The 63338-nt window shown below is 45.0% G+C and overlaps 1 protein-coding gene across 1 annotated transcript; it reads right to left on the bottom strand.

Annotated features, from left to right (window-relative positions):
* Positions 1-4696: 4696 nt before the first annotated feature.
* rp1l1b (rp1 like 1b) lies at positions 4697-26560 on the bottom strand. The gene is given in 3 exon segments (XM_090183080.1): positions 4697-14773; positions 15695-15866; positions 26021-26560. Coding segments are annotated over 3 exon segments (10191 nt in total). The 3' UTR covers positions 4697-5294.
* Between the last annotated feature and the right edge of the window lie 36778 nt (positions 26561-63338).

Here is a 63338-nt window from a genome sequence, read left to right as displayed (position 1 = left end):
TGTGTGTGTGTGTGTGTGTGTGTGTGTGTGTGTGTGTGTGTGTGTGTGTGTGTGTGTGTCCGGGAGCATGGCACTGAAAGGTAAACAGGAATAAGAGGGAAAGCCCCCTTTATTGTCCGGTAGAATACATCTCCTCCACTCTCCCAGTGTTAAACATGGAAATAGACCCAATGCCAGCTAGCAGGTGCTTCCTGCAATCTCTGACAATTTGTATTTCCAGATGATTTGTGGGGGACTACAGTATGAACAAATCAGTGTTCAAAACCCTACCAACCTCATAGCGAGCATTTGCATTTTTTATAAAATGTTTGTTTGCAATGTTATTATTAACTCTTTAACATACTAATAACATACTAATAACATACTAATAACATACTAATAACTACATCCTTATAAACACGGACTTTCTAGAACATTTCATAATTCCTTTTTCAATTCGAAAAACAAAAATGTAGAATGATTTATAGAGGAAGCTCGATTAGTTAAGGAGAAGTCACGTCCTAAAGTTGATCTTATCACTGACGTTGATCACTGAAGAGGGGGTTTACGTGTCAGTGGCTAGCCATTCAAAGAGTCTGAGGAAAACACCCCAATTCAAACACTGTTTTTTCCACCCATCACTAATATGTGCTGTTGACACCGAATTGTGTGTTGAGCCGAATTGAGCCTTTTTCTCCTCATTTATGCTGATGTTGATGAATGTCTGTGACGGTGCTTCTCCGCTAACACGTCCTTGCAAAGTAGGTGGAATATCTTATTGTTCATGTTTGTTAAAAATAAATACAAAGGAAAGGCAGGGGACGAGCGCCCCTTTCTGAGAGGTGGTCGTGGGCCTCGTTTGAGAGGTACGGGGGGGAATATGGTAGAGGATAAGACCACGGACCAAGCACCCCTTTCTGAGAGGTGGTCGTGGGCCTCGTTTGAGAGGTACGGGGGGTATATGGTAGAGGATAAGACCACGGACCAAGCACCCCTTCTGAGAGGTGGTCGTGGGCCTCGTTTGAGACGTACGGGGGGTATATGGTAGAGGATAAGACCACGGACCAAGCACCCCTTTCTGAGAGGTGGTCGTGGGCCTCGTTTGAGAGGTGTGGGGGGAATATGGTAGAGGATAAGACCACGGACCAAGACAGCGGCAGCAACAGCAAAGAGCGTCCAATTAAATCCAATGAAATCTGAGCAATAGTTGTGAACCATATCGCAAATCATGACAACGACTGAGACAGTTACAACGATTCAACCATACCTCAGGAGATCAACTGTGGCCTCAATCATCAGAACTGTCCTCAATGAGAGCCGGTAAGTCTTCAGCACTAAACATTAGGCTACTCTCAACTGTCAAACGACTGTATATCGCCTGACAACGTGTACCACAGAGTAGGTGATGTGACTAAATGTGTTCTTACTGTAACTTTCTCTGCAGAATTTATACTAAAAAGGGACCAATCAGAGAGCGTTGTTTGGTTAGGGGAGGCGGAGGTAAAATTCTGATTGACCAACAAGAGCGGGCTGTGGTCAATTTGGTTCGGGACAGAAATGAAAATTCACCTAACAGAAATTCGGTAGCACATCTTGGACAATGACGACACGTTCAACAATGTGGAAGCCATGAGTTTGCTGACTATTGCAAGTCCGTGGGACTTTTGAAAAGAAATGCAGACAGAGTGAAGCAACTAAGGACTGAGTATGTTCAGGTATGTTCAGTTTCAAGATGCCTGTTGTGAAAAATTCCCCCCAAAAGTGGTACATCATTGCAATCAGTAATTCACTTTCCAAAATGTCTTGTTAGAGAGTGATGGAGCTGGAAGCTGACAAAAACAATCACAAATTCCTATTTTTGGATGAGGCAGCCTTCAACCTCCAAGACAAGGAGGAGAGGTTGGAATTTCATTGGCCAGTGGGCAACGATCCAAGTACCTGGACAATGTGGGGCCAACATCACCATGTGCGGCTATATCAGAAGATGGTGTGGTTGGATGCAGACCTCATCTTGGATCATATAATGTAGCTCTCCGTGTAACCTTCCTTGATGAGATAAATCAGGTCTGTAGAGCTGATGGCGTGACCTATGTCATCGTGTGGGATAATGTCAGGTTCCACCATGCGCAAATGGTGCAAGCAAGGTTTCAGGCCCAACCACAATTTACCACCCTGTACTAACGCTCATACTCTCTTTTTCTTAACACGATTGAGGAATTTTTCTTCACATGGAGGCGAAAGGTATATGATAGGCGCCCTTCTCCAGGCCATGGATGATGCATGCAATGACATCACGGCAGACCAGTGTCAGGCCTGGATTCGCCTTAAGATTCTTCCCAAGATGTTTGGCTAATGAAAACATCCATTGTGATTTGTATGAGAACCTGTGGCCAAATCCACAAGACAGGGTTGATTGAGATATAGAAGTACAGCAATCAATCCTTTGCTTTGCATTTTACAGTAAGCCAGGTGAGGAACACTGCAGTGGTGTTTTACAGTAAGCCAGGTGAGGAACACTGCAGTGATGTTTTACAGTAAGCCAGGTGAGGAACACTGCAGTGATGTTTTACAGTAAGCCAGCTGAGGAACACTGCAGTGATGTTTTACAGTTAGCCAGCTGAGGAACACTGCAGTGATGTTTTACAGTTAGCCAGGTGAGGAACACTGCAGTGATGTTTTACAGTAAGCCAGGTGAGGAACACTGCAGTGATGTTTTACAGTAAGCCAGGTGAGGAACACTGCAGTGATGTTTTACAGTTAGCCAGCTGAGGAACACTGCAGTGATGTTTTACAGTAAGCCAGGTGAGGAACACTGCAGTGATGTTTTACAGTTAGCCAGCTGAGGAACACTGCAGTGATGTTTTACAGTTAGCCAGGTGAGGAACACTGCAGTGATGTTTTACAGTTAGCCAGGTGAGGAACACTGCAGTGATGTTTTACAGTAAGACAGGTGAGGAACACTGCAGTGGTGTTTTACAGTAAGCCAGGTGAGGAACACTGCAGTGATGTTTTACAGTAAGCCAGGTGAGGAACACTGCAGTGATGTTTTACAGTAAGACAGGTGAGGAACACTGCAGTGATGTTTTACAGTTAGCCAGGTGAGGAACACTGCAGTTGACGTTTTTTACATTTTTTGGTAGCTAATTATTATTTGCTTTGATTCAAAGAAACCTATGCTGTGATTTTATTGTATTTCATCAATACATTTCAGATGTTGTTCAACAATTCCACTGTGTCTGTAGTATTCTCTCTACTAGTCATTTTACGGTGACGTATTTACACGTAGTACCATTGTAACGGGGTGAGTGACTGGTTGCCGGGAGGTCAGGCGCAGGAGAGCAGAGATGGGTGAGATCAGGAGAACTTTAATATCCACCGTGGCCCAAAGGTACAGGAGAGGCAGCACAAAGCACAACCACGGTAACAAAAAATAAAAAAAAACCTAGGTTTGAAACAAACCTAGCGCAAGCCAGCCTGTAGCGTAACACCCTACACAAAGAACAATTCCACACACAGACATGGGGAAACAGAGGGAAATATACATTTAGTCTGATGATGGAATGTGAACCAGGTGTGCGGGAAAACAAGACAAAACAAATGGAATATGAAAGGTGGAGTGGCGATGGCTAGAAGACCGGTGACTTCGACCGTGTCATATTGTGAGTATTCACAGAGAGAGTCTTACTCTGTATTCCATAGTGTTCCATAGTGAACGCAGAGAAAAGTAAACTGTATAAAATGTTCAATAAATGAATGAATGAATGAACTTTTCATAAGTATATTTTATTTCATAAACGTTATCAGTATATTCAGCGTATTACGATTTACATTGTCAACATCTGTACAACTAAGAAAATATATAATATTTGAATAGGGGATACATAAAGAACAAAACAATCCAACATTTGGATCAAACATATGGGGAAACATTGAAGTTTCCATAACATCACCTGGTACAAACACTCTATAAAATATACATATATATATATGCCATCTATATGCCATCTTTAAATTAATTTAATAGAATAAAAAATATATAATTTTAATACTGTTGATCAACTACATGTTTCCATAGCAGAGTAGTATATACTGTCACAAAGTGTAGGCTATTATTAATATTTAATATTTAATTAAAGGCTATTATTAATGTGGCTGTCAAAACAAGTGCAATTTCATCTAGAAAAATATATATTATCTCATATTATGTTAATTTTATACATTTGAAGCCACAGTAGCCTAATTTAAAGTCAAATACACATGCAGTACCAGTCAAAAAGGTTTGGACACTCCTACTCATTCAAGGGTTTTTCTTTATTTTTCTATTTTCTACATTGTAGATTAATAGACATCAAAACTATGAAATAACACATTTTATGGAATCATGTAGTAACAAAAAAAAAGTGTTAAATAAATCTAAATATATTTTCTATTTTAGATTCTTTATAGTAGCCACCCTTTGCCTTGATGACAGCTTTGCACACGGTTGGCATTCTCTCAACCAGCTTCATGATGTAGTCACACGGAATGATGACAGCTTTGGGTGGCTACTTTGAATAATATAAAATATAAAATATATTTAGATTTGTTTAACACTTTTTTGGTTACTACATGATTCCATATGTGTTATTTAATAGTTGTGATGTCTTCACTATTATTCTACAATGTAGAAAATAGAAAAAATAAAGAAAAACCCTTGAATGAGTAGGAGTGTCCAAAGCTTTGACTGGTATTGTATATGATCTCTTTCATACGTACATTTGGAATGTATAGATTCCAACTACCTGAGATTTGTTCATAAACAGGCGACAAAGAATGTTGCCAAAAAAATGTAATATATATATTATCCTAAAATATCAACAAAATAGATTTATTGTTCTTTTTACATTCAAGTTTCAAATATACATATTGTATATAACTATTGCTCATTTTGTAGTTCATTACTTGCAAAACTCCTTAGGGCTTTTTAACTGAGTCGAAACATTTATTTGAATAATTCTTTATTCTATTCATTACAGTTGTATATGATTATTGCACTAATACTAATAAATGTAAAACGATGTTTGTAAAAAAAGAAATGTCAATAATCTTCCAGAAAAAAAAATACATATATATTTTCTGTCGTGTGAATTTAACAGAGAATACCACTAATTTCAGCGTGCATATTTCAAGTTTTAAAGCATCCCTTTTTCTTAACTGTCCTGTGTCATGTGACGAGTTTATTGAAACTTTATTGAAATAAAGTGCTTTGATCATTATTTGATTAAGTTATTACTAAGCAGCAGCAGTAGTTGGAAGTTTTATAAATCAATATGGTATTAATCAATGTCTCTTTACTTGGCCTTGCTTGACTTTACAGATCTTGCTGGAGACTTCTTCGGAGTCTTCTTCTTTGGGTGAACGACTTGTCGCTCGAGGACTTCGCTGACTGCCTCTGTGCATTCTGACACCCTGCTTTCGTCCTCTGTGTCTGTAGGGTACATCTGGTTGCTCTTCACAGAGAGGTGGTGGCCCGACCTTTCACGTGAACCTATCTGTGAACTCTTCTCGCTGTTGGATTTTGTCTCTGCCTCTTCATCCAGGACTTTGTCCAGTGAGCCTTGTTGTGATTCCATGGAAGACTTGGTGGGTTGACCACGTAGGCTTTTATTAGATGTCCCAGAAGGTCCACCACTATCACTGTCGTCTTCAGACTGTCCTTTGCTTGTGATGTCATCCCCCTCATCAGCTGGATCTTCCTCAACAGCATCGTCGTTTTCAGCAGTATCTTCCTCAGCTTCCTCAATCTCTTCAACTTCCGGCTCCTCCACCCCTTCCTCCTGCTCTTCCTCATCAGAGGCCTCATTTTCAGTAGTTTCCTCCTCAGCTGCTTCCTGCTGCTCCTCATCTTCTTCCTGCTCCTCCTCAGCAGCATCATCTTCAGCTGCATCCTCCTCAGCCTCCTCCTCCACTTCAGCCTGCTCCTCCTCAGCTTCTTCCTTCAGCTCCTCAATAGGAGTTTCCTCAACTTCCTCCATTTCAACTTCTTCCATCTCCTCAGCTTCCTCCTCTGCTTCCTCCTGCAACTCCTCAACAGGAGTCTCTTCAACTGGAGTCTCCTCCTCCTTCTCCTCCTCCTGCAGCTCCTCAACTAGAGTCTCTTCAACATGAAGCTCAGCCTGAGCCTCTGCTGAGATATCACCCTCCTCCTCTTCTGGTTTGTCCTCTTGTGCTTCTGACTCCTCGTTGTTACCGTCAGTCTCTGAATCCTCAACATCGGCGTAAGCACTGTCTTCAGAGTACTCTGCTCTGGCCAAGGCATCGAATGAGGTCATTGGAGTTTCCTCAACAGTTTCCTTCATGTTGTCCTCCCCTATAGCTGGTACCTCTGATTGTTCTCCCTCATCTGTTGATATTTCCAACTCAGACTCATCCTCAGCTTCATCCTCTCCGTCGGCTGAGTACCCAAAGTTTCCGCAGCAATCCTCTTCATTGGCTGTCTCATTGCCCTCTGTAGTTTCCACTTCTTCATCTTTTTCAGACCCCTCTACAACGTTCTCGGCTTGGTCTTGGCTTCCATTTTTTTTTTCCATGTTTGTCTTTGCTTCTTCTGCCTCGTTTCCTACATTGTCTCCTGCATTTGCATCATCTTCTTGTTCTGTTCCTGTCTCCTCCGGAACCATATCTTGGTCTGTCGTTTCTCCCTCCTCCGCCTCGTCGTCTGCTTTTATCTCCGATACGTCATCCTGACAATCCGTCTCCTCAATGTTTGATTCAACTACAGGCTCTTTATCCTCTGCTGTTTCATCCTCCCCCTTTTCTACATTCTCCTCAGCCCTTTTAGTTGCTGCTTCGTCTTCAAATGCCTCAGCTTCTGACGATTCTTCTCCTGCGTTTTCATTCTCATCTCTTCCAGTTTCATCTCCGGCTGTCTGCTCTTCTCCCTCAGCTGTTTCAGCTTCAGCACTCTCCTCCTCTCCTGCTGTTTCATCGTCAGCTGTCCCTTCTCCTGCAGTTTCAGCTGGTGCCGATTCGTCTCCAGTTGTTTCAATTTCGGCCGACTCATCGCCAGTTGTTTCATTTTCTGAGGACTCGTGCCCTGTTGTTTCATCTTCTCCAGGTGTCTCACCGTCTGCAGTCTCAGCTTTAGCAATCTCCTCTTCCCCTGCTGCATCATCATTGGTTTCTGCCTCTGCCTCCACTGTGTCTTCGTCTCTGGCAGCTTCCTCTTCTGCTGCCTCAGATTCAGCATCCTCCTCCCCTTCAACTGTTTCATTTTCAACTGTTTCAGTTTCTGCAGTTTCCTCGTCGGCTGTCTCTACTTCAGCATCCTCCTCTTCTTTGGCAGTTTCATCTCCAGCTGTTTCAGCTTCAGCACTCTCCTCGTCTCCTGCAGTCTCCTCTTCAGCTGCTTCTACTTCAGCAGTCTCTTCTCCTCTTGTTCCATCATCTGTAGTCTCTGCCTCAGCACTCTCCTCGTCTCCTGCAGTCTCCTCTTCAGCTGATTCTACTTCAGCAGTCTCTTCTCCTGCTGTTCCATCATCTGTAGTCTCTGCCTCAGCAGTCTCCTCCTGTCCTGCTTCATCTCCCGCTGTCTCTGCCTCAGCACTCTCCTCGTCTCCTGCAGTCTCCTCTTCAGCTGCCTCTACTTCCGCAGTCTCATCTTCTTCTGCTGTTACATCAGCTGTCTCTGCCTCTGCAGTTTCAGCTTCAGATTGCTCCTTTCCTGACATTTTATTATCAGCTGCTTCAGTGCTCTCCTCTTCTCCTGGGGTTGATCCTGCTGCTATAACTTTATCAGTTTCTTCTTCTGCATCTTCATCTTTTCCTGTTTCTACTTCAACTTCTTCCTCTCCTGCAGTGTCTTCTTCAGCTGCCTCTTCTTCTCCTGCTGTTTCGTCATCAGCTACTGTCTCTCCTTCAGCAATTTCTTCTTCTCCCGCTTCATCTTCTGCTGTCTCTGCTTCTGCTGTTTCTGCTTCAGCTTCCTCCTCTTCTCCTGCCGCTTCATTATTAGCTGCTGTTTCTGCTTCAGAAGTTTCTTCTTCCAATGTTTCATCTTCAGCTGTCTCTGCTTCGACTTCCTCCTCTTCTCCGGCTTCATAACACACTGCTGCCTCTGCTTTACCACTCTCTTCTGCTTCCTCTATCTCAGCTTCAGTATTCTTTGATTCAGCATCCACCTTTCCCTCTGCTTCCTCAGCTGCTGTCTCAGCTTCCTCAGTTTCTTCTTCATCTGCTTCATCTTCAGCAGTATCTGTTTCAGCTCCCCCCTCTTCTATTGCTTCACCTTCAGCTGTCACTTCTACATCAGATTCTGCTGTCTCAGCTTTGTGACCCATTTCAGCATCTTTTTGTTGTGATTCCTTCATCTCCTTCTTAGCCCCATTGATAACATTTTCAACAAGAGTTTCCGCTGCTTTGGCTTCATCCATACCTTCAGTCTCATCTGCAACATTGACTTCTACTTGTATCTGTGGTGGACTGTCCTTTTTCAACTGGAGAATTGACTTTAAATCAAAAACATGTGTAATGCCAGCTTTCACTACCACCGTTTCAGTGTCATCTGTAACATCAGCTTCTTGGGTCTTTGGAGTAGGTTCCCTTTTCAACTGAAGAATTGACTTTAGATCAAAAGCCATCATGACTGGTGCAGTATGCAGGACTTCTGCAGGAAGCAGTGGCCCCAATTCCAGTTTCTTTTGTAAACATGCTTCACAAGGGCAATATTCATCATCACTCCGTTGGTCACTGAAGGAAGTGCAGGTTGCATCCTCACTTTTATCAACCCGGTTATCAATGGACTGGTCACGCACAACTTTCAGTCTTCTTCGCCTTGTCTCTGTTTGTGAATTTGATTCTCGTGACAAGGCTTCTTTGGGTGGTCTTGGTCTTCCAGCCCGACCGTGGATCTTCCTCAGTTCCCTGTCGATGCTTAGTTGTATTCTCCTCCTCACATCGTCTTTCAGTTCAGCTATCATAGCATTGAGCTGTTCGTTGTTGTCCAAGTTCCAGCGAACCTTGAACTCAGCCATGGCATCCATATAATGTGTCATGAACTGCTTCTCTAGTTTGTTCAGTAACTTCAAGACCCAGACAGGATCAGGATCCAGGGAAACCTTTTTGGCTAGTTGTGCCCTTTGGACAGATGGAGGAGAGCCAGAGCTTGTGTCCTCTAGCGGGTCTGAGCTCTTATTGGAAGACGGGGGTGTTTCTGGTAATTCTCTCAGACTTTCATTTCTAATGGTGTCATCAGACTCCGGGACGTCTTCATCTTTTTGTTTCTCTTCCTCCACTGCTATTGCTCCTTCTCCTCCTTCTTCGGGGGTCCATTGCACCCGACTGGCTATGCCCGGAGTGGCTGTATCAGACATTGGTGCTGAGCACTCTGGGCTTTCATCTTTCTGTGCCATTTCATCAACTTCTTGTACCTTCACCAACGCTTCCCCCTCTGCGTTCGTTGCCTGAGCCACACGGCCTGAACTCTTACCTGAGCCTGTTGAGCCACTGCTGACATCCACCCCAGAGGACGACCTTGCTTTCCCATCACCGTCCACAGAGTGTTGATCACAGCCATTCTGCTGTGACTTTCCACCTTCTGCTGGGTCGCACAACCAGAGGGACTGGAGGATGTTCATTAGCTCTCTGTACCTTGTGTCCTTGGCGTTTGCATCGTGGTTGGGATCAAAGTCTATCAACTGCAGCTTTGCGAGGCAATCCAGGAGACCTCTGGCTGAGGTGCTCAGTTTACGTCCGTACACTGGGGAAACTTCCGGTAAACTGTTACACCGGTCAAGCTTGGGATTCAACAGGACTTTCATCACCTGAACTGAGGAGTGAAAGCTCTTTGATACCTCTTCCTGTGGAGCGGTGCAGGGGTGAGTGTCTTCTGGTGGGGTTTCTGGTGGGGTCTCTGGTGGGGTCTCTGGTGGGATCTCTGGTGTGGTCTCCACTGGCTCCTCACTGTCAGCCACATGGTTGACCACTGTCTCTTTGAGCTCTTCCTTTTTTTCGTTTTGAGTTTCACACTCAGCAATGGTGTCAATATCCTCTTTTGGTTTTTCCTTTTGCGGTAGTTCTTCTGGTGAATGGCCTCTGTCACTGAATTCGTCCCCAATGTCGTACATCGCACTGTCAGACGGTATTTTCTTAAGCCACTCATTCACCACCTCTGTTGGAGAGGCGTTTGGTAGATTGGAGGGAACCAGCTCAGAGACTTCTCCTTCCGGCCGCTGTCGGGAGAAACTGAGTAAGGGAACCCCTTTCCTCTGTTTGCACTTGCCACTCTTGTCACTTTTGTTGTCTGTCACTTCCAAGGGGCCATTGCATGAGATGTTAGAGTTCTCTTCCACTGGATATGCTGCATGTGACTTATTACTGTCACTTGAGCCACCAAGTAAAATAACAGGTCGTTGGATTTTTCTGGGGGTTGGTGGGCACTCTGGTGGGGAAGGAGTGAGACAACTCTCTGACGCAACAGAGTTAGGTCTGGGAGTGTCCACATGATCTCTACTGGCAGTCTTATTTGACCTGTTTGTCTTTCTTGAAATGTCACTCCCTTTGTCACTTTTTGCGTCATCCTTATTGTTTTTGTCCTTTTGTCCTTTGACTTGTAGATGGGAAGACACGTTGGACATGTTGCTTTTAGGTCTCTCAGCCACTTCAGCAGTTGTACTATCTTTCGGTTTGGAGCTACAGTAAATGCAGTTAGATTTGTCTGATGCATTGGTCCTAGCTGACTTTGCAGACTTAGCAGATACAGCACTTGGTGCATTCACCACATTTTCCTCTACTTGCTCTTCAGCTTTTTCTATAGAATTTACTTCAAAAACTTTGGACTTCCTTGATCTTGCAGATGAATGTGACTTAGCAGATACAGCTCTGAGTGCTCGCTCCTCTGTTTCATGGTCAGGTTCAATAACTGAAACTTTTGACCTTTTAGATCTTGCTGAGACATTTGATTTAGCTGACATAGCACTAGGCGCTCTCTCTTCAGTTTCCTTTACATCCTCTCGTGCCTTCACTTTGGCAGTAGCATATTCTGTTTGGTTTTCAAGGTCAACAGTTTCCTCAGCTGTAACTTCAGAAGTTTTAGATTTTTTTGATCTTGCTAAAGCATTTGACTTGGCTGACATAGCACTAGCTGCTCTCTCCTCGGTTTGATCCTGTTCTGCAGCGGGATCATCAGAAATGTCATATTTCTTGTGTCTTGCTAACATATTGTACTTAGCAGACATAGAGCTGGATGGTCTCTCAGTTTCTTTGACACAAAGTTCAGAAACCTTGGACCTCTTTGATTTTGCAGAAACATTAGACTTAGCTGATCTGCCAGACATGACACTGGGTGCTCTCTCTTCAACGTCTTCCAATTCTTCATCTCCATTTTCCACAGGAAGAACTTCTGAAGCTTTAGGCTTCACATGTCTTGTAGAAACATTAGATTTAGCAGACATGCTGCTGGGTGCTCTCTCTTTAAATGGATCCTCTTCTACAGCAGGGATTTCAGAAGCTTTGGATTTGTTTGATCTTGCTGAAACATTAGACTTAGCTGACTTGGCTGACATAGCACTGGGACCTCGATCCTCTGTTTCATCCTTAGGTTCAGCAGTTTCTTCAGCTGCAACTTCGGACTTAACAGACATAGCACAAGGTGACCTCTCTCCAGTTTCACCTATTTCATTTTCATGGTTGTCATCAGCAGGAACTTCAGAAGCTTTTGATTTCTTGCATCTTGCCGACACAGCAGACCTACCAGACAAAGCGCTGGGTGGTCGCTCTTCAGTTTCCTCTTCAGGACAAAGTTGAGAAACCTTTGACTTCTTTGATTTTGCAGAAACATTGGACTTAACTGACTTAGCACTAGGTTGTCTCTTTTTAATTTCTTCCAATTCCTTGTCTTCGTTTTCCTCGGGAGGATCTTCAGAAGATTTAGACATCGCTGATCTTGCAGAAACATTGGACTTAAAAGACCTAGCACTGGGAGCTCTGTTTTCTGTTTCTTCTGCTACCTCAGTTTCTGCACTTTCTTCAGCTCCCTCCTCAGTGTCTTCCTCGGCAGCTTTAGATTTCCTCGATCTTGCTGAGACATTAGACTTAGCAGATATAGCACTAGGTGCTCTCTCCTCAGTTTTCCCAAATTCGTCTTCTGCGTTGTCTTCAGAAGGATCATCAGAAATATTGGATTTATCAGACATAGCTGATCTATTTTCAGTTTCATCAGAAACATAGTATTTATTGAATCTTGATGATCGGTTGTACTTACAAGACATAGCGCTGGATGATCTCTTAGTTTCTTCAACGCAAAATAGAGAAACATTGGTCTTCTTTGATCTGGTAGAGACATTAGACTTAGCTGACTTAGCTTCCGTTTCATGCTCAGATTCATCAGTTTGTTCAGCGGGAACACCCTCTGTTTCTTCTACCTCTTCTGCTTTCTCTCCAGTTGGATCTTCTCCAGCTGTTTCCTCCTCTGGACCTTCTCCAGCTGTTTCCTCCTCTGCTTCTGCGTTTTCCTCAGCAGGTGCTTCAGAACCATTGGACGTAGCAGACATACCACTCGATGGTCTCTCTTCAGTTTGATCCTCTTTTTCTTTAGAAACATAGTATTTCTCATATCTTCCTGACCGGTTGTACTTAGCAGACATGGCGCTAGGTGCTCTCTCCTCAGGTTGATCCTCTTCTCCAGCGGGATCATAAGGAACATAGTATTTCTTGTGTCTTGCGGACCGGTTGTACTTAGAAGACATGGCGCTGGATGATCTGTCATCGTCAACACAAAGTTGAGAAACCTTCGTTTTCTTTGATTTTGCAGAAACATTAGAATTAGCTGACATAGCACTAGGTGCTCTCTCTTCAGACTTTTCCAAATCCTCTTCTCCATTTTCCTCAGCTGGAAGAGTTTGATTGTATTCTGCATCGGGATCATCAGAAACGTCGTATTTCTTGTGTCTTGCTGACATATTGTACTTGGCAGACATAACACTGGATGCTCTTTCGGTTTCTTTGACACAAAGTTCAGAAACCTTGGACTTTGATGTTGCAGAAACGTTAGACATAGAAGACATCGCACTAGCTGCTCTCTCTTCAGTTTCTTCCAGTTCCTCTTCTGCTTTTTCTTCAGCGGGAACATGAGAAACTTTGGACTTTCTTGAGGCGTTAGATTTAACTGACAAAGCACTTAATGCTGTTTTTGCGTATTCTTCAGGTGTAACGTTTTCTTCAGCTTCGGACATTTTGGACTGAGATCTTGTTGAGACACTTGAGGATATTTTGTCTGTTGGATGTTCCTGTAAATCTACGTCTTCTACAGCTGAAACATTGGACTTCCTTGACTTTGCTGAGGCATTTGATTTGACTGACATGGCACTTGATGATTGCTCTCCTGAATTAACTCCTTTCTCCCCAACGTTGGACTTCCTACATCTGGTAGAGACATTTGATTTGGCAGACTTTGCTCTCTCCTTTGTTTCTGGGTCTTTGTTTTCAGTGTCCTCTGAAGGGTTTGCTTCTTGACTCTCTTCTTCTACTGCAGTTTCAGCATTTTCTTTGTCAGCTTCCATTGTTTCTACTGCTTCATCAGATCCTTCACACTTTTTTGATTCTTGGTCATCTTGTCCATTTGATGGTGCCAGAGACACAACTTTGGTTGATTTCTTGGACTTGGTAGAGCGCACAGAGGATGCCTTGCTACTCGGAGGCCTGGGAGATAAATGTTGCATAGGTGTTGCTATGGGTGAGTTCAAAACAGAAATTCTAGTGGGTTCCTCTTCCTCTGCATTACTATTCTGAGAACATGCACACGCTCTCGAAATACTTGGTGGAAGACTGTCTTCCTCATCGTCCTGGTCTTCACTGAGCGATGCCAGGATCTGGGAGGAAAGACTAACAGCAGACACAGGCCGATCCTCTTCCTCTGCATCAGTGATCTTGACGCTGACCTCACTCTGAGACTCCTTGGAGGGAGCGGAGGATGAACTGTCAGCTGTAGGCTCATTTTTATCTGGTGCCTGGGTTGTAATGTCAATGCATTCATTCATGCCAAGGCTCTTGCTCTTGTCCTCAGTGGAAACCCTAGTCCTACTCTTGGCGGACGTTGTTGTCGAGTGCACTTCGCTCCTGCTGCAGCCGCGGTTGAAGGTGCAGTACTCCACCGTGGAGTCGCCCCCTTCCTCCACAGTCTGCTGAAAGCAAGCAGTCTTCTCCACCACGTGCTCGGTGATCTCCTCACTGGACATAGTCTCCACTGATCCTTCTTTACGTACAAAGGTGTGTGAGGAGGCACTGGAGCTGGAGGAGGTGACGTGGCGGACAGTCCTCTGTCCCCCCGCAATATAGGTCTTCCTGATCTCATTGTCCTGGCAGTGGCCACAGCAGTGCTGACAGTGAGGGACGTCCAGATGCTTCTGGTGCAGTTTGGTGATGTAGGCCTGGCCTGGTGAAAGGGGCTCCGACTCGGAACAGCTTTCCACACTACTCTGCTGTAGAGAGCAGTTATCATGGTATCCTTGGAGGTATTCATTGTTCGTTCCTACTGACTTCTTTACTTGTGTGGACCAATGCAGCGTCTCGTCATTCAGTAGTCGGAAACGCACTTTCATTTCCATTGACAAGCTGCCATCTTTGTTGACTAATACCCTTTTCTCGATGTCGTCTTCCATCAAGCCTTCACTTGAATGAGGGCATGGGCCTACGTGGGCTGGGGATGTAGAGTTGATTGGTGGGAGTGATTTGTCCGATGATATGGAATGCCTGGCTGACCGGTTGCTGAATTCAGATCTTAAGTGGATGACACTTTTCTTTGCCTCAAGTCCTAAACCGCCTGTAGAAGTGACAAGCAGAAAGAAATATAAATTATCAGTCATCGGTTTACAAGAAGCTTGACGATGAGGAAGTCTACATTTTCCAGTAAAACAAGTTCAGACAGTTGTTACAAGAATTAGCAGATATGTTGCTGAATGTCAATAATGAGTTAAACATTAGACCAAATCATTAGGAGCGCCTTCTTAATATTGAGTTGCACATCACACTTTTGCCTTCGGAATAGCCTCAATTTGTCGGGATATGGACCCTACAAGGTGTCGATAGTGTTCCACAGTGATGCTGGCCATGTTGGCTCCAATAATTATCACAATTGTATCAAGTTGGCTAGATGTCCTTTGGGCGGTGGACCATTCTTGATACACAGGAAACTGTTGAGCATGAAAATCCCAGCAGCGTCGCAGTTCTTGACACAAACTGGTACGCCTGGCACCTACTTCCATACCCCGTTCAAAGGCACTTAAATCATTTGTCTTGCTCATTCACCCTCTGACAATCCATGTCTCAATTGTCTCAAGGCTTAAAAAATCCTTCTTTAACCCGTCTCCTCCCCCTTCATCTACAATGATTGAAGTGGATTTAACAAGTGACATAAATAAGGGATCATATCTTTCACCTGGATTCACCTGGTCAGTCTGTCATGGAAAGAGCAGGTGTTCTTAATGTTTTATACAATCAGTATATACAGTATCAAATGGCCAGCACAGTGATGTCTTTGCTTACCATAATAGCAGTCTATTTGTAGAATTTTTTTTTTGAAATTACATAAATAAAGATTTTGAGAAATTGTATGTGTTGGTTTGTAAGTATTTGATGACAGCTGCTGACATAAAAAAGGGGCATTCTAAATCAATTTGTTTGATTGATTGATATGCTTGAGTGATTTATTGATTGATTTATATAGTCATACCATTTTTCTTACTCTCCTGTCCTTCGCTGGCCATGCTGGAGCGTCCCAGTGACCTCGGCCTCAGTCGTGGAAGTTTGTCATCTGAGTTTTTCCGGAAGTTCTCCAGAAGGATGGGGTGGGAGGGCTCACGGCCCACACAAATCAACACACTGGGGCACTGCAGGAGACCCCGAACACTGTCGATCTGACACAAAGAAACACACAGAGAGCCAGGTGAACAAAATGTTTTACTGTAGATAAGCAGACTAATAGAGGACAGACAGGTTCCTAGACAAGGAAACTGAAACAGAGAGTTAGTCAAAAATCAGCTATGACCTAAATTGAGATTGGCCAGTTTCTCAAGCAAGACATTTTGATCTCAATGAGACAAACATGTATGAATAATACTTACATAAACACACACACACACACATATATATAGTATCACAAAAGCTGTATGTTAAAGGATGTAAAAAATGATATCAGTACCACAGTATCAGTACCCAAGAATAAAGCGTTAAAGAATGCTAGCTGAACCTTGGCCATATGGTTAAGTAAAGGTACAGGATATGGCTAAGAACTAAGGCCATAATTTTTTTAAATTTAACTAGGCAAGTCACTTATTAAGAACAAACTCTTATTTACAATGAAGGCCTACCGAGGTAAAGTAGGTTAACTACCTTGTTCAGGGGCAGAACGACACATGTTTTACCTTGTCAGCTCGGGGATTCAATCTAGCAACCTTTCGGTTACTGGCCCAACACTTTAAACGCTAGACTACCTGCCGCTAGACTACCTGCCGCTAGCCTACCTGCCGCTTGGCTACCTGCCGCTAGCCTACCTGCCGCTTGGCTACCCGCCGCTTGGCTACCTGCCGCTAGGCTACCTGCCGCTAGCCTACCTGCCGCTAGCCTACCTGCCGCTTGGCTACCTGCAGCTAGCCTACCTGCCGCTTGGCTACCTGCCGCTAGCCTACTTAACGCTTGGCTACCTGCCGCTAGCCTACCTGCCGCTTGGCTACCTGCCGCTAGCCTACCTGCAGCTTGGCTACCTGCCGCTAGCCTACCTGCCGCTTGGCTACCTGCCGCTAGCCTACCTGCCGCTTGGCTACCTGCCGTTAGCCTACCTGCCGCTTGGCTACCTGCCGCTAGCCTACCTGCCGCTTGGCTACCTGCCGCTAGCCTACCTGCCGCTTGGCTACCTGCCGCTAGCCTACCTGCCGCTTGGCTACCTGCCGCTAGCCTACCTAACGCTTGGCTACCTGCCACTATTCTACCAGCCGCTAGCCTACCAGCCGCTAGCCTACCAGCCGCTAGCCTACCAGCCGCTAGCCTACCAGCCGGTCATAATGGATTAAAGCCATGAACAACATGAAGATGTTACCAAGCTGAGGAAACATAAACATTTGCAATCTTAATTTTCTCCCATACTACGATTTAAGATAATAATTAAAACAGCATTCTGATATTCTGATATTGTAATCAGCTCATGCTAATCACGAGGGGAAGTCTGATATATCAAATAAGGTTTGTTCAGTCCAGGACAAAATTAGTTTAGACCAACTCAATATTGACTTGCATCCATAACACTTTAAGGTAAGTGATACTGGCAAGCACAGTGTGCAGGATTTTCTTTTCTTTCAAATTCTCATCAAATAATTCCCAAACAAGGAAACACAGATGAGAGGGTGCTTTCCCTGTTTTAAACCACTTTAGTGACTCTGCCCTGGTAGTGATGCTAACACATCCCTGCAGCAGCAGCAAGGGCTGTGTGGAGGGTCGGTCTGGCTGGCCACTAACCATATTATCATCCTAACCCAGGATAATCTCCTAGTCCCCCTCCGCTGAGGTGACTGTGCATTCTGTTTGTCACCAAGCACGGCTCAGCAGCCCGAGGACGAGTTGAGGCAAAGCAGGAAGGCGTTACTACAGACAAGAGAACACAGATGCTTGGGGGTACCACACAAGACAGAGACTGGGGACCACACCAGACAGAGACTGGAGACCTCTCCAGAAAGAGTCTGGGAACCACACCAGACAGAGACTGGGTACCACACAAGACAGAGACTGGGGACCACACCAGACAGAGACTGGAGACCTCACCAGACAGAGACTGGGGACCACACCAGACAGAGACTGGGAACCTGACCTGACAGAGACTGGGTACCACACAAGACAGAGACTGGGCACCTCACCTGACAGAGACTGGAGACCTCAGAAAGAGTCTGGGCACAAACCAGACATAGACTGGGGACCACAGAGACTAGATACCACACCAGACAGAGACTGGGCACCTCACCAGACAGAGACTGGGGACCTCAGACAGAGACTGGGGACCTAACCAGACAGAGACTGGGGACCACAGAGACTAGATACCACACCAGACAGAGACTGAGGACCTTACCAGACAGAGACTGGGGACCACACCAGACAGAGACTGGGGACCACAGAGACTAGATACCACACCAGACAGAGACTGGGCACTTCACCAGACAGAGACTGGGGACCACACCAGACAGAGACTGGGGACCACACCAGACAGAGACTGGAGACCTCACCAGACAGAGACTGGAGACCTCACCAGACAGAGACTGGAGACCTCACCAGACAGAGACTGGGTACCACACCAGACAGAGACTGGGTACCTCACCAGACAGAGACTGGGTACCTCACCAGACAGAGACTGTAGACCTCACCAGACAGAGACTGGGGACCACACCAGACAGAGACTGGGGACCACACCAGACAGAGACTGGAGACCTCACCAGACAGAGACTGGATACCTCACCAGACCGAGACTGGGAACCACACCAGACAGAGACTGGGTACCTCACCAGACAGAGACTGGGAACCACACCAGACAGAGACTGGGTACCTCACCTGACAGAGACTGGGAACCACACCAGACAGAGACTGGGTGCCTCACCTGACAGAGACTGGGAACCACACCAGACAGAGACTGGGTACCTCACCTGACAGAGACTGGGAACCACACCAGACAGAGACTGGGTGCCTCACCTGACAGAGACTGGGAACCACACCAGACAGAGACTGGAGACCTCACCAGACAGAGACTGGAGACCTCACCAGACAGAGACTGGGTACCACACCAGACAGAGACTGGGTACCTCACCAGACAGAGACTGGGTACCTCACCAGACAGAGACTGGGTACCTCACCAGACAGAGACTGTAGACCTCACCAGACAGAGACTGTAGACCTCACCAGACAGAGACTGGGGACCACACCAGACAGAGACTGGGGACCACACCAGACAGAGACTGGGTACCTCACCTGACAGAGACTGGACCACACCAGACAGAGACTGGGTACCTCACCTGACAGAGACTGGGAACCACACCAGACAGAGACTGGAGACCTCACCAGACAGAGACTGGAGACCTCACCAGACAGAGACTGGGGACCACACCAGACAGAGACTGGGGACCACACCAGACAGAGACTGGGTAACTCACCAGACAGAGACTGGGTACCTCACCAGACAGAGACTGGAGACCTCACCAGACTTCCCGACTGGAAGGTGTTATAAAGGTATAATCCATAATAGTACACCATTAAGCTAGGAATTTATTTGACCAAGTACACACACTACTGTCGACCCTACTGCCGACTCTAATGCCGACTCCACCCGGACGCTACTCCTGACTGTACTCCTGACCTTTTACTCTACTCCTGACCTCTCACTCTACTCCTGACCTCTCACTCTACTTCTGACCTCTCACTCTAATTCTGTCCTCTGACTCTACTCCTGACCGCTGACTCTACTTCTGTCCTCTGACTCTACTCCTGACCTCTGACTCTACTCCCGACTCTACTCCCGACTCCCGACTCTACTCCCGACTCTACTCCCGACTCCCGACTCTACTCCCGACTCTACTCCCGACTCCACTCCCGACTCTACTCCCGACTCTACTCCCGACTCTACTCCCGACTCTACTCCCGACTCCCGACTCTACTCCCGACTCTACTCCCGACTCTACTCCCGACCCGACTCCCGACTCTACTCCCGACTCTACTCCCGACTCTACTCCCGACTCTACTCCCGACTCTACTCCCGACTCTACTCCCGACCCGACTCCCGACCCGACTCCCGACTCTACTCCCGACTCTACTCCCGACTCTACTCCCGACTCTACTCCCGACTCTACTCCCGACTCTACTCCCGACTCCCGACTCTACTCCCGACTCTACTCCCGACTCCCGACTCTACTCCCGACTCTACTCCCGACTCTACTCCCGACACCCGACTCTACTCCTGACTCCCGACTCCCGACTCTACTCCCGACTCTACTCCCGACTCTACTCCCGACCCGACTCCCGACTCCCGACTCTACTCCCGACTCTACTCCCGACTCCCGACTCTACTCCCGACTCTACTCCCGACTCTACTCCCGACCCGACTCCCGACTCTACTCCCGACTACTCCCGACTCTACTCCCGACCCGACTCCCGACCCGACTCCCGACTCTACTCCCGACTCTACTCCCGACTCTGCTCCCGAGTCCCGACTCTACTCCCGACTCCCGACTCTACTCCCGACTCCCGACTCTACTCCCGACTCTACTCCCGACTCCCGACTCTACTCCCGACTCTACTCCCGACTCTACTCCCGACTCTACTCCCGAGTCCCGACTCTACTCCCGACTCTACTCCCGACTCTACTCCCGACTCTCGACTCTACTCCCGACTCCCGACTCTACTCCCGACTCCCGACTCTACTCCCGACTCCCGACTCTACTCCCGACTCCCGACTCTACTCCCGACACCCGACTCTACTCCTGACTCCCGACTCCCGACTCTACTCCCGACTCCCGACTCTACTCCCGACCAGACTTCCGACTCTACTCCCGACTCTACTCCCGACTCCCGACTCTACTCCCGACTCTACTCCCGACTCCCGACTCTACTCCTGACTCCCGACTCCCGACTCTACTCCCGACTCTACTCCCGACTCTACTCCCGACTCTACTCCCGACCCGACTCCCGACTCTACTCCCGACTCTACTCCCGACTCCCGACTCTACTCCCGACTCTACTCCCGACTCGACTCCCGACCCGACTCCCGACTCTACTCCCGACTCTACTCCCGACTCTACTCCCGACCCGACTCCCGACTCTACTCCCGACTCTACTCCCGACCCGACTCCCGACCCGACTCCCGACTCTACTTCCGACTCCCGACTCTACTCCCGACTCCCGACTCTACTCCCGACTCTACTCCCGACTCCCGACTCTACTCCCGACTCTACTCCCGACTCCCGACTCTACTCCCGACTCTACTCCCGACTCTCGACTCTACTCCCGACTCTACTCCCGACTCTACTTCCGACTCTACTCCCGACTCCCGACTCTACTCCCGACTCTACTCCCGACTCCCGTCTCTACTCCCGACTCCCGACTCTACTCCCGACTCTACTCCCGACTCTCGACTCTACTCCCGACTCCCGACTCTACTCCCGACTCCCGACTCTACTACCGAGTCCCGACTCTACTCCCGACTCCCGACTCTACTCCCGAGTCCCGACTCCCGACTCTCGACTCTACTCCCGAGTCCCGACTCTACTCCCGACTCCCGACTCTACTCCCGAGTCCCGACTCTACTCCCGACACCCGACTCTACTCCTGACTCCCGACTCCCGACTCTACTCCCGACTCTACTCCCGACTCCCGACTCTACTCCCGACTCTACTCCCGACTCCCGACTCTACTCCCGACCCGACTCCCGAGTCTACTCCCGACTCTACTCCCAACTCTACTCCCGACTCTACTCCCGACCCGACTCCCGACTCTACTCCCGACTCTACTCCCGACTCTACTCCCGACTCTACTCCCGACCCGACTCCCGACTCTACTCCCGACTCTACTCCCGACTCTACTCCCGACTCTACTCCCGACCCGACTCCCGACTCTACTCCCGACTCTACTCCCGACTCTACTCCCGACTCTACTACCGACCCGACTCCCGACTCTACTCCCGACTCTACTCCCGACCCGACTCACGACCCGACTCCCGACTCTACTCCCGACCCGACTCCCGACTCTACTCCCGACTCTACTCCCGACTCTACTCCCGACTCTACTCCCGACCCGACTCCCGACTCTACTCCCGACTCTACTCCCGACTCTACTCCCGACTCTACTCCCGACCCGACTCCCGACTCTACTCCCGACTCTACTCCCGACACGACTCCCGACCCGACTCCCGACTCTACTCCCGACCCGACTCCCGACTCTACTCCCGACCCGACTCCCGACTCTACTCCCGACTCTACTCCCGACTCTACTCCCGAGTCCCGACTCTACTCCCGAGTCCCGACTCTACTCCCGACTCTACTCCCGACTCTACTACCGACTCCCGACTCTACTCCCGACTCCCGACTCTACTCCCGACTCCCGACTCTACTCCCGACTCCCGACTCTACTCCCGACTCCCGACTCTACTCCCGACTCCCGTCTCTACTCCCGACTCCCGACTCTACTCCCGACTCCCGACTCTACTCCCGACTCCCGACTCTACTCCCGACTCTACTCCCGAGTCCCGACTCTACTCCCGAGTCCCGACTCTACTCCCGAGTCCCGACTCCCGACTCTCGACTCTCGACTCTGTGGTTCCGGTTGAATTTCCATATTAATATGCGAGCAGTAGTTCCAGATTGTTTTTTTTTACAAACCTAGCACCAACATTACTCAGTGACTATACTCACCTTCCTTAGTTTGCACAACATGTGTGAATTTGGGTAAAGAGTGTAAATAACTTATTTGGGAAATGGAATACTATCCCAACAAGATTACAGATGTGCAACAAGTCATGTTTTGCCAATCATACAGAATTGTATACAGAACAATAGTGTGGGTTATAGACCCCCAGGAAGCCCGTTCATACAAGCCAAGTGGTCGTTGAGACCCAACATTTAATGTTGTGAAAGGTAAAAATTACTATATAATATCTCTGAATTTGATCTATTAGATTAGTTTTTCTATTGTACATGTTTTAAGTTGTGTTTATTGCTCACAGTGCATTTTTCTAACTATAAAACCACCCTGGCAGTTGAACCAGATAAATGGTTTTATCCACAGTCACACGTAGCCCAGATGAAGATAATTAATCGTTGCTGTAGAGGAGGATGCCTTTCTGAGCGACTCCAGGTCTCCTACTGCCTGTGAATTCTCAACACTGACCTGCTTATTTCAAAATAGCTCCGTTTTGACTAAGATTAATAGTTACTAAGATGAATAGTTACTGAATAGTTGACAACTTTCCCTTATTTTTAAATAAGTTATCTAAGATGGGAAAATGATAGTCTTTCAAGGTCTAGTACCATAGTAATAACATCTTTATCAATTAAAGCACATCATAATTACTAACCATTACACTTCCATCTGACTTCGGGTGAACAAGTCTCATAACCTCCTTCTCAAGCATTGCTACATATGTGGGATCTTAATTTGAACACCCTGTTGTTGCAGGAAATGTCCTTCACTGTCACACATTGATCTGTTTCACCTGTCCTCATTATTGTCTCCACCCCCTTCAGGTGTCACTTATTATAGAGCTGATAGGATAGAGCTGATAGGGGAGGGGCTACAAGGATAGAGCTGATAGAGAGGAGCTACAAGGATAGAGCTGATAGAGGAGGGGCTACAAGGATAGAGCTGATAGGGGAGGGGCTACAAGGATAGAGCTGATAGAGAGGAGCTACAAGGATAGAGCTGATAGAGGAGGGGCTACAAGGATAGAGCTGATAGGGGAGGGGCTACAAGGATAGAGCTGATAGAGGAGGGGCTACAAGGATAGAGCTGATAGGGGAGGGGCTACAAGGATAGAGCTGATAGAGGAGGGGCTACATAGGGGAGGGGCTACATAGGGGAGGGGCTACAAGGATAGAGCTGATAGAGGAGGGGCTACATAGGGGAGGGGCTACATAGGGGAGGGGCTACAAGGATAGAGCTGATAGAGGAGGGGCTACATAGGGGAGGGGCTACAAGGATAGAGCTGATAGGGGAGGGGCTACAAGGATAGAGCTGATAGTGGAGGGGCTACAAGGATAGAGCTGATAGAGGAGGGGCTACATAGGCGAGGGGCTACAAGGATATAGCTGATAGAGGATGGGCTACATAGGGGAGGGGCTACATAGGGGAGGAGCTACAAGGATAGAGCTGATAAAGGAGGGGCTACATAGGGGAGGGGCTACATAGGCGAGGGGCTACAAGGATATAGCTGATAGAGGATGGGCTACATAGGGGAGGGGCTACATAGGGGAGGAGCTACAAGGATAGAGCTGATAGAGGAGGGGCTACAAGGATAGAGCTGATAGAGGAGGGGCTACATAGGGGAGGGGCTACAAGGATAGAGCTGATAGGGGAGGGGCTACAAGGATAGAGCTGATAGGGGAGGGGCTACAAGGATAGAGTTGATAGGGGAGGGGCTACAAGGATAGAGCTGATAGAGGAGGGGCTACAAGGATAGAGCTGATAGAGGAGGGGCTACAAGGTTAGAGCTGATAGAGGAGGGGCTACATAGGGGAGGGGCTACAAGGATAGAGCTAATAGGGGAGGGGCTACAAGGATAGAGCTGATAGAGGGGCTACAAGGATAGAGCTGATAGGGGAGGGGCTACAAGGATAGAGCTGATAGAGGAGGGGCTACAAGGATAGAGCTGATAGAGGAGGGGCTACAAGTATAGAGCTGATAGAGGAGGGGCTACAAGGTTAGAGCTGATAGAGGAGGGGCTACATAGGGGAGGGGCTACAAGGATAGAGCTGATAGGGGAGGGGCTACAAGGATAGAGCTGATAGTGGAGGGGCTACAAGGATAGAGCTGATAGAGGAAGGGCTACATAGGGGAGGGGCTACAAGGATAGAGCTGATAGAGGAGGGGCTACATAGAGGAGGGGCTACAAGGATAGAGCTGATAGGGGAGGGGCTACAAGGATAGAGCTGATAGGCGAAGGGTTACAAGGATAGAGCTGATAGAGGAGGGGCTACATAGGGGAGGGGCTACAAGGATAGAGCTGATAGAGGAGGGGCTACATAGAGGAGGGGCTACAAGGATAGAGCTGATAGGGGAGGGGCTACAAGGATAGAGCTGATAGGGGAAGGGTTACAAGGATAGAGCTGATAGAGGAGGGGCTACATAGGGGAGGGGCTACAAGGATAGAGCTGATAGAGGAGGGGCTACATAGAGGAGGGGCTACAAGGATAGAGCTGATAGGGGAGGGGCTACAAGGATAGAGCTGATAGGGGAAGGGCTACAAGGATAGAGCTGATAGGGGAAGGGTTACAAGGATAGAGCTGATAGAGGAGGGGCTACATAGGGGAGGGGCTACAGTAGAAGGCCTACAGACAGGAATCCCCTGGATTGTCACCAAACAACCCAGATATATCTCTCTGCCTCTTTAAGAAGCATCCTTTTCCTAAACAAAACGTTGAGGTGCACATGCTGTTATCAATACAGTTATGTTCTGAATGGAAAACTAGAATTTCAGCATCATAATAACAGTTTGACTCCGCTTTGGCTCTTGGTAAAATATATGGTGGTCATAATTCCTGCCACTAGAGGTCTCTCTTTCACCCTCACACTCCCAGGGCTTCTCACAGGTAATATTAGAAACTACCAAAGAAAAGTAATGTCTCCACAGTCTGTTGCCTTCTAACATTTTCCAAACAAAATCATTTATGTGATGACTGGAAACAGTCATAACAAATTCGGTTGATTTCCTAAAACGTTTTTTAGTGGTAAAGAATGCAGACTCACACAGAAAGCCAAACCTATTTTGGCGACAAGCACATTAGACAAAAGCACCTTAGCCATGCTCTCCCATTCTAAGGCTAGACTTCCGCTGAACAAAATCTGTTTCTAGGCTTGGGAATTGTCAGGGATTTCACAATACAATATTATCATGATACTTAGGTGCTGATACGATATGTATTGCGATATTCACGATACTACGATCCAAACATATTGCTCACTATAAGTCTGCAGCAGAGGGATAAGAGAGTGTGCCATGGGAACATTTGTTTTGATCAGGCATGGAAATAAAGTGCTGAAAAACATATTGGCTATTTAAAAATAATACTTTTTGAGGTTTTTTTAACACACTAATACGCTACAGAAGGAAAAATTTACCAGAGTTTTGAGCAGGTACAGCCGACCAGCCGCAAATACAATATTAGAATACCATCAAAAATAACATCCCAATATTTAACTGTTTTTACCCATCACTATGTGCTTCATCATCTAACGATAAACAACGCTTCACTTTGGGGAAAACTTAAAGTTACCCTAAACTAGCACACCGAATGGTAATATCTAAGGATGTTGAGGAAGAAGACAGTGTCACCTTGCGTCCCTCCAGAGTGTACAGCTTCCTGATGTGGTACTGCATGAACTCAGACAGCTCCTCCAGAAACAGGCTCAGGCTGCGGAGGGTCTTGCGATGGAGCACGATGGTCCTCCGAACAGAGGGGTCGCTATTCTTCACCAGCTCCACCTTCTTGTGGAGGTGGTGGTGTTGGCAAGAGGGCTCAGCAGGGACCTCCTCAGGCCAGACCGGCCGCCTGCGAACATACTGCTGAGGGTGGTGATGGTGGGAGTGTGGGTGGACCGGAGGGAGGTACCAGGCTGATGCCTCTCTTTGGGCCTCTCTTTGAGCCTCTCTCTGGGCCTCCTCTCTGGCCTCTGTGGCCTGGGCACACAGGTAACAACCCCAGTCCTCCATGGTCTCCTGGTGAATGGTTTCCCCACCATGGGTGGCTCTCCTGGGGGGAGGCGCGGGGGCAGAACGCAGCCGGAAGGGGAGCGAGGGTTTGGAGTGGTGGTGGTGGCCGCCCTCGTCCGAGATGGCATCGAAGCACTGGAATCTGCGCTTGTGGGAAGACATCTTTGTTTACTTCCTGTCCGACTGCTATTACTTCCCGGTTAGTCCACGCCTCTCGACAAAGGTGTGTAGAGAAAAATGAGGAGGGGGGTGGGGCGGGGGGGGGGGGGGGGGGGGGGGGCAGGTCAGCGCAGGCAAGTGGGTGTCATGGTTTAACTGGCTGGTTGTCTAGGGGCTGGTGGTCCACATGATAACTGTGTTCCTCCCACTCGCCCACACTGGAAGAGAGGAAGAGAGAGAAGAAGGTCAACAAGGTCAGATGACATCATGAACAGCACATGTTTACTTGTTTTGCATTTAGCAGTTTGTGCTAAGGAATATAAATTGATTCAAGTACGTGTGCACTTCAGCACCTTGACATAGGATAATTTCACGGTCTCTGGTGTAAAATGGAACAGGCTTAGAGAATATGAGAAATCTATACTCTGACTCTTATACCTTAATGCAGGTTTATGTCTTGTACTTATTAAATATACAGGTACCTGCCAAAATATGGGAATCAATTGAGTAAATGAGGGATACGAAGTATATTGAAAGCAGGTGCTTCCACACAGGTGTGGTTCCTGACGTCCCATCATGCTTAGGTGTGGTTCCTGACATCCCATCATGCTTAGGATGGTATATAAAAATGTCCCGTTGCCCATTATTTTAGCTACCATGGCTAGGAGATATCTCATAGGCGGTTTAAAGGGGGGGGGGGGGGTGTGTGTGTGTGTGTGTGTGTGTGTGTGTGTGTGTGTGTGTGTGTGTGTGTGTGTGTGTGTGTGTGTGTGTGTGTGTGTGTGTGTGTGTGTGTGTGTGTGTGTGTGTGTGTGTGTGTGTGTGTGTGTGTGTGTGTGTGTGTGTGTGTGTGTGCGTGCGTGCGTGCGTGTGTGTGTGTGTAGTGTGTGTGTGTGTATATGTGTGTGTGTGTGTGTGTGTGCGTGTGCGTGTGTGTGTGCGTGCGTGCGTGCGTGCGTGCGTGCGTGCGTGTGTGTGTGTGTAGTGTGTGTTTGTGTATAACTATCTTTGTGGTTACCAGAAGTCCTCACAAGGATAGTGAATCAAGAAAAATAGAGTGACATTTTCCACAGGGTAAAAATGCTATTTTAGGTTTAGGGTTATAATTAGGTTTAGGTTTTACATTAAGTTTAAGGTTAGGGATAACACTAGGGGTTAGGGTTAGGGGTTACACTAGGGGTTAGGGTTAGGGGTTACACTAGGGGTTAGGGTTAGGGGTTACACTATGGGTTAGGGTTAGGGTTAGGAGTTACACTAGGGGTTAGGGTTAGGGTTAGGAGTTACACTAGGGTTTAGGGTTAGGGGTTACACTAGGGGTTAGGGTTAGGGGTTACACTAGGGGTTAGGGTTAGGGGTTACACTAGGGGTTAGGGTTAGGGGTTATAGAGTTAGGTTAACGGTTAATGTTAGGGATAAGGTTAGGGTTAGGGGTTACACTAGGGGTTAGGGGTTACACTAGGGGTTAGGGTTAGGGGTTACACTAGGGGTTAGGGTTAGGGGTTACACTAGGGGTTAGGGTTAGGGGTTACACTAGGGGTTAGGGTTAGGGTTAGGAGTTACACTAGGGGTTAGGGTTAGGGTTAGGAGTTACACTAGGGTTTAGGGTTAGGGGTTACACTAGGGGTTAGGGTTAGGGGTTACACTAGGGGTTAGGGTTAGGGGTTACACTAGGGGTTAGGGTTAGGGTTTACACTAGGGGTTAGGGTTAGGGTTAGGGGTTACACTAGGGGTTAGGGGTAGGGTTAGGAGTTACACTAGGGGTTAGGGTTAGGGGTTACACTAGGGGTTAGGGTTAGGGATTACACTGGGGGTTAGGGTTAGGGTTAGGAGTTACACTAGGGGTTAGGGTTAGGGGTTACACAAGGGGTTAGGGTTAGGGGTTACACTAGGGGTTAGGTTTAGGGGTTACACTAGGGGTTAGAGTTAGGGGTTACACTAGGGGTTACACTAGTGGTTACACTAGGGGTTAGGGTTAGGGGTTACACTAGGGGTTAGGGGTTACACTAGGGTTTAGGGTTAGGGGTTACACTAGGGGTTAGGGTTAGGGGTTACACTAGGGGTTAGGGTTAGGGGTTACACTAGGGGTTAGGGTTAGGGGTTAGAGTTAGGTTAACGGTTAATGTTAGGGATAAGGTTAGGGTTAGGGGTTACACTAGGGGTTAGGGTTAGGGTTAGGAGTTAGAGTTAGGTTAACGGTTAAGGTTAGGGATAGGGTTAGGGTTAGAGGTAGGGTTAGGGGTGACACTAGCGTTTAGGGTTAGGGTTAGGTTAACAGTTAGGGTTAGGGTTAGGGGTTACACTAGGGTTTAGGGTTAGGGTTAGGGGTTACACTAGGGTTTAGGGCTAGGAGTTAGGGTTAGGTTAACAGTTAAGGTTAGGGTTAGGGTTAGGGATTACACTAGGGTTTAGGGTTAGGGTTAGGGGTTACACTAGGGTTTAGGGCTAGGAGTTAGGGTTAGGTTAACAGTTAGGGTTAGGGTTAGGGGTTACACTAGGGGTTAGGGTTAGGGGTTACACTAGGGGTTAGGGTTAGGGGTTATAGAGTTAGGTTAACGGTTAATGTTAGGGATAAGGTTAGGGTTAGGGGTTACACTAGGGGTTAGGGGTTACACTAGGGGTTAGGGTTAGGGGTTACACTAGGGGTTAGGGTTAGGGGTTACACTAGGGGTTAGGGATAGGGGTTACACTAGGGGTTAGGGTTAGGGGTTAGAGTTAGGTTAACGGTTAATGTTAGGGATAAGGTTAGGGTTAGGGGTTACACTAGGGGTTAGGGTTAGGGTTAGGAGTTAGAGTTAGGTTAACGATTAAGGTTAGGGATAGGGTTAGGGTTAGAGGTAGGGTTAGGGGTTAAACTAGGGTTTAAGGTTAGGGTTAGGTTAACAGTTAGGGTTAGGGTTAGGGGTTACACTAGGGTTTAGGGTTAGGGTTAGGGGTTACCCTAGGGTTTAGGGCTAGGAGTTAGGGTTAGGTTAACAGTTAAGGTTAGGGTTAGGGTTAGGGAAAATATAATTTTGGACTGGACTCAATTCTTTGGTCCCCACAAGAGTGGCAATACACAACTGTGTGTGTGTGTGTGTGTGTGTGTGTGTCTCAGTCACCAGATCTCAACCTAGTTGAACACTTATAAGAGATTCTATAGTGGCGCCTGAGACACCGTTTTCCACCACCATCGACAGAACACCAAATGAAACTATAGTTTTGCTCCAATAGACACTCCAGACACTTGTAGAATCTACGCCAAGGTGTATTAAAGCTGTTCTGGCTCGTGGTGGACCAACGCCCTATTTTAAGACACTTTATGTTGGCGTTTCCCCTTATTTAGGTAGTTAGCTCTAAGTCTTGTACATGAATGTACTTCTCACATTAGGTGTTAGGTGTTCATGGAAACATTTAAGTCCTGAACATATTCTGCGTGGCCTTAATAAGCAGATAAAGACTAAGGACGGAGCCACACAAGAGAGCTTGGCACTAGGTCTTATCTTAGGGATAAAACTCTTTAAATAGAGACCTGTACATTCACTGTGTTTAAAGAGGGCCGAGCAGCAAGCAGCAGAGGTAAGCTTCATATAAGTTTAAATAAAGAGCTTAGTCTTAGCGGAGAGCCTGATCAACACAGACAGTAGACATGGCCATCACTTCCTCTAGGCCCACTGTCACTTCCTGTAGGCCTACTGTCACTTCGTGTAGGCCTACTATCAATTCCTGCAGACTTAATGTCACTTACCGTAGGCCAACTGTCACTTCCTGTAATCCTACTGTCACTTCCTGCAGACTTACTGTCACTTCCTGTAGGCCTACTGTCACTTCCTGCAGACTTCCTGTCACTTCCTGCAGGCCAACTGTCACTTCCTGTAGGTCTACTGTCACTTCCTGCAGTCCTACTGTCACTTCCTGCAGGCCTACTGTCACTTCCTGCAGGCCAACTGTCTCTTCCTGCAGGTCTACTGTCACTTCCTGTAGACCTACTGTAAGTCACTTCCCTACACATTAATGATCAATAAGCCAGTGTTCAATATATAATTTGTCCATAATGCCAGAATCAACCAGTTAAACAAATACAGTATAGCACAGTATAGTACAGTACATTATAGTACAGTAAAGTATAGCACAGTATAGTACAGTGCATTATAGTACAGTAAAGTATAGCACAGTATAGTACAGTGCATTATAGTACAGTAAAGTATAGCACAGTAGAGTATAGTACAGTGTAGTACACTATAGTACAGTATGGTATAGTATAGTGCAATGTGGAACAGTATAGTATAGTATAGTATAGTATAGTATAGTATAGTATAGTATAGCACAGTATAGTAGTGTAGTGGAGTATAGCACAGTATCGTACACTACAGTACAGCATAGTACAGTACATTATAGTGAGTGCAGTGAATACAGTATAGTACAGTATAGTGCAGTACAGTATAGTACAGTGCAGTACAGTAGTGAGTACAGCAGAGTACAGTACCGTGTAGTATATTACATTACAGTACAGTATAGTATAGTAGAGTATAGTACAGTACCACATAGTACATTACAGTACAGTACAGTACAGTACAGTACAGTACAGCATAGTACAGTACAGTACAGTACTGTGCCGTATAGCATTGTACAGTATAATACAGCACAGTACATTAAAGTATAGCACAGTAGAGTATAGTACAGTAGAGTATAGTACAGTATAGTACAATACAGTATAGCACAGTACAGTACATTATAGCGAGGGCAGTACAGTGAGAACAGTATAGTACAGTACAGTACAGCATAGTACATTATAGTACAGTACATTATAGCATAGTACAGTATAGTAAAGTATAGTACGGTACCAAAGAGCGCAGTACAGTACAGTATATTATAGTACAGCACAGTGCAGTACAGTGTAGTGAATACAGCATAATACAGTACAGTTTAGAACAGTAGAGTACATTATAGGAGAGTACAGTTTAGAACAGTAGAGTACATTATAGTAGAGTACAGTGCCGTACAGTATAGTACAGAACAGTACAGTATAACACAGTACAGTATAGTATAGTGCGGAACAGTACAGTGTAATACAGTACAGTACAGTATATTGCAATATAGTACAGTATAGTGCAGTACAGTACAGTAGAGTACAGTTAGATACAGTATAATACAATACTGTACAGTACAGTATATTGCAGTATAGTACAGTATAGTACAGTACAGTATTATACAATACAGTACAGTGTGATACAGTATAGTATAGTGCAGAACAGTATATTATAGTACGGGATAATACAGTACAGTATAGTACAGTCTAATACAGTACATTGTAATATAGTACAATGCAGTACAGTAAAGTACAGTACAGTATATTGCAGTACAATAAAGTACAGAATAGTACAGTACAGCGTATTACAGTATAGTAAAGTATAGTATAGTACAGCACCGTATAGTACAGTAAAGTACAGTACAGTATAGTATATTACATTACACTACAATACAGTATAGTCCAGTACAGTGCATTATAGTACAGCATAGAACAGTGCAGTATAGTAAAGTATATTACAAATACAGTACACTATAGAAGAGTATTGTACAGTACAGTATTGTACGGTACAGTATAGTATATTACATATTAAATGTAATGTACAATGTATGTTATAGTACAGTATAGTACAGTACAATGTAATATAGTGCGGTATAGTACAGTAAAGTGTAATACAGTATAGTACAGTACATTATAGCATAGTACCGTATAGTATAGTCCAGTAGAGTATAGTACAGTATAGTACCATGCAGTGTAGTATAGCACAGTATAGTGAGTGCAGTAGTGAGTACAGTATAGTGCAGTACAGTACAGTATATTGTAGTACAGGTCAGTGTAGTACAGTGTAGTGAGTACAGTATAGTATAGTACAGTATAATACAGTACAGTATAGTATAGTAATGTACAGTATATTACAGTACTGTATAGCGCAATACTGTACAGTATAGTACAGTATATTAGAGTACAGCACAGTGTAGTGATAGTGAGTATAGTGAGTCCAGCATAATACAGTACAGCATAGCACAGAACAGCACAATATAACATAGTACACTATAGTACAGTATAATACAGTACAGAATACTACAGTATAACACAGTACAGCACAGTTCGATACAGTATAATACAATATGGTACAGTACAGTATATTGCAGTATATTGCATAGTACAGTACAGTATAATACAATACAGTGCAGATAGATACAGTATAGTATAGTGCAGAACAGTACAGTGTAATATAATACAGTACTGTACTGTACAGTACAGCACAGCACAGTACAGCACAGCAAAGTACAGTACAGCACAGTACAGTAAAGTACAGTGTAGTGCAGTACATTACAGTACAGAACAGTAGAGTACAGTACAGTACCGTGCAGTGCAGTACAGTACATTATAGTGCAGAACAGTACAGTATAGTGTGGTACAGTATAGTGCAGTATAGTGCAGTACAGTACAGTATAGTGCAGTATAGTGCAGCACAGTATAGTGCAGTAGAGTATAGTACAGTGCAGTGCCGCATAGTGCAGTACAGTACAGTATAGTGCAGTGCAGTATAGTGCAGTATAGTACAGTACAGTATAGTGCAGTATAGTGTAGTATAGTACAGTACATTATAGTGAAGTACAGTGCAGTACAGTGCCTCACAGTATAGTGCAGTGCAGTACAGTACAGTACAGTATAGTGCAGTACAGTACAGTATAGTGCAGTACAGTACAGCACGGTACAGCACATCACAGTATAGTGCAGTGCAGTACAGTACAGTATATTGCAGTGCAGTGCAGTACAGTACAGTATAGTGACGTACAGTGCAGTACAGTGCAGTACAGTGCAGTACAGTACAGTGCAGTGCAGTGTAGTGCAGTGCAGTACAGTATAGTAAAGTACAGTGCAGCACAGTACAGTGCAGCACAGTACAGTACAGTATAGTGCAGTACAGTACAGTATAGTGCAGTATAGTGCAGTACAGTACAGTATAGTGCAGTATAGTGCAGTGCAATGCAGTATAGTGCAGTACAATGCAGTATAGTGCAGTACAGTATAGTATAGTGCAGTACAGCACAGTATAGTGCAGTGCAGTATAGTGCAGTACAGTATAGTGCAGTACAGTGCAGTATAGAGCGGTACAGCACAGTATAGTGCAGTGCAGTATAGTGCAGTACAGTGCAGTATAGTGCATTACAGTGCAGTATAGTGCATTACAGTGCAGTATAGTGCCGTACAGTATAGCGCAGTACAGTGCTGTATAGTGCAGTGCAGTACAGTATAGTGCAGTACAGTGCAGTATAGTGCAGTACAGTACAGTATTGTGTGGTACAGTATAGTGCAGTACAGTACAGTATTGTGTGGTACAGTATTGTGCAGTACAGTATAGCGCAGTACAGTGCTGTATAGTGCAGTGCAGTACAGTACAGTATAGTGCAGTACAGTGCAGTACAGTACAGTATTGTGTGGTACAGTATAGTGCAGTACAGTGCAGTACAGTATCATACAGTTCCCTTAAGGGACAATGTGGTGGAGGTTTAATGCAAAATCCTGTTTGAGAAAGAAAGTCCACTGGCAAATGCCAGAGAAAAACTGAATATCTACAACATTCTGTGTGGTAAACAACAAGCAGACGACAGGAAGTTGAAGAAAACAACACGCTTACTGGAGAATGGTTCTCTCCTGCAGGACACATTCAGTATAGTGAAGAGACAGAATGGTTCTCTCCTGCAGGACACATTCAGTATAGTGAAGAGACAGAATGGTTCTCTCCTGCAGGACACATTCAGCATAGTGAAGAGACAGAATGGTTCTCTCCTGCAGGACACATTCAGTATAGTGAAGAGACAGAATGGTTCTCTCCTGCAGGACACATTCAGTATAGTGAAGAGACAGAATGGTTCTCTCCTGCAGGACACATTCAGTATAGTGAAGAGACAGAATGGTTCTCTCCTGCAGGACACATTCAGTATAGTGAAGAGACAGAATGGTTCTCTCCTGCAGGACACATTCAGTATAGTGACGAGAGAGAATGGTTCTCTCCTGTAGAACAAATTCAGTATAGTGAAGAGACAGAATGGTTCTCTCCTGCAGGACACATTCAGTATAGTGAAGAGACAGAATGGTTCTCTCCTGTAGAACACATTCAGTATAGTGAAGAGACAGAATGGTTCTCTCCTGCAGGACACATTCAGTATAGTGAAGAGACAGAATGGTTCTCTCCTGCAGGACACATTCAGTATAGTGAAGAGACAGAATGGTTCTCTCCTGTAGAACACATTCAGTATAGTGAAGAGACAGAATGGTTCTCTCCTGCAGGACACATTCAGTATAGTGAAGAGACAGAATGGTTCTCTCCTGCAGGACACATTCAGTATAGTGAAGAGACAGAATGGTTCTCTCCTGCAGGACACATTCAGTATAGTGAAGAGACAGATTGGTTCTCTCCTGCAGGACACATTCAGTATAGTGAAGAGACAGAATGGTTCTCTCCTGCAGGACACATTCAGTATAGTGAAGAGACAGAATGGTTCTCTCCTGTAGAACACATTCAGTATAGTGAAGAGACAGAATGGATCTCTCCTGCAGGACACATTCAGTATAGTGAAGAGACAGAATGGTTCTCTCCTGCAGGACACATTCAGTATAGTGAAGAGACAGAATGGTTCTCTCCTGTAGAACACATTCAGTATAGTGAAGAGAGAATGGTTCTCTCCTGCAGGACACATTCAGTATAGTGAAGAGAGAATGGTTATCTCCTGTAGAACACATTCAGTATAGTAAAGAGACATAATGTTTCTCTACTGCAGAACACATCCAGTATAGTGAAGAGACAGAAGATCAACCAGTGTCTTACCAACACTGTAGTCTGTCTGAAAACCATCCTTGTCCGTTAGGCTAAAGGAGAATCAGATGAGCTAATTCAGGTTTATAACTGCTAAATATTTTGGGGTCTGCAAGGGATCCCCAAGGAGAGGTTGAATAAATGATCTGGTTTCTGGAGTGGTAATGTCCATCATTAGCATCAGACTTGAGTGGTAATGTCCATCATTAGCATCAGACTTGAGTGGTAATGTCCAGCATTAGCATCAGACTGGAGTGGTAATGTCCATCATTAGCATCAGACTGGAGTGGTAATGTCCATCATTAGCATCAGATTGGAGTGGTAAGGTCCATCATTAGCATCAGACTAGAGTGGTAATGTCCATCATTAGCATCAGACTGGAGTGGTAAGGTCAATCATTAGCATCAGACTGGAGTGGTAATGTCCATCATTAGCATCAGACTGGAGTGGTAATGTCCATCATTAGCATCAGACTGGAGTGGTAATGTCCATCATTAGCATCAGACTGGAGTGGTAATGTCCATCATTAGCATCAGATTGGAGTGGTAAGGTCCATCATTAGCATCAAACTGGAGTGGTAATGTCCATCATTAGCATCAGACTGGACTGGTAAGGTCCATCATTAGCATCAGACTGGAGTGGTAATGTCCATCATTAGCATCAGACTGGAGTGGTAATATCCATCATTAGCATCAGACTGGAGTGCTAATGTCCATCATTAGCATCAGACTGGAGTGGTAATGTCCATCATTAGCATCAGACTAGAGTGGTAATGTCCATCATTAGCATCAGACTGGAGTGGTAATGTCCATCATTAGCATCAGACTGGAGTGGTAATGTCCATCATTAGCATCAGACTGGAGTGGTAATGTCCATCATTAGCATCAGACTAGAGTGGTAATGTCCATCATTAGCATCAGACTGGAGTGGTAATGTCCATCATTAGCATCAGACTAGAGTGGTAATGTCCATCATTAGCATCAGACTGGAGTGGTAATGTTAAACCTCAGACAACCTCAGCATGTCTTTGTAAATACTCTGGTTTCTGGAGTGCTAATGTCCATGTCTTTTCATAATATCACAAGATGTTCCTGTAAAACCAAAGCAGGCGAGAAGCCAGAGTGGGTGATTCCAGGGTATAGATCTATTAAACACTATCACCTAGAACTGCCAGAGACCTCACCATACAACATTATCACCATACAGCATTATCACCATACAACATTATCACCATACAGCATTATCACCATACAGCATTATCACCATGCGGCATTATCGCCATACAACATTATCACCATACAACATTATCACCATACAACATTATCACCATCCAGCATTATCACCATACAACATTATCACCATACAACATTATCACCATACACCATTATCACCATATAACATTATCACCATACTTAGTTGCTGATAACATATGTATTGTGATTCTCACGATTCTATATGTATTGCGATTCTCACGATTCCATATGTATTGTGATTCAATGCTGCAATTTTATGTAAAAATAGTGCTCTATGTCTGCTGCAGAGATACAATATAGGGCATGGAAAAAATGTGTTTTTAAAAACAATTTAGTCATGGAAATAAAAGTGATGAAAACATGATTGCACTATTTTATATTTTCTTAGGGGGGTCAAAGAATTGATGTTATATTGTCCAAAGTACTCGGGGGAGAAGGGCATTGGTCAAGGAGGTGACCAAATACCCCGATGGTCACTCTGACAGAGCTCAAGACTTTCTCTGTGGAGATGGGAGAACCTTTATCAGTGGTCAGTAAAAGGCACATTACAGCCCGCTTGAAGTTTGCCGAAAGGCACCTAAAGACAACGAGAAACAAGACTCTCTGGTCCCTTGAAACCAAGATTGAACTCTTTGGCCTGAATGCCAAGCGCCACGTCAGGACGTAACCTGCCACCATCCCTACGGTGAAGCATGGTGGTGGCAGCATCCCTATGGTGAAGCATGGTGGTGGCAGCATCCCTATGGTGAAGCATGGTGGTGGCAGCATCCCTACGGTGAAGCATGGTGGTGGCAGCATCATGCTGGGGGGATGTTTTTCAGCGGCAGGGACTGGGAGACTAGTCAGGATCGAGGTAAAGATGAACGGAGAAAAGTACAGAGAGATCCTTGATGAAAACCTGCTCCAGAGCACTCAGGACCTCAGACTGGGGTGAAGGTTCCCCTTCCAACAGGACAATGACCCTAAGCACACAGCCAAGACAACGCAGGAGTGGCTTTAGGACAACTCTCAGAATGTCCTTGAGTGGCCCAGCCAGATCCCGGATCTGCAGAGAGGAATGGGAGAAACTCCCCAAATACAGGTGTGCCAAACTTCCTACCCAAGAAGACTTGAGACTGTAATCGCTGCCAAAGGTGCTTCAACAAAGTACTGAGTAAAGGGTCTGAAAAATGTACATTTATTTTGTATGAATTAGCAACAAAAAAAACTTATAAACCTTTTGTTGATTTTTCATTATGGGATACTGTGTGTAGATCAATGAGAAAAAACAACAACATTTCATCCATTTTAGAATAAGGCTGTAACCTAACACAATGTGTAAACAAATCAAAGGGTCTGAATACTTTCCAAAGGCACTTTCCCCCCCCATCACTACTATCTCCTGGATCGGCTTACAATACACCTGGAGCATTAAATCACATTTCTCTGTGGCTGCCGAGACATTTAGATACACGTTGTGTATTGAAGATTCAGTTCAATTCAAAATGGCTACCGTGGCGTCACCATGGTCACCCCTAATACAAAAACAAATGTATTTGCAAAAGCACTACACCGGTAAATCCAATGAAGTATAATCAGAAATGGCCTTGTTAGCAGCTACTCCTGCTCTTGGGGTTGATGGGTAGAAGAAAAAAAAAAGCCTTGTCTTTTCCTTCACTTCGATTTATCTCGTAAATAAAGACGGTGAAAACAAACCATAAGAATCCCACATGACCTAATCTGTCCCGAGGTGTCATGGCTGACGATCAAGGAGCCCAGATGAGTGAGATGAGGAGACTGCAAACCACATCCTTCGAACCGGCTGGTATCAGGAATGAAGACGGCCTAATCTATTGTAGTTTGTGACCCAAACGGCACCCTATTCCCTATATAATACACTTTCTTTTGACTAGAGCCTGTAGGGCTGGTCGACTGTTCTCCAGACGAACAATGACGATGAGGGCTTTGGTCAATGGTAGTGAGCTATATAGAGAATAGAGTGCTGTTTGGGACGTAGCCCCAAGTTCGCCACGGGTCTTTCCTGAATGAAGGTCGGCATGACGTTTTCTAGTTCGCCACGGGTCTTTCCTGAATGAAGACAGCATGACGTTTTCTAGTTCGCCACGGGTCTTTCCTGAATGAAGACAGCATGACGTTTTCTGGTTCGCCACGGGTCTTTCCTGATATCTGCTTCTGATAACGGGCACCATCCACGGTGTCAACAAATACCGACACAAACGACAACACCGCCTTGTTTTCCAAAACAACATCAGTACCGGGAGGTTTTAGTCAATGTGCTCTTATTAAATGGACCCTGACACTGACACGATGCACTATAACAAGAGGCCTTCAAGATGCAGTCAGACAAACCCTAATAAAGAGACACACACAACATCCAGAGAGAACAATAGACAGACGTTGTCAGCAATGACCATCTGTGGTGAATGTCGATCAAGAAAAAAATGATTAGGAGACAGTAAAAAGAAAAAAACAGATAGGTATCATTAAATATTCTGTGTTCATTTGACAGACGTAGGTTTATATATACAGTATTGATATAGTGCTCATTTTAGCCTAACCAAAATGTTTTGCCAACTTCAATGTGTTGTCTCTCTTTAGAAGTTTTGCTTTTGACAGCAACACCAAGAGTTCCCGTTAGGACTCAACCTTTATGGGCTCTCCCAACAAGCTTAACCTTTGCTGCCTTGCAGATAACAGGTAACCTCTGTGTGCAACCTGTATAGACTCAGACACAGATTTACGGGTACTAAGCGTTTTCATAAGGTGCAAGCTAGATAGCCTTTGGTCCAGATTTATTTAGCATTTACACCGATCTTCCGCATTTACCTAATGTCTTACTCTTTCCTTCTATATTAGCTTTTTGTTCCGTCCTCAATGTTTAAGCCCCTGACGCTGAGTAAATCTGGGCCTAGGTATTACAACTGAAGATGCAACACAAATGATAATACTCACGCTTTCAACAGCAATCATGATCCCAATCCTAGCAGAAAAGAGAAACTGCTTGAAAATCCAAATCAGGCTTTAGCCATACTCTCCCCCAATACACACTGTGACCAAATTAACGAGCAAACAAGTGATCAGAGGACAGAAGGAAGTCTTGGTTGGAGGACCTCCCTCTGAGGCCTCTCCTGGCTGCTACCTGCTAATCGGATCTCTCCCTCTCTCCCTCCCTCTCTCACTCCCTCTATCCCTCTCTCTCTCCTCCGTCCCTGTAAGGCCTCTTCTTGTCATTACCTGCTAATCGGGTCTCTATCTTTTCCCCTCCACACACTCCCTCTCTCTCTCTCTCTCTCTCTCTCTCTCTATCCCTCTCTCTCTCTCTCCCTCTCCCTCTCTCTCCTTCTACCTCTCTTTCTCCCCCCTTACCGTTACCTGCTAATCTGGTCATCATGTGATAGCAGGTGAATGACATAATGTAAAACCTCTCTAATCGCTTACCTCCCGATCGCTACCAAATCCTGCTAAGGCTTTGGGAAGACAAATGACCACACTTCACCTTTGCATAACGCCAGGGATGACAAACTTAGACGTTTTCAACGGAACGCCACGTTCACAACGAGGCAGTAGGTTTTATCGTTCACCCTTAGCCTACCCTGTCTAGATGACCAACATCAGAAATCTGGACTGGAGGAGAGAATGAGCTGCAGTGGCAGTGAAATGTAAATAAGGTTGTCTTCAGAGAGACTTCAGAGAGACTTCAGAGGGACTTCAGAGGGACTTCAGAGTTAATCCAGAGAGACTTCAGAGAGGCTTCAGAGAGACTTCAGAGTTAATCCAGAGAGGCTTCAGAGTGGCTTCAGAGAGACTTCAGAGAGACTTCAGAGGCGCTTCAGAGAGACTTCAGAGAGACTTCAGAGTTAATCCAGAGAGGCTTCAGAGAGGCTTCAGAGAGACTTCAGAGAGACTTTAGAGAGACTTCAGAGAGACTTTAGAGAGACTTCAGAGAGACTCCAGAGTTAATCCAGAGTGACTTCAGAGAGACTATAGAGAGACTTCAGAGAGACTTCCGAGAGACTTCAGAGAGGCTTCAGAGAGACTTCAGAGTTAATCCAGAGTGACTTCAGAGAGACTCCAGAGTTAATCCAGAGTGACTTCAGAGAGACTCCAGAGTTAATCCAGAGTGACTTCAGAGGGACTCCAGAGTTAATCCAGAGAGACTTCAGAGAGAATTCCTTTGTTTTTAATTGCAGACTTCAAGAGGTGCAAAAAGGAAAAGGTCTGCTGGAGCTCTAGAGACTAATCACAATCCGGCTGTGGGGACATGGAGCCATAGAGACTAATCACAATCCTGCTGTGGGGACATGGAGCCATAGAGACTAATCACAATCCTGCTGTGGGGACATGGAGCCCTAGAGACTAATCACAATCCTGCTGTGGGGACATGGAGCCCTAGAGACTAATCACAATCCTGCTGTGGGGACATGGAGCCATAGAGACTAATCACAATCCTGCTGTGGGGACATGGATCCATAGAGACTAATCACAATCCTGCTGTGGGGACATGGAGCCATAGAGACTAATCACAATCCTGCTGTGGGGACATGGAGCCATAGAGACTAATCACAATCCTGCTGTGGGGACATGGAGCCATAGAGACTAATCACAATCCTGCTGTGGGGACATGGAGCCATAGAGACTAATCACAATCCTGCTGTGGGGACATGGAGCCATAGAGACTAATCACAATCCTGCTGTGGGGACATGGAGCCATAGAGACTAATCACAATCCTGCTGTGGGGACATGGAGCCATAGAGACTAATCACAATCCTGCTGTGGGGACATGGAGCCATAGAGACTAATCACAATCCTGCTGTGGGGACATGGAGCCATAGAGACTAATCACAATCCGGCTGTGGGGACATGGAGCCCTAGAGACTAATCACAATCCTGCTGTGGGGACATGGAGCCATAGAGACTAATCACAATCCTGCTGTGGGGACATGAAGCCATAGAGAATAATCACAATCCTGCTGTGGGGACATGGAGCCCTAGAGACTAATCACAATCCTGCTGTGGGGACATGGAGCCATAGAGACTAATCACAATCCTGCTGTGGGGACATGGAGCCCTAGAGACTAATCACAATCCTGCTGTGGGGACATGGAGCCATAGAGACTAATCACAATCCTGCTGTGGGGACATGGAGCCATAGAGACTAATAAACAATCCTGCTGTGGGGACATGGAGCCATAGAGACTAATCACAATCCTGCTGTGGGGACATGGAGCCATAGAGACTAATCACAATCCTGCTGTGGGGACATGGAGCCCTAGAGACTAATCACAATCCTGCTGTGAGGACATGGAGCCATAGAGACTAATCACAATCCTGCTGTGGGGACATGGAGCCATAGAGACGAATCACAATCCTGCTGTGGGGACATGGAGCCATAGAGACTAATCACAATCCGGCTGTGGGGACATGGAGCCATAGAGACTAATCACAATCCTGCTGTGGGGACATGGAGCCATAGAGACTAATCACAATCCTGCTGTGGGGACATGGAGCCATAGAGACTAATCACAATCCTGCTGCGGGGACATGGAGCCCTAGAGACTAATCACAATCCTGCTGTGGGGACATGGAGCCCTAGAGACTAATCACAATCCTGCTGTGGGGACATGGAGCCATAGAGACTAATCACAATCCTGCTGTGGGGACATGGAGCCATAGAGACTAATCACAATCCTGCTGTGGGGACATGGAGCCCTAGAGACTAATCACAATCCTGCTGTGGGGACATGGATCCATAGAGACTAATCACAATCCTGCTGTGGGGACATGGAGCCCTAGAGACTAATCACAATCCTGCTGTGGGGACATGGATCCATAGAGACTAATCACAATCCTGCTGTGGGGACATGGAGCCATAGAGACTAATCACAATCCTGCTGTGGGGACATGGAGCCATAGAGACTAATCACAATCCTGCTGTGGGGACATGGAGCCATAGAGACTAATCACAATCCTGCTGTGGGAACATGGAGCCATAGAGACTAATCACAATCCTGCTGTGGGGACATGGAGCCATAGAGACTAATCACAATCCTGCTGTGGGGACATGGAGCCCTAGAGACTAATCACAATCCTGCTGTGGGGACATGGAGCCATAGAGACTAATCACAATCCTGCTGTGGGGACATGGAGCCCTAGAGACTAATCACAATCCTGCTGTGGGGACATGGAGCCATAGAGACTAATCACAATCCTGCTGTGGGGACATGGAGCCATAGAGACTAATCACAATCCTGCTTTTGGGACATGGAGCCCTAGAGACTAATCACAATCCTGCTGTGGGGACATGGAGCCATAGAGACTAATCACAATCCTGCTGTGGGGACATGGAGCCCTAGAGACTAATCACAATCCTGCTGTGGGGACATGGATCCATAGAGACTAATCACAATCCTGCTGTGGGGACATGGAGCCATAGAGACTAATCACAATCCTGCTGTGGGGACATGGAGCCATAGAGACTAATCACAATCCTGCTGTGGGGACTTGGAGCCATAGAGACTAATCACAATCCTGCTGTGGGGACATGGAGCCATAGAGACTAATCACAATCCTGCTGTGGGGACATGGAGCCATAGAGACTAATCACAATCCTGCTGTGGGGACATAGAGCCCTATAGACTAATCACAATCCTGCTGTGGGGACATGGAGCCATAGAGACTAATCACAATCCTGCTGTGGGGACATGGAGCCCTAGAGACTAATCTTAATCCTGCTGTGGGGACATGGAGCCATAGAGTCTAATCACAATCCTGCTGTGGGGACATGGAGCCATAGAGACTAATCACAATCCTGCTGTGGGGACATGGAGCCATAGAGACTAATCACAATTCTGCTGTGGGGACATGGAGCCCTAGAGACTAATCACAATCCTGCTGTGGGGACATGGAGCCATAGAGACTAATCACAATCCTGCTGTGGGGACATGGAGCCATAGAGACTAATCACAATCCTGCTGTGGGGACATGGAGCCCTAGTGACTAATCACAATCCTGCTGTGGGGGCATGGAGCCATAGAGACTAATCACAATCCTGCTGTGGGGACATGGAGCCCTAGAGACTAATCACAATCCTGCTGTGGGGACATGGAGCCATAGAGACTAATCACAATCCTGCTGTGGGGACATGGAGCCATAGAGACTAATCACAATCCTGCTGTGGGGACATGGAGCCATAGAGACTAATCACAATCCTGCTGTGGGGACATGGAGCCATAGAGACTAATCACAATTCTGCTGTGGGGACATGGAGCCCTAGAGACTAATCACAATCCTGCTGTGGGGACATGGAGCCATAGAGACTAATCACAATCCTGCTGTGGGGACATGGAGCCATAGAGACTAATCACAATCCTGCTGTGGGGACATGGAGCCCTAGAGACTAATCACAATCCTGCTGTGGGGACATGGAGCCATAGATACTAATCACAATCCTGCTGTGGGGACATGGAGCCATAGAGACTAATCACAATCCTGCTGTGGGGACATGGAGCCATAGAGACTAATCACAATCCTGCTGTGGGGACATGGAGCCATAGAGACTAATCACAATCCTGCTGTGGGGACATGGAGCCATAGAGACTAATCACAATCCTGCTGTGGGGACATGGAGCCATAGAGACTAATCACAATCCGGCTGTGGGGACATGGACCCCTAGAGACTAATCACAATCCTGCTGTGGGGACATGGATCCATAGAGACTAATCACAATCCGGCTGTGGGAACATGGAGCCCGAGAGACTGATCACAATCCGGCTGTGGGGACATGGAGCCCGAGAGACTGATCACAATCCGGCTGTGGGGACATGGACCCCTAGAGACTAATCACAATCCTGCTGTGGGGACATGGATCCATAGAGACTAATCACAATCCGGCTGTGGGAACATGGAGCCCGAGAGACTGATCACAATCCGGCTGTGGGGACATGGAGCCCGAGAGACTGATCACAATCCGGCTGTGGGGACATGGAGCCATACATTAGGTGGCCCTGTGGAATTATTTACAATCAACTTTACCACTTGAAGGAATAATAAACCCATTTCTCTTTAGTTAGGTTTCATATGTATCGCAAGAAAACAGTAAGATAAGCTAAACACACTGGGTAATAACACAGTCATAATATTACGCACTACTTCCCTATAAATGAATAGTAATAGACACAAGTCACTTCCTGGTTTGTCTGCCAGGGAGCTGGATTGATAGGCTGTGACCATTGTAAATACAGGGCTTAACAACACCATACTGGGAGGATTACGATGCTACTAAAGGGGGTGCTTAGGAAGAACCTCTAGTCATGGTGAGACAGGGATGGGCTCTCAATTTCTTGATTGTTGATTCCTAATGACACATGAATGTAAAAGCAGGTCCAAATATGAATGGCTGTTCATCTACCCTATAGTGATGAAAAGACAGGGCTGGCTTCTCCATTCCTCCATCTCCGATTATGCAAAGGGTTAGAATGTATACTGTTGAAGTCGGAAGTTTACATACACTTAGGCTGGAGTCATTAAAACTCATTTTTCATCTACTCCACAAATTTCTTGTTAAGCAAACTATTGTTTTGGCAAGTCGGTTAGGACATCTACTTTGTGCATGACAAGTCATTTTTCCAACAATTGTTTACAGACAGATTATTTCACTTATAATTCACTGTATCACAATTCCAGTCGGTCAGAAGTTTACATACACTAAGTTGACTGTGCCTTTAAACAGCTTGGAAAATTCCAGAAAATATCATGGCTTCAGAAGCTTTTGATAGGCTAACTGACATCATTTGAGTCAATTGTAGGTGTACCTGTGGATGTATTTCAAGGCCTAACTTCAAACTCAGTGCCTCTTTGCTTGAAACCATGGGAAAATCAAAAGAAATCAGCCAAGACTTGTAGACCTCCACAAGTCTGGTTCATCCTTGGGAGCAATTTCCAAACACCTGAAGGTAGAACGTTCATCTGTACAAACAATAGCACGCAAGTATAAATACCATGGGACCACGAAGCTGTCATACCACTCAGGAAGGAGACGTGTTCTGTCTCCTAGAGAGGAATGTACTTTAGTGCGGAAAGTGCAAATCAATCCCAGAACAACAGCAAAGGACCTTGTGAAGATGCTGGAGGAAACAGGTACAAAAGTATCTATATCCACAGTAAAACAAGTCCTATATCGACATAACCTGAAAGGCCACTCAGCAAGGAAGAAGCCACTGCTCCAAAACCGCCATTAAAAAGCCAGACTACGGTTTGTAACTGCACATGGGGACAAAGATCGACTGGTGCACTTCACAAAGTAGATGGCATCACGAGGAAGAACAATGACGTGGATATATTGAAGCAACATCTCAAGACATCAGTCAGGAAGTTAAAGCTTGGCTGAAAATGGGTCTTCCAAATGTACAATGACCACAAGCCTACTTCCAAAGTGGCTTAAGGACAACAAAGTCAAGGTATTGGAGTGGCCAACACAAAGCCCTGACCTCAATCCTATTGAACATTTGTGGGCAGAACTGAAAAGGTGTGTTCGAGCAAGGAGGCCTACAAACCTGACTCAGTTACACCAGCTCTGTCTGGAGGAATAGGCCAAAATTCACCCAATTTATTTTCGGGAAGCTTGTGGAAGGCTACCCCAAACGTTTGACCCAAGTGAAACAATTTAAAGGCAATGACCCAAGTGAAACAATTTAAAGGCAAAGCTACAGAATACTAATTGAGTGTATGTAAACTTCTGACTCGCTAGGAATGTGATGAAAGAAATAAAAGCTGAAATAAATAATTCTCGCAACTATTATTCTGACATTTCACATTCTTAAAATAAAGTGGTGATCCTAACTGATCTAAAACAGGGAGTATTTACTAGGATTAAATGTCAGGAATTGTGAAAAACTGTTGATGAAAATTCAACTTCCTGTTCCAAGGATGAGAGGACGGCCGTCCCCACATTAAAAGGACAAGATCACCAACAGAACTAAGCCAACCTCAGCGTGAGCTCTGGTTGAACGACAAAAACCTAATGAAATTAGAATAGAATTTCAACGTAAAGATGACGATCAACACGCCGAAAGGATGAATTTCGACTATACCAGCCAGAATATAGCATGAGCTTAAAGTATGGCAACATAGAATGAACTTTGAACTCTTATTCACTAAAGAAGTGATACCTGCTAGCCGTTGCGTTAGCAACTGCAGCTGTAAACGTGGGCTAGGAGAGGACGGACAACGGATCCATTCTACCACGCTCCAGTTGACCACTCAACATTCTTCAGATGACAAGAGATCCATGCTGGACAACTATGACCAATCTACCGAAGCGCAGGTCAGAGTAAATATTTGTTGCATTTTCCTTTTCCAAATGGGCGGTTATTTAGATTCTGTGTTTACGATAGCATACCTGCCTAAGCCCGATAGAGACACAAGATCCTTTTGTTCCTCAGTCTTCCCGCTCTTTCATTCAAAACCCAACCCCCTTTCTTTGTGTAACCAGCCGTCATATCTGTTCCTTCCGCCAGGGACGTTTTTCCTTTATGACATAATTTGTAATCAATGTATGATCCATTCTGTGTCGATGTAATTATGTGTGATTAGTTAGGTATTTAGTAAATAAATAATTAAACAACATTTTGGATTGCTGATTCAACTTGTTAGCCAGGGTTCGTGAAGATATCTAAGAATTTACAACTTTGAGATGAGACTGAATAAAGTGACGATTAAATATTGACTGCTACTGATGTAAAAGATTACCAGGTCTTTAAGAGTTTATTCGGAAGATAACAGCTCCATAAACATTATTTTGTTGTGCCCCGACTTTCTAGTTAATTACAATGACCTGATTAGCTTAACCAGGTAATATTAATTATAGAGAAATTATTTTATAGAATAGCATGTCATTTCACTTAATCCGGCATTGCCAAAGACACGACAACTTTAAAACATGAATGTCAGTCAATGCGGAAAATTGTCTGCTCAGTGAAACGACCTGTCCTGATTTGTCATAGACACTTGATAAAAAAAATTGAATGAGCAAGCCTTCCTTCATGACCTGACTTTTGTAAATTGGTATATAATTAAAATCAGCTCAATCAACGCTTCATTAGCAGTGAATCTGTTGTTTTCATTATTGTATCCCCTATTAGATATGTCAGCAAACTATAATCTAACTAACAGTACTCAAAGACAAATGTCACTTCACCACTACAGCAAGGGGCCAATGTCGATAATTACCTGAATAAGTCATTCAACTAATTGAATAAGTAGACAAATCTCTGCCATTCAAGCGGTTGCATCACAGAGAAAAGACAGCCTACATGTAACTAGCAGACAGGTTTAACTGTTACCCTAACCAGCAGGAACTCCTCTCTCTATAACCCTAACCAGCAGGAACACCTCTCTCTATGACCCTAACTAGCAGGAACACCTCTCTCTATAACCCTAACTAGCAGGAACACCTCTCTCTATAACCCTAACTAGCAGGAACACCTCTCTCTATATCCCTAACTAGCAGGAACACCTCTCTCTATATCCCTAACTAGCAGGAACACCTCTCTCTATATCCCTAACTAGCAGGAACACCTCTCTCTATGACCCTAACCAGCAGGAACACCTCTCTCTATATCCCTAACTAGCAGGAACACCTATATATATATATATATATTTATCAAAAGTGAGTACACCGCTCACATTTTTGTAAATATTTGAGTATATCTTTTCATGTGACAACACTGAAGAAATTACACTTTGCTACAATGTAAAGTAGTGAGTGTACAGCTTGTATAACAGTGTAAATTTGCTGTCCCCTCAAAATAACTCAACACACAGCCATTAATGTCGAAACCGCTGGTAACAAAGGTGAGTACACCCCTAGGTTTAGATGTAGGGGAGGAGACGGGATAAATAATAGTTTTCAAGCCTTGAGACAAGGATTGTGTATGTTTACCATTCAGAGTATGGATGAGTAAGACAAAAGATTTTGAGGTATGTGTATGGTGGTAGGTCCCAGGCGCACCGGTTGGAGTGTGTCGAGAACTGCAGCGCTGCTGGGTTTTTCACGCTCAACAATTATCGAGAATGGTCCACCACCCAAAGGGCATCCAGCCAACTTGACACAACTGTGGGAAGCTTGGGAGCCAACATGAGCCACCATCCCCTGTGGAACGCTTTCGACACCTTGTAGCGTCCTTGACCCAACGATTTGAAGCTGTTCTGGAGGGGAGGAGCAACTCAATATTAGGATGGTGTTCTTAATATTTTGTCCGCTCAGTGTAAATATCAGGTAGAGAACCCCTCACCTCTTAATCCAATAAGACCATTTACACAATCCCACTACACAATGCGGTGTTAGAGCAGTGTGCATCTTCACTGTGAGTCTTTAATAAACCACTTAGAGTCTTAATTAACGTAATCACTAACAATCACCAGCTAAATCTGTCTGTTTAAGCTAGCTATTTTTGCAAGGGCTGCGTGTCAACGCATCTGTCGATGTTGGCCTTCAGCGTCTGCCGTGGAAAAGTGGCAGAACTACAGCATTGTTTGCCGGACCAGGAGACACCCAGAAAATTGGTTTTCTCACGAAAAGTCAACTACTTTCCGTAGCGTTCGGTCGTTTGGGCTACAAACTATACTGAACAAAATTATAAATGCAACAGTGCAATAATTTCAAAGATTTTACTGAGAGCAAGGAGCGCAGCCATGGGTGGGACTGGGAGGGCATAGGCCCACCCAGTTGGGAGACAAGCCCAGCATTTTTATATTGTAGAAACATAGCTCTATACTGTAGCAACATAGCTCCATACTGTAGCAACAAAACTATATACTGTAGCAACAAACTGTAGCTCCATGTTGTAGCAACATAGCTCTATATTGTAGCAACATAGCTCCATATTGTAGCAACATAGCTCTATACTGTAGCAACATAGCTCTACATAGCTCTATATTGTAGCAACAAAACTATATACTGTAGCAACATAGCTCCATACTGTAGCAACATAGCTCTATATTGTAGCAACATAACTCTATATTGTATCAACATAGCTCTATACTGTAGCAACATAGCTCTATCCTGTAGCAACATAGCTCCATGTTGTAGCAACATAGCTCTATATTGTAGCAACATAGCTCCATATTGTAGCAACATAGCTCCATACTGTAGCAACATAGCTCTATATTGTAGCAACATAACTCTATATTGTATCAACATAGCTCTATACTGTAGCAACATAGCTCTATCCTGTAGCAACATACCTCCATATTGTAGCAACATAGCTCTATATTGTAGCAACATAGCTCCATATTGTAGCTACATAGCTCTATACTGTAGCAACATAGCTCTATATTGTAGCAACATAGCTCCATGTTGTAGCAACATACCTCCATATTGTAGCAACATAGCTCCGTGTTGTAGCAACATCTGCATTGTTGAGGACTGCTATATTTTACGCCACATTGGTGTTTTATTTCAGTTGGAAAATCAAAACATTGAGCTAATTCTACATACAGCAACATAGCTCTATATTTTAGCAACATAGCTCTATATTGTAGCAACATAGCTCTATACTGTAGCACCATAGCTCTATACTGTAGCAACATAGCTCCATATTGTAGCAACATAACTCCATACTGTAGCAACATAGCTCTATACTGTAGCAACATAGCTCTATATTGTAGCAACATAACTCTATACTGTAGCAACATAGCTCTATATTGTAGCAACATAACTCTATACTGTAGCAATATAGCTCCATACTGTAGCAACATAGCTCTATATTGTAGCAACATAACTCTATACTGTGGCAACATACTGTAGCTCCATGTTGTAGCAACATAGCTCCATGTTGTAGCAACATAGCTCCATGTTGTAGCAACATAGCTCTATATTGTAGCAACATAGCTCTATATTGTAGCCACATCTGCATTTTTGAGGACTGTGATATTTTAAGCCACATTGGTGTTTTATTTCAGTTGAAAAAACAAAACATTGAGCTAATTCTATATGCAGTAATGAATGGCATCATCAGCTTTTTTTTAAAAGACTGAATTACAAAAGGTGTAGGATGGGTTTTGATCTGCTGATGCTTAAACAATGAGATACAACAGTGTGGGTAACAAGATTTGGTAGAGGAAAACTGGTGCTTATGTCTGTGTGTTTGACAAAGAAAGAGAGAGAGAGAAAGAGAGAGAGGGGGGGTGAGAGAGAGGGGCGAGAGAGAGAGAGAGATGGGGATGAGAGAGAGGGGAGAGAGAGAGAGAGAGAGAGAGAGAGAGATGGGGATGAGAGAGAGAGGAGAGATAGAGATTGAGGGGTGATGAGAGAGGGGGGGAGTGAGAGAGAGAGAGAGAGAGAGAGAGATGGGGATGAGAGAGAGAGGAGAGATAGAGATTGAGGGGTGATGAGAGAGGGGGGGAGTGAGAGAGAGTGAAAGATAGAGAGCGAGAGAGAGAGAGAGAGAGAGTGTGTTTTCTCCCAGTGATCTTGCCTGCCAATATGAAGACTTCTGACAAAGGAAGCATCTTTTGGAGGCTGACAAATCCTATTAGCAGGATCTAGAGTCTTTCTAACCGAACACGGAACACAGAACAGACTCTTCAGAGGGTTCTAGTAGTTCCATGGATTACGGATTATCATCATTCACATTCTGACGACTGTTCTGTATCTGTATACCGTGCGTCAGCATTAAAACAAAAGGCCTTGCTAACAGCAGACAAATGAGGAAGAAAGTCAACGCCTCCCAATGACAATAGCTACCTACTGTATCATGTGTTGATGTGGACTCAAGCTTGTTGAAGTGTGATGTCTTAGAAAAACAAGTTGAACCCCATTGCAATTTCCTCTTGCAATGTCACGTTCAAATTGACCTGATTAGCTAAATCATCGTTAAGTCAGCAATCCCAGCCTAACGGGATCGATATGACAACAGCCAGTGAAAGTGCAGGGCACCAAATTCAAAACAACAGAAATCTCATAATTAAAATTCCTCGAACATCTTATACCGTTTTAAATGTATTCTTGTTGTTAATCCCACCACAGTGTCCGATTTCAAATAGGCTTTACAGCGAAAGCACCACAAACGATTATGTTAGGTCACCACCAAGCCAAAGAAAAACCCAGCCATTTTTCCAGCCAAAAGAGAGAAGTCACAAAAAGCACAAATAGAGATAAAGTGAATCACTAACCTTTGATGATCTTCATCAGATGACACTCATAGGACTTCATGTTACACAATACACAATACACAGTATGTTTTGTTTGATAAAGTTCATATTTATATACAAAAATCTGAGTTTACATTGGCATGTTACATTCACTAGTTCCAAAAACATCCAATGATTTTGCATAGCCACATCGATTAAACAGAAATAATCATCATAAATGTAGATAAAAATACAAGTGTTACACATGGAATTATATATATACCTCTCCCTAATGCAAAAGCTGTGTCAGATTTCAAAAAAACATTCCGGAAAAAGCAATCCATAATCTGAGAACAGCGCTCAGAATTGTTTATTTTTTTCGCCATGTCGGAGTCAACAGAAATCAGAAATAACATTATAAATATTCCCTTACCTTTGATGATCTTCATCAGAATGCACTCCCAGGAATCCCAGTTCCACCATAAATGTTTGATTTGTTCGATAATGTCCATTATTTATGTCCAAGTAGCAACTTTTGTTAGAGCGTTAGGCACACAAATCCAAACACGCGTTCAGATCCAGCCGAGCATCAGACAAAAAGTTAAAAAAGTTAAATTACAGGTCGTAGAAACTAAGTATAGAATCAATCTTTAGGATGTTTTTAAATCTTCAATAACATTCCAACCGGAGAATTCCATTGTCTGTAGAAAAGCCATGGAATCCAGGTCGCTATCATGTGAAATGCGTATGACCAGGACCTGGCTCTCTGCCAGACACCTGACTCATTCAGCTCTCATTCAGCCCCACATCACAGTAGAAGCCTCATTCAAGTTTCTAAAGACGTTTGACATCTAGTGGAAGTCTTGGGAAGTGCAACATAACAAATATCCCACTGTGTATTCAATAGAGGCTTGGTTGAAAATCGATCAACCTCAGATTCCACACTTCCTGTTTGGATTTCTTCTCAGGTTTTTGCCTGCCATATGAGTTCTGTTATACTCACAGACATCATTCAAACAGTTTTAGAAACTTCAGGGTGTTTTATATCCAATACTACTAATTATATGCATATATTAGCAACTGGGACTGAGGAGCAGGTAGTTTACTCTGGGCACCTTTCATCCAAGCTACTCAATACTGCCCCTGCAGCCATAAGAAGTTAAAGACAGATTAGTAAGATTGTACAAAATGATGAATTAATACAGTCACCAATAGGAAACAACAGACAAATTAAAGAGCTGTAGAAAACAAACTTTCCCCTGCTTAAGTTATTCTTTAATTGTCATAAAAAAAGAGTCCAAATTTTAACATAATAAAAAGTACATTTGAATGACACTGAGGGACAGTGTTGTTACAGCTAATGTAGGTTTGCCTGAGGTTGATGCTGTGCAGATGTTGGTACACATGCATATACACACACTCCCATTCAAATAAACACATACAAGAACACACACATACATGTAATAGTGCCAGACATGCACACAAACATATACAGTTGGCATCGCTGTTATGATTGTAGTTGTGCTTTTTCTTGGTTTTCTTTTTCTTTTTTTAAAAATGTTTTCTTTTTTCTAATTAGTTCATTCTCTTGGTTGTTGGTGCATTGGGGGGGGGGGGGGGGGGGACTGTGGAAAGGGTCTCGAATGGTTGAGGGACAGCTATTGGGGAACTGTGGGGGGGGATCTTGGAGGGTTCGGGTTCACGTTTTTTGGCCTGGTGGGAGATCTGTCAACGTACCCTTGAGCAGGGCATTGACCCTGGAAGCTTCTGTGTGTCGCTCTGAATGGGAGTCTGTTGGATGACTGGTGTGGTGTAGTTGTTGAGCGGCTTCAATGCAAGTATATTGTATGTTTCAGATAATCCAAAAATATATACAGTATATATAAAATAAAATATTTGTATTAATAAAGTCGCCAATTATTAATACAGTCAACAATAGGAAACAGCAGACAGATAAAAGTTCTGTAGAAATCAAACTTCCTCTCTCAACCCCTCCTCGCTCAACCCCTCCACTTCCCAACCCATCCTCTCTCAACCCCTCCACCTCCCATCCCCTCCTCTCTCAACCCCTCCTCTCTCAACCCCTCCACCTCCAAATCCCTCCTCTCTCAACCCCTCCACCTCCAAATCCCTCCTCTCTCAACCCCTCCACCTCCAAATCCCTCCTCTCTCAACCCCTACACCTCCCAACACCTCCACTTCCCAACCTCTCCTCTCTCAACCTCTCCTCTCTCAACTCCTCCTCTGTTAACTCCTCCTCTCTCATCCCCTCTACCTCCCAACCCATCCTCTCTCAACCCCTCCTCTCACAACTCCTCCACTTCCCAATCCCTCCTCTCTCAACCCCTCCACCTCCAAATCCCTCCTCTCTCAACCCCTCTTCTCACAACTCCTCCACTTCCCAACCCCTCCTCTCTCATCCCCTCCTCTCTTAACCCCTCCTCTCTCAACCCCTCCACTTCCCAACTCCTCCTCTCCCAACTCCTCCTCTCATCCCCTCCTCTCCCAACTCTTCTTCTCTCAACCCCCCCTCTCTCATCCCCTCCTCTCTCACCCCTCCACCTCTCAACCCCTCCTCTCTCAACCCCTCCTCTCTCAACCCCTCCTCTCTCACCCCTCCACCTCTCAACCCCACCTCTCTCAACCCCTCCTCTCTCAACCCCTCCTCTCTCAACCACTCCTGTCTCAACCACTCCTGTCTCAACCACTCCTGTCTCAACCACTCCTGTCTCAACCACTCCTGTCTCAACCCCTCCTCTCTCAACCCCTCCTCTCTCATCCCCTCCTCTCCCAATTCCTGCTCTCCCAATTCCTCCTCTCTCATCCCCTCCTCTCTCACCCCTCCACCTCTCAACCCCTCCTCTCTCAACCCCTCCTCTCTCAACCCCTCCTCTCTCATGCCCTCCTCTCTCAACCCCTCCTCTCTCAGACTTTCTGACGGGACTACTGCAATACTCTCCACACTGGTATCCCCACCAATCGGCTATATGGTCTTTATGACAGTGTTATTAGTCTACTCTATATGGTCTTTAACACTGTCATAAAGACCATGTAGACTAATAAAACTGTATTAAAGACCATGTAGATGAATAACACTGTCATAAAGACAGTATACTCTAATACCACTGTCATAAAGACAGTATACTCTAATACCACTGTCATAAAGACAGTATACTCTAATACCACTGTCATAAAGACAGTATACTCTAATACCACTGTCATAAAGAGAGTATACTCTAATACCACTGTCATAAAGACAGTATACTCTAATACCACTGTCATGAAGACAGTATACTCTAATACCACTGTCATAAAGAGAGTATACTCTAATACCACTGTCATAAAGACTGTGTAGATGAATACCACTGTCATAAAGACAGTATACTCTAATACCACTGTCATAAAGACAGTATACTCTAATACCACTGTCATGAAGACAGTATACTCTAATACCACTGTCATAAAGAGAGTATACTCTAATACCACTGTCATAAAGACTGTGTAGATGAATACCACTGTCATAAAGACAGTATACTCTAATACCACTGTCATAAAGACAGTATACTCTAATACCACTGTCATAAAGACAGTATACTCTAATACCACTGTCATAAAGACAGTACACTCTAATACCACTATCATAAAGACAGTATACTCTAATACCACTGTCATAAAGACAGTATACTCTAATACCACTGTCTTAAAGACAGTATACTCTAATAACACTGTCATAAAGACAGTATACTCTAATACCACTGTCATAAAGACAGTATACTCTAATACCACTGTCATAAAGACAGTATACTCTAATACCACTGTCATAAAGACAGTAAACTCTAATACCACTGTCATAAAGACAGTATACTCTAATAACACTGTCATAAAGACAGTATACTCTAATACCACAGTCATAAAGACAGTATACTCTAATACCACTGTCATAAAGACAGTATACTCTAATAACGCTGTCATAAAGACAGAATACTCTAATACCACTGTCATAAAGACAGTATACTCTAATAGCACTGTCGTAAAGACAGTATACTCTAATACCACTGTCATAAAGACATTATACTCTAATACCACTGTCATAAAGACAGTATACTCTAATACCACTGTCATAAAGACAGTATACTCTAATACCACTGTCATAAAGACATTGTACTCTAATAACACTGTCATAAAGACAGTATACTCTAATACCACTGTCATAAAGATAGTATACTCTAATAACACTGTCATAAAGACGGAATACTCTAATACCACTGTCATAAAGACAGTACACTCTAATACCACTGTCATAAAGACATTATACTCTAATAGCACTGTCGTAAAGACAGTATACTCTAATACCACTGTCATAAAGACAGTATACTCTAATACCACTGTCATGAAGACAGTATACTCTAATACCACTGTCATGAAGACAGTATACTCTAATACCACTGTCATAAAGACATTATACTCTAATAACACTGTCATGAAGACAGTATACTCTAATAACACTGTCATAAAGACAGTATACTCTAATAACACTGTCATAAAGACAGAATACTCTAATACCACTGACCAAATCTTGTAATTGTAAAGTTTAAAAAGGCAATGTCAGATAGGCCTATGGTGACTTAGGCAAAGCGTCCTGCTCTTTTCAAAGTTGAAATGCACTTTTAAATGTCCAAAGTAAATATTACTGCAGGTCTAGGCTCTAGTCTAGTTCCTCCTCTTTATGCCAATACAATCCCATTCCATAAGTCACATATTCCCCAACCTTTAAAACCGGGGAGATTCACAAAATTAAAAAAACAAAAGTGAACTTTAGGAAAATGTGGTATTCAAACTGGATGTATGTAACTGTACTCTATAACAGTATGAATCATCTGGTTGGAGTGACCTAACTCCAGGGACAGGTTGGAGTGATCTAACTCTAGGGACAGGTTGGAGTCATCTAACTCTAGGGACAGGTTGGAGTCACCTAACTCTAGGGACAGGCAGTATGAATCATCTGGTTGGAGTGACCTAACTCCAGGGACAGGTTGGAGTCACCTAACTCTAGGGACAGGCAGTATGAATCATCTGGTTGGAGTGACCTAACTCTAGGGACAGGTTGGAGTCACCTAACTCTAGGGACAGGCAGTATGAATCATCTGGTTGGAGTGACCTAACTCCAGGGATAGGTTGGAGTGACCTAACTCCAGGGACAGGTTGGAGTGACCTAACTCCAGGGACAGGTTGGAGTGACCTAACTCCAGGGACAGGCAGTATGAATCATCTGGTTGGAGTGACCTAACTCCAGGGACAGGTTGGAGTCAAATAACTCTAGGGCTAGGCAGTATGAATGATCTGGTTGGAGTGACCTAACTCCAGGGACAGGAAGTATGAATCATCTGATTGGAGTGACCTAACTCTAGGGACAGGTTGGAGTCACCTAACTCTAGGAAAAGGTTAGAATTACCTAACTCTAGGGCTAGGCAGTATGAATGATCTGGTTGGAGTGACCTAACTCTAGGGACAGGCAGTATGAATCATCTGATTGGAGTGACCTAACTCTAGGGACAGGTTGGAGTTACCTAACTCTAGGGACAGGTTGGAGTGACCTACCTCTAGGACAGGTTGGAGTGACCTACCTCTAGGGACAGGTTGAAGTTGCCTAACTCTAGGGACAGGCAGTATGAATCATCTGATTGGAGTGACCTAACTCTAGGGACAGGTTGGAGTTACCTAACTCTAGGGACAGGTTGGAGTGACCTACCTCTAGGACAGGTTGGAGTGACCTACCTCTAGGGACAGGTTGAAGTTGCCTAACTCTAGAGACAGGCAGTATGAATCATCTGGTTGGAGTGACCTAACTATAGGGACAGGTTGGAGTCACCTATCTCCAGGGACAGGCAGTATGAATCATCTGGTTTGAGTGACCTAACTCTAGGGACAGGTTTGAGTAACCTAACTCTAGGGACAGGTTGGAGTCACCTAACTCCAGGGACAGGCAGTATGAATCATCTGGTTGGAGTGACCTAACTCCAGGGACAGGTTGGAGTCACCTAACTCTAGGGCTAGGCAGTATGAATGATCTGGTTGGAGTGACCTAACTCCAGGGACAGGCAGTATGAATCATCTGATTGGAGTGACCTAACTCTAGGGACAGGTTGGAGTCACCTAACTCCAGGGACAGGCAGTATGAATCATCTAGATGGAGAGTCCTAACTCTAGGGACAGGTTGGAGTGACCTAACTCTAGGAAAAGGTTAGAATTACCTAACTCTAGGGCTAGACAGTATGAATGATCTGGTTGGAGTGACCTAACTCTAGGGACAGGCAGTATGAATCATCTGATTGGAGTGACCTAACTCTAGGGACAGGTTGGAGTTACCTAACTCTAGGGACAGGTTGGAGTGACCTACCTCTAGGACAGGTTGGAGTGACCTACCTCTAGGGACAGGTTGAAGTTGCCTAACTCTAGAGACAGGCAGTATGAATCATCTGGTTGGAGTGACCTAACTATAGGGACAGGTTGGAGTCACCTATCTCCAGGGACAGGCAGTATGAATCATCTGGTTTGAGTGACCTAACTCTAGGGACAGGTTTGAGTAACCTAACTCTAGGGACAGTTTGAGTGACCTAACTCCAGGAACAGGCAGTATGAATGATCTGGTTGGAGTGACCTAACTCTAGGGATGAATGATCTGGTTGGAGTAACCTAACTCTAGGGACAGGCAGTATGAATCATCTGGTTGGAGTGACCTAACTCTAGGTACAGGCAGTATGAATCCTCTGGTTGGAGTGACCTAACTCTAGGGATAGGTTGGAATGACCTAACTCTAGGGACAGGCAGTATGAATGATCTGATTGGAGTTACCTAACTCTAGGGACAGGCAGTATGAATCCTCTGGTTGGAGTGACCTAACTCTGGGGATAGGTTGGAATGACCTAACTCTAGGGACAGGCAGTATGAATCATCTGATTGGAGTTACCTAACTCTAGGGACAGGCAGTATGAATCCTCTGGTTGGAGTGACCTAACTCTAGGGACAGGTTGGAATGACCTAACTCTAGGGACAGGCAGTATGAATCATCTGATTGGAGTTACCTAACTCTAGGGACAGGCAGTATGAATCCTCTGGTTGGAGTGACTTAACTTTGGGGACAGGTAGGAATGACCTAACTCTAGGGCTAGGCAGTATGAATGATCTGGTTGGAGTGACCTAACTCTAGGGACAGGTTGGAGTTACCTAACTCTAGGGACAGGTTGGAGTGACCTACCTCTAGGACAGGTTGGTGTGACCTACCTCTAGGGACAGGTTGAAGTTGCCTAACTCTAGAGACAGGCAGTATGAATCATCTGCTTGGAGTGACCTAACTATAGGGACAGGTTGGAGTCACCTATCTCCAGGGACAGGCAGTATGAATCATCTGGTTTGAGTGACCTAACTCTAGGGACAGGTTTGAGTAACCTAACTCTAGGGACAGTTTGAGTGACCTAACTCCAGGGACAGGCAGTATGAATGATCTGGTTGGAGTGACCTAACTCCAGGGACAGGCAGTATGAATCATCTGGTTGGAGTGACCTAACTCTAGGGATGAATGATCTGGTTGGAGTAACCTAACTCCAGGGACAGGCAGTATGAATCATCTGGTTGGAGTGACCTAACTCTAGGTACAGGCAGTATGAATCCTCTGGTTGGAGTGACCTAACTCTAGGGATAGGTTGGAATGACATAACTCTAGGGACAGGCAGTATGAATCATCTGATTGGAGTTACCTAACTCTAGGGACAGGCAGTATGAATCCTCTGGTTGGAGTGACCTAACTCTAGGGACAGGTTGGAATGACCTAACTCTAGGGACAGGCAGTATGAATCATCTGATTGGAGTTACCTAACTCTAGGGACAGGCAGTATGAATCCTCTGGTTGGAGTGACTTAACTCTGGGGACAGGTAGGAATGACCTAACTCTAGGGACAGGCAGTATGAATGATCTGGTTAGAGTGACCTAACTCCAGGGACAGGCAGTATGAATCATCTGGTTGGAGTGACCTACCTCTAGGGACAGGTTGAAGTTGCCTAACTCTAGAGACAGGCAGTATGAATCATCTGGTTGGAGTGACCTAACTCTAGGGACAGGTTGGAGTCACCTATCTCCAGGGACAGGCAGTATGAATCATCTGGTTTGAGTGACCTAACTCTAGGGACAGGTTTGAGTAACCTAACTCTAGGGACAGTTTGAGTGACCTAACTCCAGGGACAGGCAGTATGAATGATCTGGTTGGAGTGACCTAACTCCAGGGACAGGCAGTATGAATCATCTGGTTGGAGTGACCTAACTCTAGGGACAGGCCGTATGAATGATCTGGTTGGAGTAACCTAACTCCAGGGACAGGCAGTATGAATCATCTGGTTGGACTGACCTAACTCTAGGGACAGGCAGTATGAATCCTCTGGTTGGAGTTACCTAACTCTAGGGACAGGCAGTATGAATCATCTGATTGGAGTTACCTAACTCTAGGGACAGGCAGTATGAATCCTCTGGTTGGAGTGACCTAACTCTGGGGACAGGTTGGAATGACCTAACTCTAGGGACAGGCAGTATGAATCATCTGATTGGAGTTACCTAACTCTAGGGACAGGCAGTATGAATCCTCTGGTTGGAGTGACCTAACTCTAGGGACAGTTTGGAGTGACCTAACTCTAGGGAGAGGCAGTATGAATGATCTAGTTGGAGTTAGCTAACTCTAATGACAGTCAGTATGAATCATCTGGTGCTATGTGTTACAGGACGTGAGCCTGAGCAGGAAGAGAAGAGATTCCTTCAACCTCAGACATCAACAACATACGTCATGTTCCACACATACAGAGATAACCGTGTATATAAGCACACACACACACACACACACGCACACACGCACACACGCATACACGCACACACGCACACTAACAGACACACACACACTAACAGACACACACACACTGACACACACACACACACATACACACACACACACACACACACACACACACACACACACACACACACACACACACACACACACACACACACACACACACACACACACCTCTTTCTCAACCTCCCCGTTGGTGGTGTGTGGTGGTGGGAGGGAAGATGGAAACAAAAGCCAGTCCAGTCATCAAGGACACCTGCTACTGTTCCTCCCTAACACTGCTGTAGAGTCAACACCGGGACGCATCCCAAACAGCACCCTATTCCCTATATAGTGCACTACTTTTAATGAACAGGGTCCATAGGAACTCTGATCAAAAGAAGCATACTTTGTAGGGAATAAGGAACCATTTGGGATGCATTTTTAGGATCAAAGCTGAGGAAACTCTTTGTGTCTCGGGTAACGTTAGTACATCTCCACATGAACACTGGAGGAGATCAGTTGTTTTCTCTCCTGTAGGAATCGACTTCATTCGTCAGTCATCATAGCTTTTTACGTGTACATACTTGCGTGTACATACTTGCGTGTACATTCTTACGTGTACATACTTGCGTGTACATACTTGCGTGTACATTCTTACGTGTACATACTTGCGTGTACATACTTGCGTGTACATTCTTACGTGTACATACTTGCGTGTACATTCTTACGTGTACATACTTACGTGTACATACTTGCGTGTACATTCTTACGTGTACATACTTACGTGTACATACTTGCGTGTACATTCTTACGTGTACATACTTACGTGTACATACTTGCGTGTACATTCTTACGTGTACATACTTGCGTGTACATTCTTACGTGTACATATTTACGTGTACATACTTGCGTGTACATTCTTACGTGTACATACTTGCGTGTACATTCTTACGTGCACATACTTGCGTGTACATTCTTACGTGTACATACTTGCGTGTACATTCTTACGTGTACATACTTACGTGTACATACTTGCGTGTACATTCTTACGTGTACATACTTGCGTGTACATTCTTACGTGCACATACTTGCGTGTACATACTTGTGTGTACATACTTGTGTGTACATACTTACATGTACATACTTGGATGTACATACTTACGTGTACAATCTTGCGTGTACATACTTACGTTTACATACTTACATACCTGCGTGTACATACTTACGTGTACATACTTACGTGTACATACTTGCGTGTACATACTTACGTGTACATACTTACGTGTACATACTTACGTGTACATACTTACATACTTGCATGTACATACTTGCGTGTACATACTTATATACTTGCGTGTACATACTTGTGTGTACATACTTGCCTTTGGAAACATAAAAAGCTACGATGACTGACAACTTAAGTCTGTTCATTCATTAACATTTATTTGGTTCTATTATAAAGAGGTTCCATTATAGGACTCAGGAATTATATAGTAGTTTACGTGCACTTATGATGTGTGAGGAGTGGTACAAGACAGAACACTCGTAGTGGTACTAGACAGAACACTAGTAGTGGTACTAGACAGAACACTAGTAGTGGGACTAGACAGAACACTAGTAGTGGGACTAGACAGAACACTAACAGTGGTACTAGACAGAACACTAGTATTGGTACTAGACAGAACACTAGCAGTGGTACTAGACAGAACGCTAAAAGTGGTACTAGACAGAACACTTGTAGTGGTACTAGACAGAACACTAGTAGTGGTACTAGACAGAACACTAACAGTGGTACTAGGCAGAACACTAGCAGTGGTACTAGACAGAACACTAGTAGTGATACTAGACAGAACACTAGCAGTGGTACTAGACAAAACACTAGTAGTGGTACTAGACAGAACACTAGTAGTGGTACTAGACAGAACACTAACAGTGGTACTAGACAGAACACTAGTAGTGGTACTAGACAGAACACTAGTAGTGGTACTAGACAGAACACTAGTAGTGGTACTAGACAGAACACTAGTAGTGGTACTAGACAGAACACTAGTAGTGGAAGTAGACAGAACACTAGCAGTGGTACTAGACAGAACACTAGCAGTGGTACTAGACAGAACGCTAAAAGTTGTACTAGACAGAACACTAGTAGTGGTACTAGACAGAGCACTAGTAGTGGTACTAGACAGAACACTAGTAGTGGTACTAGACAGAACACTAGTAGTAGTAGTAGACAGAACACTAGCAGCAGTTCTAGACAGACTGATAACCCCCTCAGTAATAACACCATTCAACAGGACTGATAATCCCCTCAGTAATAACACCATTCAACAGGACTGATAATCCCCTCAGTAATAACACCATTCAACAGGGCTGATAATCCCCTCAGTAATAACACCATTCAACAGGGCTGATAATCCCCTCAGTAATAACACCATTCAACAGGACTGATAATCCCCTCAGTAATAACACCATTCAACAGGGCTGATAATCCCCTCAGTAATAACACCATTCAACAGGACTGATAATCCCCTCAGTAATAACACCATTCAACAGGGCTGATAATCCCCTCAGTAATAACACCATTCAACAGGACTGATAATCCCCTCAGTAATAACACCATTCAACAGGACTGATAATCCCCTCAGTAATAACACCATTCAACAGGGCTGATAATCCCCTCAGTAATAACACCATTC

Source organism: Oncorhynchus mykiss, chromosome 8 (assembly GCF_057628025.1).
Source record: "Oncorhynchus mykiss isolate SJ-2025 chromosome 8, ASM5762802v1, whole genome shotgun sequence".
NCBI classification, from domain to species: domain Eukaryota; kingdom Metazoa; phylum Chordata; class Actinopteri; order Salmoniformes; family Salmonidae; genus Oncorhynchus; species Oncorhynchus mykiss.
Note: the sequence above shows the minus strand (reverse complement) of the source record. Positions and strands in the feature narration are given on the sequence as shown.